Raw genomic sequence first — 72,089 nt, 5'->3', positions numbered from 1 at the left:
TAACTCTGGCCATGTAATGTATAACTCTAGTCATAGAATGTATAACTCTGGCCATAAAATGTATAACTGTAAGCATAGAATGTATAATGAATAACTCCAGGTATAAATTGTATAACTGTAGGCATATATTGTATAACTCTATGTATGGAAACTAATTAGAAGTATAGTCATACATATAACAATTAGAGTTTGACATCTAGGAACCAGAGTTATACATCTAGGAACCAGAGTTATACATCTAGGAACCAGAGTTATACAAAAAAAGGTAGAATTCCAGTATGGAAATGTGTCTATATTGATATAGCTTAATATGATAAAACATTAGGATTTTAGACAGCTTACTCATTTGGATATTTTTAGTCATCAAGGAAAACGTAATCAGCCACTTGTTTGCGATACACCGGGATATCCCTAGTTAATGCCTTGTTCATCTTCAGCATCTTGGCGACCACGGTAAGGTTTGCGTCTGGTACCCCGCAATATTTGGTGCAACCAAGGCCATCGCCCTTACCCCGGGAGCGGCTATTAACAGCTGAGAGGGCCCGACTGGACGGCGTCCGGCCCAGGGCTACTTTGGAAGGTGGAGTCTGGAAGGTTGAACTGACCTTAGAGCAAGGTCGTTTAGCAGAACTGTTCTCTCCGGCGTTTCCAACACCTCTCTTCCTTCCACTTGTGTTGCCGGCTGTCCTCTGTTTATCACGCACCTCCTCCAATTCACGGTCTTTAAGCTCCTTAAAAGCTGTTACCCTGGATAACACATCTTCCCTATCCTCGTTAATGTCACTGAGGACAAGGGTTGCAGCAATTTCCGCTCGCATGAGGTCATTGCTTTCCTCAGTCCCTAGGGTACAATCGAATGGCTCTCCACGGTACAGCAACATATGAACCATGACGTACAGACCACAGTCATTGACACTATGTCCCGCTCCCGCCGATTGAATTTAATGTTGACAAAAGGGAACCCTTCAACTTTCTTGCCTTTGTCGAGCCCTTTGTAGGCCATATACTTTCCCATTGCATCAGCCTGGCGGAAGTTAGGCAAGGCGTTTAAAAGGGGAAGACGTATTAACAAAACAAATGGAGCTGATAATTAATCTAGTCACCAGTTTTATAAGTCTTACAGTAATACGCGCAATCCCTCCGTATGGTAATTTCAGAAGATCGTCCTCGTAAGAACGGTTATCAAGATACTCGATCTGCTGAGAGAGGAAATTTATGCAAATGCAAGAGTAATGATCTTCATCGCCAGTGCTTACCGGGACGAAAACCTACAAACATGCACCAAAAATCTAAGAGTTTTGAAACATAATTAGCAGATTAGAGGCATACATATTGTGCGTAGTTGGAGTTATACAGTCTGTGCCCAGAGTTGTACATTATATGTGTAGAGTTGTACATTCAATTTCCAGAGTTATACAGTATATTCTTGTAGTTGTACATTATGTATAATTCTGAAAGCTAAAGTTATATACTGTATAACTCTTGCCATAGGATGTATAACTCTAGCCATAAAATCTATAACTGTAAGCATATACAGTGTAGTGTATAACTCCAGGTATTACTCTAGGTAAAACTCCATGCCTAACTCTAAAGCATATATTGTACAACTCTAAGCATATACTGTTAAACTCTACGAAAATAAAGCTCCCTTCCAGTATGTAAATGTCTCTATATTGATATCTGAGCTCACCATATCGGAGTCCAGTTGGAATGGACTAGAACACGACTCTTGCCACGTGTCCCACGAGTAACAAAAGCCTTCAGAATGATCAACAACCAAGTTTTTCTTCCTGCCTTGCCAAATTTCAATTGCTAGGGCCTATAAAAATGATAGACGGGGGTTGGCAGCTTGTATCATAAGTTACGTACAGTTTGTCACAAAATAACTTGCGGAGTTCGAGCACACTTACAGCGTGAGCTAGGCCAAAGAAAACGCGAAGTGAAACAACATTTTGCGGTGTTCGCGTGCGTAAGCTGATTGAGTAGTACAGACTAGCAGTCGATGACATTTCCCAGAATCTATTTCCCGGGCATCAACGACTGGAGATCAATACGCGTTATGCAGTTTGGACAGGGATATGTGACCAATTGTTCCCTACAAAGGATTAGCAAAATTGAGACACGCAGCAAGGGAATGCATTCATGGCCTGTTTGACTGTCGTATTGAAATATAGGTAAAACTTATCTTTTACTTACGATTTTTTGTGGTCGTGGAATTCATCAAAGACATAATCCATTACATCCTTCCTCACCCTGAACACCGTCCTGAAACGTTCCTTGTTAAATCGCAACCACTGTGAGCATACGTGCTGGTCAGGATCGGGTGCCCCGCAATCCTGAGAACAACCTAGGTTCTCAGGTACAATGTCCATACACGGAAGGGGGGCAGTTGAATGCAGTAAGAACGGATGGTGGATCATGTCACATCGCGGCACATAAATAGGGGGTGGGAGTGGCGCAACAGGCTCAACCCTAGCATCTCTAATTTCAACTACCAAACCTTCTTTGGCAGCACCAATCGTTCGCTCCTCAACCCCGGCAAATGCCTCATTCACATCTGCCGTGCTCATGAAAGTCAGAGGGATTTCATTTCCAGTACATTCCGTTGAAGGATTCCCCGGGGTGATCTCCGCACGGCCGACAACATCTACGTTCCCACCCCCATTGTTAGAATGTTGTTCAACATTCTCAATTACATCCTTTTTAACAGTGGCCTGAATGAAAAATAACAAAATTAAACACCAAACGTATAACTCTGGCCATAAAATGTATAACTGTAAGCATAGAATGTATAACTCGGCCATAAAATGTATAATCGTATACACTATAATGTATAACTATCTTTGTATAACTCTAGATATACCTCCGGCTATCTAATGTATAACTCAAAGCATATATTGTATAACTCTAGTCATATATCTTTGTATAAATGTAGTCATATCTTGGTTAACAAAGTGGCATGAATGAAAAATAACAAAATTAAACACCAAACGTATAACTCTGGCCATAAAATGTATAATCGTAAGCATAGAATGTATAACTCGACCATAAAATGTATAATCGTATACACTATAATGTATAACTATCTTTGTATAACTCTAGATATACCTCCGGCTATCTAATGTATAACTCCAAAGCATATATTGTATAACTCTAGTCATATCTTTGTATAATCGTAGTCATATCTTGGTTAAGAGTTGTACCAACCGGCCGTTGCAGTGGCACTACAGTTAGAAGGCTTCAACATAAGTTTCAACAAGGTTATACTTGATCAACTTAGAGTTATACACGACCAATAAACAAAAAAAAAAAACGATTGTATAAAAAGTATTTGTCGCAAATTAACAAACTTACCTCGCCACCAGGACCACTCCCGTACGCTGGATTTCCACGTGCAGCTTCCTTCATTTCAGCAGTAGAAAACAGACACTCCATCAATTCTTGTGTGTCCAAACCCATTCGGGACCGTAGATTTTTCCATCACCATATCTCGACGGTTGATTGTCCGACAATCGTTTAACATTTTTCGGCAATCCCTCCCCATGAACTTGCTCATGCACCGCATCACCTACCACGGGCCGAGATTCAAAGCATTCTCTCGACCGTCCGTCGCCTTGGCCTACAATGTCCGCTTTGCTCTTTCATGGTCGGTGTCTGCCAATCTTCCAACATTTTCAGCATTTTCATTCAATCCGTCCCCATGAACGTGCTCATGCCCCTCATCACCTGTCCAGAGGCGAGCCTCATCGTCCTTTGACGGTCCGATACTTTCGTCAATTTCCGCCTCGGTGTAACTCGCGCCCAACAGCAGTTCTCTGACAGTTGGGCCGGGGGTGCACCCAACCTGATCCTCTAACCCTGGGCTAGCAGGTGACAACGGCTTAGAAACAACTGTATCACCTCCCACTTCCTCCATAATCTTTGACCATGAAACTGCAATCGATTTCGTTGGCGTGTCGCCTTTGACGGACTCTCGACGCGGCTCAACGCGGGGGTTACCACCCCATCCACCCCCATCATTGCCGAGACTCTCAAGAACTTCACTGATTTGACGCGTAGATGCATCGATTCCGACAGTTTTTTTGGGAGGCTCAGTAACTACCACTACTATAAAAATAAGCTTAGAGAACTGTTGAAATGAGCTTTAGAGAACACCTTAGAGGCGTTCTCCAACTCAGTGTTCTCTAAAGCTTAGAGAACGCTTCTAAGAGGCGTTTTGTATTTACAATCATAGAGAACAGTTGAAATAAGCTTTATAGAACACCTGATAGGCGTTCTCTTTTCATGGGAAAAGACAATGGTTGGGTAAGCTAACAGTTCTCTATCCTTCTTGGTTTTTATAAAAAAAAATATTGATAAAAATTGGATAAAAATTAATATATTTATTTTCATTAAAATCAAAAACAAAATACCAATACACTTGTTTTACAACCAGGGCCAAAACAGCTAACAAATTAACTAAGTTCTATTACATAACTTCAAATCAATAACATAGCATTACATGCACACATAATCTCATCTTTAATCCATGCTGCAACTTCACCCGCACATCTTACAACAACATCGATTGATCACTTGGAAGAAATGAGAGATAAAAGGGTAAAATGTTTTCAATGATAACCTGCCACTAATAACAAGAACATCCATACCTAAGATGAGTAGTAGAAAGGAGAAATAAAATTGGCATTGAGTACGATAAAGATGTAAGTACACATGTATAGTTCTAAAAGGTATTGTCATTTGTCAAATGTCAATATGAGCGAAGACGATAAATAATTCCACAATGATATTTAACAGAACTAAAAATAAACAAATGATAAATACTAGGAAAAATTGACAAGAAAGATGCCTGGTTGCCACCACGGATGTTATGCTTTGTTCAGACTAATGGTGGATGCTACTAAATCATAATGTACGGACCTGTATCGTGAATGGTCATTTTATACTTCCCCTAGAATCACAACTTAGATAGTTCCAGCATTCATGGATTCCTTCTAGTTGAATTGGAATATTAATAATTTTATCATTCATGTTACTTTTACAGTCTGATGAGATATTCCGTAGACTATTGTCTACCATTTAGAGCTGTACGAATATTTATACCGAGCATCACATATTTTTTCTAAGAAATTTATATCTTAATTGCGTGGCTAGTTGATGCAAATGCAAGGTTTTAAGCTATGAAATTCAAATTTCAATTAAGATAAGGAAGGTTCGTACCTGTCCTCTCAAGCCACCTGGGAGTCGACTGCTGTCGCTCGCAGCCGGTTCGCCATCCTCCGTAGCTCGACATGCCTCGACGAAGCCACCTACATTTTAAAAAGAATGTTGCAATTTATTACCATGTTCATACAAAAGAAAAGATTACAGACGAAAGACAGGCTGATGAAGTTTTGGGATTACTGAGGTTGTGGAGTGTGATCTATGCTGTGCTACAATTGAAACTAATGAGCACCTGTTTTTTGAATGCTCCTACAGTAAAAGATGTTTAAAGATGGTGAGTGATTGGTTGGGTATAGACATTCCATGTCTGGACACTATTCAGTGGTGTAGGGGACAAAGAGGGAAGTCTCTCATGCAGAAACATACAGTATCAACAACTGTACTAGCATTAATATATCAGCTGTGGATGGCCAGGAACAAAATTAGGGTTGAAATGTAATTTTTGCAACCTTAACTGGCGGTGAAGCAAGTGCAGCAACTAACAGATTAGAGCACGGGTAGCTAGAAAACTATGGAGTGTGAAACACAAGGTAGATAGTCAATGGTGTATTAGGTTTGGAATACAAATATGATGTAATGAATTGAGTTGTAGTGTGTATCTAGGATGCCTATGTCCTATGCTAGCATTATCAAGAGAACTTATAACTTTAAGCAGCTTACAATCTTGCTCTCTCCTGTCATACTTGGATTCATCAATAGCAAGAGCTTGACCAGGATATTAGCACTCCATCAGCAGGAACCTAAATACAATGAAAGAGAACAAGCATATATCATATACACAAGAAGAAAAAGAATAGCTGAAGAAACTACTCCTCGCCAGAGACATAATTCCATGAATAAAGAGATAAACAAACTTTTCCTTCGAAGAGTTCGGGTCAAAGGAAACCCTGAAAGCCCAAGTCCTGCTTAAAACCATAATTATTTGAGCAGCTATTTTGAACGACCTTGACACCATAATAAGCCCGAAATCACTATACTTAACACGACCAATCACCCTCAATATTATGATCATAATCGCCAGCAAAGATGGCACCCTCATGCTCAAAATAAGCATATTATGATCCTTCATACAATAAATAAGCAAATTTCAAGCAACATAAGGACAACAAGAACATGAACAACAAGCATCTCATTTGCTTATACACAGCATCAAACAAATTAACAGAAACAAGTTTTGTTATCGTTTCAACTACCTGAAAGGCTGAAATACATTTGAAATCGCTTCATTCCTTTTGCAATCACCGGACTAAAACCCTATATCCTTTGCCGACGCTTCATTCAAAATCGTCCCACCTCGATTTTATCAAGCTGTAACAATCAATTGAAACCTTAAACCACACATTAACCACACCAAATTAAACTCAACTTAATGAAACGATGCGTGTAAATTAATAATTTTCATCATATATATACAGATTACTGAAGAGAATGAAATACCAGTAAAAAATAAAATGCAAGAGGAGTGAAATAAAGAGACAAACCCCAACTTATCCATTTTTGCGATTGTCCTCTTTATTGTTAAAATGCCCAATTTCAAGGGTTTATTGAAGAAGACTCAAAATAGCAATATCAACCTGAGATTTTCAAAGAAACGAGTAAGTTTATCGAGTTATAAGAGCAGTTATTCAAACCCTAACCTAATAAATCCCCAATTTCTCGATTTCTAGGGTTGTGCAAACCTTAGAAATTTTGAACCAACTGAAGAGGCGCAAAGGGGTGATGAACGGTGGTGATGCGACCGATGACTTGAGGCAGTTGGTGGCAGGTCTGAACGGAAAGTGGGTGAGGGTGTTTAGTGAGAGTGAAGGAGTTGAGAGAAACGATAGAAATAGGGTGGTTGTTCAGTTAATAGAAGAAAGTTTATACCCATTGTTGGAGAATAAACAAGGAGATCGATAATTGTTTCTGAAGGAATTAGCAGGCGTGTTGATGCCATACTAGTTCGATTTGGAGGATTTAACAGTTGTAACAATGCACGCTAGAGATCCGAAGACGAGGTAGTAGAACATCTCCATTGTTGTTCTTCGTTGTTCTTCATAAGAGAGAGGGAGTTGTAGAGAGCCGTGGTGAGAAAAGGGAAATATGGATAGGTTTAGGAAAACTGTAGAAATTGAATGTGTAAATTATCAAGATATAGATAATTTTAATATTTAATAAATTAATGACAAGAGAACAGTTATATAGAATGTGCGTTCTCTTTATTTTTTTTATGAAACGCCTATGTCGACAGACGTTTTCTATTATAAAAGATAGAGAACAGTTAGGTAGGATGACCATTTTCTTTGTTTCTTGAAAACGCCTATTTAATTTAAATGTTCTCTATTTAGTGTTACCTATTGTGATATTTGTAGTAGTGTACCTCTCCAAATGCAGGGGCGTTACCCACAGAAACCTTCAGCCTTTCTGCAATCTGTTCAGCTTCAGCGACGTACTTTTGAATCTTTTCACCCTCAAAGAATTCTTGAGAGGCCTGACTAGCATTTAGGCCCGTCGGATCACTAGTTACAGACTTTGATCCGTGCGGTTGCGGTTGCATCTGCGTACCATGAATAGAACACAATAGCGTTCCTTTGCATTTGCAGATAAAGCTCGTGAGTACCCTGCATCCAAGAAGTACGATAAGTTAGTTATATTATAATATATGGGTACGTTGGTGCAAAAACAGAATCCATCTGCAGAAATATATAATAGTTTGCACTTACATCGATGACCCCTAGCTTTCAATTCCTGGTCATCCTCGACCCCCCCTTTGGTAGTTCTATCTGAATGAACTTCTTCTCAGAAGTTGGGCAGGGTTGAGCGGGTGGGGGGGCTGTTAGCAACAGTAGTTTGGGTTCACGCGGGTCGCTACGGCTGCTACTGTCCACACTCCTTCCATAAGAGGGGTCTTGAAGGCACCTCGGATACCTGGTCTTAGACAAGGTTAAAGTACCCAATCCCCCTTGACCCACCTCAAATTTTACCCTCTCTACAAGCGAAGCTTCATCCCAATGTTTAATCAAAGGAAGATCATGATTACAAGGCTTACCCTTGTAATCATATCGCTGAAAGTAGCTTATCATGAGGAAGGGGATACACCCATTCAACATTGTTACCCCCTTTTACTGATCGACCCGCTTTCACCGTCATGTCCAAAATATAAGAGCACCAGTCAAAATGCGGGATGGCTTTAGGATCTTCTACTGACTCTTAACAGACTTCCAATCTATCCTTTGTTTGGGGTGGGTGCGAGGAATGAAGACATACAGAACAAAACAAATAGCCGGCAAAATTGATCGTCCGCCTCCTCGTACTCCAAAAGTTGCTTGTGAACTTTCCCTAAGGGTATTGCACTATTCCCTTTGGCCACCCCGTACGCTTCCCGCCATTTGTCCTTGACTCCTTATTCTCGGGGTCGGTGGACCCTTTCGCGAGCTCACATGCACCAAAGGGAGAGGGTGGGGTCCGAAAGGTAACAAGAAACTTGATCATGCACGTCATGCTTACGATCATAAACTCCTTCTTCCGCGAAGCCCCGAACACATATGAGTTGTCGGAGAAGGATTCCAAGAACAAAGCGAACGTGTGCAAGTGGGAAGTCTGCTAATCTTGAGCTCCAAAAGGCCACCAAACCCAATTTTCTTAACAGCGGACACCTGATCCTCATTAAGCTTTTCAATGAGAGAAACAAGTCTTTGAGGTCGACACGAAACCGTGATTTCATGCACCCTCTTTACCCTTGGCTTGGCCTCAACTATCTGGGGAAAAGCAAAGACAACACACAAAATTATACAGATGTAGTTGCAATTATAGATATTTGGAACAAAGAAATAGACATATTGTGAATTAAAGTAATACAATAGATAGTCAGAGTTATACAAAATATAAGTAAAGTTATACATTCCGATAATAGAGTTATACAAAATATAAGTAAAGTTATACATTTCGATAATAGAGTTAATCGAGAAAATATCAAGAGTTGTACATTCGACAAAGAAAAGTTATTCAAAATGTAATCGAGTTATACAACAAATGACAATGATTATAAAAAGCTCAAACTTTGAACCTGGGAATCAGCTCCTTCTCAAGTACTTGGTGCATCATCCATCTGTAGTGACAAATAAAAAGGGATTGATTATATAATGTGTAAAATTATATGTGTAACTCGAGCCATTAATGTATAACTCTATTATTAAAATGTATAACTCTAGCAATAGAAAGTATAACTGTGGCCATGTAATGTATAACTCTAGACATAGAATGTCTAACTCTGGCCATACATTGTATAACTCCAGTTATACATTATGACAGCAGAAGTTATTCAACATGTAATCAGAGTTATACAACAAATGACTGCGATAAAATGTATAACTCTAGCAATAGAAAGTAAAACTCTGGCCATGTAATGTATAACTCTAGTCATAGAATGTCTAACTCTGGCCATACATTGTATAACACCAGTTATACATTATGACAGCAGAAGTTATTCAACATGTAATCAGAGTTATACAACAAATGACTGCGATAAAATGTATAACTCTAGCAATAGAAAGTATAACTCTGGCCATGTAATGTATAACTCTAGTCATAGAATGTATAACTCTAGCAATAGAAAGTAAAACTCTGGCCATGTAATGTATAACTCTAGTCATAGAATGTCTAACTCTGGCCATACATTGTATAACTCCAGTTATACATTTGACAAAGAGGTTATTCAACATGTAATCGAGTTATACAACAAATGACTGCGATAAAATGTATAACTCTAGCAATAGAAAGTATAACTCTGGCCATGTAATGTATAACTCTAGTCATAGAATGTATAACTCTGGCCATAAAATGTATAACTGTAAGCATAGAATGTATAATGAATAACTCCAGGTATAAATTGTATAACTGTAGGCATATATTGTATAACTCTATGTATGGAAACTAATTAGAAGTATAGTCATACATATAACAATTAGAGTTTGACATCTAGGAACCAGAGTTATACATCTAGGAACCAGAGTTATACATATTGCGTACTAAAGTTATACATCTATTAACCAGAGTTTTAAATTAATTAACCAGAGTTATACATATTGAGTACTAAAGTTATACATCTAGTAAGCAGAGTTAGACATCTAGTAACGTATAAATCAAAATCAAAACTTTTAACCTGGATATCAACTCCCGTGTCAATACTTTCTACAACATCCATCTGTAGATGACCAACAATTGGGATTAGAGTTATACAGATATTTAATTGAAGTTACAAATCATTCTATAAGAGTTATACCAACAAGACGAGATTTTTTACCTTCGATTCAGATTTCTTGGAAGATTTCTTGGCATTTTTCTTGGCAAAAACCATTGTTAATTATCAAATGACCTCGAATTTGTTCTGCACAACCATAATTAACAATTGAACAAATAAACATCAGCAAACCCATAATTGCAGATTGAAAAATCAAATGAACTCTTTTTATGATAGTTTAACAAAGGCAATAATTAACAAAAAACAAACTACAAATCACTAAATAAGGAATGGAGAAAATACCTTATAAAAAAATGGAGACAGACGAGTTTGCACGCGACTTGGTATTAATTTGTTGTGATGAAAATGGCGTTTGTTGGGATGGACTTAATTGGTAATGATGAAAATGGAGTTATCAGAATTGTGAAGAAAGAAAAGGAAGACGAAATGACAGGAAATAGAGGGAAAACACAAATACCCGCAAGTTGTTTTGAATTGTCTAGAAAATGAGGAGGGAAATGATCATGGGTGATGGTGATGGACAAGCGAGTAGCATGCATGGGTTAGTGGGTAAGAGGAGAGAGGTAAATCAAAAATATTAGTTTAATGGGGTTTAGTGGGGTTTGACTGCGAAATCTTGGCCATTGGTTTGATTGATCCAACCGTCCACATTAGAACTTATGGACTTATTATATAAAAGGACCTTAGTTGATCTCTCCTCTATATATATATATATATATATATAGGAATGGGATCATGTGAGTATACACAATCTTTTTGAGGATTGAGGATTTCATTACAATATCACAGGTTGTTCAATACAATATCACAGGTTATTCGAAACAATATCACACGAAAAAAACAGCTGTGCAACAAAAAAAAAAAAAATTTTTTTTCAAAATTTTTTTTTTTTTTTGGACAAGTCTAATTTTTTTTCGTGATATTGTATTGAAGAACCCGTGATATTGTATTCACTAATCCTCAATCCTCAAATATTTAGGAGTTCTCACCGGATCCCGACTCTATATATATATATATATATATATATAGATATATATATATATATATAGAAAGGATTTGGGGAAAGAAGGGGAAACAGGAGAAAGATCAAGGTATACAAGTTGGGTAGTGATTCTAGGCAGGTTGAACAACCACCGGAATACAGAGCTATCAATGAAGTTATTATCAGAAAGGCTGATTATGCGAAGAGTGGACGATGTATTACCATGCGAAAGTTAATGACGGAATTTTCGTAGGAAGTTGACAACCATCCATACGGAGAACACTCAATGATTGCAAGTTGCTAACAGTTGTCATCCAATCCGCAATGTTACTAAGATCCACATCACTTAAATCAAGATATGTCAACAAACTTAAACGAGAAATCCACGACAAACTTTTCATTGAAAAATCATAAAACACATAAGAATGTTTTAGATCCAAAGATGTTTGCTCAGAAAGATTACCTAACTGATGAGGTATTTCTCCATAAAACTGATTATTGCTTAGGTTCAGATGTTTCAATTGTTTTAACTTACCTAGGGACGGGCTGACTTTACCTTCAAGACATGGAAGGACGTTAGAATATTCATAAGAATATTCACCTACTAAACTGATCATGAGGACATGACTGGTTAGGTTACTACAGCGGATTCCATGCCATTGACAACAGTCTGTGTGGCCTTCCCAAGAAGTGAGCAGCCCACAATAGTCGTGTCTGATGCCGCCTTTGAATTGGAGGAGCGCTTCTCTATCCCTATCAGCGCACTGTATGTTGCGACCGAGGGTAGGGTGACATGTATAAGGGATCAGTACAAGCCATGAAAGTAGAATAGGAACAAGATGATAGTATGGTTTCATTTTGTGATGGATGAATTAGTTTTCATTAATCAAAGGTATTTCTATTGTGGGTTAGTTGCCTTAACAAGACTTTTACACAGATAATTTTCCACAAACATCACATTAAAAATTTAAAAGACCACGCCTTAGAAAAATTCAAATGCAGGACTTAAATACGGTTTTTTTTTTGTCAAACACAACCTTTAAAATTTTTCTTTTTCCAAACATCACCTTTAAAAAAAAAATTGTCAAACACAACCTTTAATAAATTTTTTTTGTCAAACACAATATTTTGACACGAAACTTGAATTATTGACCCGTCTTTGAAATAATTTCCAGAAAGGCTAACTGATTGGAGAGTGACAGAGGAGTTAACATATGAAATTGATGATGACATTTCCAGGGGAAGTTCACAATATTCCATTAAAAGAACTTGTAGTGAAGGTAAATTGTTAACAATTGTAATCCAATTTGTGACTTCGCTGAGATTAGCATAACTCAAATCAAGATATCTCAGCAAAGCTAGATGAGAAATCCACGACAAACATTTCACATCATTGCAACTATAAAATAGATCCAAAGTTGTTAATTTAGAAAGATTACCCAATTGATGAGGTATTTCCCCATAAAAGTTATTATAGCTTAGATTCAGATCTTCCAAATGCTTTAAGTCACCTAGGGATGGACTCACTTTACCTTCTAGACAATAACCTACTAAACGTAGCTTGATGACATGACCGGTGAAGTTATTAAACGAAGACCCCACGCCATCGGCAGCAGTCGGTATGGTGTTCCCATGAAGTGAGCAGCCCACAAATATCGTTTGCGAGGCCATGTTTGAAATGAAGGAGGGCATCCCTCTCAGTGTCAATACAATGGGTGTGATTACTATGGTTACGACCGACGGTAAGGTAGCATAAACAAGGAGACAGAACAAGCCATGAAATTACAATGAGTATAAGGTTATAGAATGGTTTCATTTTGTGTTGCATGAATTAGTATTAAGTTATCAAGCTGCAAGTCTGTAGCATGACTATATATACATAATAATACACTGATGTACTTCAGTTCCTAGACTACCAAGCAAAGGATTAAGCCGTAAAGTAGTCTTCGATTCACACCACCTACGCTCGTTATTTGCTAAAATCTTACTCCGTAAAAAATAAGGCATAGAAGAATAGCTGGAAGTGGTGAAGTAACTCTAAAACATATCAGCTCACGTCTCACCTATTTATGCTATAGTTTGTAGGCACTGAAAATTTATTAAAGTGCCGAATAAATAAAATAAATTAATAAATTCGAGTTAATACTAAATTTTAGCTCGATTTAATTAATTTGCCCCGATTAAATGAAATACGGGTTGACTCGGATTACAAAATGGGTTATCCGGATCATTAAACCCGAAAAAGATCAAATTTGGGCCAAGTTCACTAATAAACCCATAAATGGGCCTGTGAATGTCAAAGTCCACCAAAGGGAATTGAAACTCTATAAATAGAGCTATTCCCATTCATTTCAAAGGCAGAGAAATCATAATCGTAAAATTCAGAGAGAAGAAGACACAAAAGCTCTATAAATTCCCTCTGCAAGAAGTCAACAAGCACACCAAAACTGTGCCGTCTGCCCAAGAAATTCAAGTTCAAGCTACAACATTCAAGAGAGAACAAGTCGCAGTGACCCTCTCAAGAATACAAATCGACACCTCATACAGAGTGCATTCAACCTCTACAGGTGTCATTCAAATACAACGTTCGCGCCTCTACTACAGACAGCGTTTACGTGATCCACTACGGCATTTAGAATCAGAGGATACATTAGAGATTGTACACATAAACTTTCTGATATTAATAAAAATTCATTTGTTTCCTATTTTGTATTACATTTATTTTGCGATACAAAATTTGCTGTTACAAATTTTGGTGAACCCGACGTGAAAATCTCTACCTCTCATCTCTACTGCTGTTTTATTCAAGTCTACCAAAACAAGAAGATGTCTACCAAGCAAACCACCTCCTCCAGTCCATCCAAGAAGACCTACGCAGATATCCCGCAGGTACCCCCATTCTTCGCTACCTCCCCTCACGCATCGATTTGGCATCTCCACAAGAGCAATGGCGAAGAAGGCCGTTGTCAATGCCGTTTATTCGCGCCCACGCCCGCACACGCCCCAACTAGGTCGCGCAAGTTCTCCGTCGCCTCCATAGTCGCCGCCGCCGCATAGGCGCTCCCGGCCGCCTCTTCTCCTTCACGCGAGGAGACTAGAAGTGTTAAGGTTGACAAGAAGGCTTCTCCTTGCAAACCCAAAGCGTCGCCAAAGAAGAAAGAAACCTCAACTCCTAACGTTGCTTCAGTCATGGTGATAAGTGGCGATGCTCTTGAAGATCGAATGCAGAAAATGAATGATCTCCTTGAAAAGATGATGAAGGAGAATGAAGAAAAGAACAAGAAAATTGATGAGCTCCAAAAAGAGGTGGTGGCACTCCGTGACAGGAAGGCCGAGAGCGAGCATGGTGACACCGATAGGGATGTTGATAGCGATAGAGAAGTTGGCGAGGATAGGGAAAAGCCAAACAATGAGATCAAGAACTTCATCGAAGAGAAGATGCAGGAGATAATAGCCAAGACGATCAAGTGTCACCGGATGATAGCTCGACAAGTAGTGGACGCTACATCAAGCCTTATACTAAGAGGATTGACAGTCTGCGCATGCCATCCGCTATCGCCTCCAAAATTTCAACAGTTCGACGGGAAGGGGAACCCAAAGCAACACATCGCCCACTTCGTCGAGACATGCAACAATTTGGAACAGAAGGTGATCGTTTGGTGAAGCGATTCGTTCGTTCGCTCAAAGGGATCGACTGGTACACGAGATCCGGACTCGAGTCAATTGACGGTGGGGTCACATGGAAGATGAATTCCTCAACAGATTCTACAACACCAGACGTGTCGTCGGATGAGCGAATTGACAAAGACAACTCAATGGCAAGATGAGCCTGTGCCGATTACATCAACAGGTGGCGTGCGTTGAGTCCGGAATGCAAGGATCGCTTAAGTGAAGCGTCGCAGATTGAAATGTGCGTCAACGGGATGAAATGGGACATTCTTTACATCCCGAAAGGGATCATGCCAAAGAGCTTCCAAGACCGGCTACCCGCGCCCATGACATGGAGATCACAATCAAAGAACATGGTAGTGCTCGACCAAGTTCTTCTAAGGTGCCAAGTGAAAAGAAGGAGTTCAAGAAAACGGATAAGAACTCCAAATCGTCGACAAAGGAAACAATGGTCGTCGAAACCCAAAGAGTGCACACCCGTGAAAATATCGTCAAAGCCTAAGTATGAAAAGAAGAAAGAGTCATTCTCTTACAACTACCAACGAGACAAGCCTACATTGAAAGAGTTGCAGGCAAAGAAATACCCATTCCCATTTCGACTTGTCCGGAATGCTTGATGACCTCTTAGAAAAGAAGGTTATACAATTGCCGTGAGTCGGCGCCCGAGCAAGCAAACAAGACAAACGATCCCAATTACATGTCGTTATCACAGTCTGGTGAGTCATCCTATTGAAAAGTGTATAACACTCAAGGAGAAAATCATGCGCTCTCTCCAAGGAAGGAAGATCATTCTTGACTTGGATGACACAAAGAACCACAAATCAAACTATCGTAGTCTTGGAGCAACTCGATGAGCCAATTATACGACAAGGACAATGTGTGTATATGTTGCAGTTCGGGAGTTTTGAGCTTGTGGCATTACGGATCCAAGGGTCGTTGTCGTCACTACCTCCAATGCCATTGGAAGAAAGACTACCTCCTCAGGATAAGAATGAGGAAAAGAAGCATGAAGATGACGATGAAGGTTGGACTTTGGTTACGCGCAAGAAGTCAAAGAAACAAACAAGACAGACAGCGCAACCTGTTCATCGTCGAAGAAAACAATAAAAAAGGACGAAATCTCGCAAGACGAAGGGAAAGAGAAAGTCCAAAACAGTGGTCAAACCACATGTCTTGCCTATCGATATACTTGAGCAAGAACCACCGAGTCCCGTCACCTTAAAAGAATTTTTCCCACAAGACTTCTTAAACAAGGTTACCGTGTGCACCGTCTCAGCTACGGAAGGTGGTGATGATAAAAAGAATATAAAGGAAGGAGGCCCGATGATGATAAAGATTGCCTCTCAACAGTTGCATTCGAAAAAGGAGAACGAAATAGTGGTCGCTCTTCACGCCCTTCCTACAAACATGGGATGGAAGCAAATCTTTCATCTACCTAAAGAGAAGCGTCAGCTGATAATTCAAGGACTTGAGAAGCCCGAGTTGTATGCGGGCAAGATGAAAGAAAAAATTGAGCCTCTTGAGCAATCAACTGGATGTGTCTCCGCAACGCACCTTGAGTTTTTCAGGATGAGGATTTACTTCTTGGATCCAAACCTCACAACAGGCCACTTTATGTGTCCGGTACATCCGGGGCAAAAGGTCAAGCGCATCTTAATAGATGGAGGCTCGGGAGTCAATCTCATGCCAAAAGCCACTATGAATGAATTGGGGATCACGATGGATGAACTCTCCAAAGAGTCGAACAATGATTCATGGTTTCAACTTGAATGGGAGCGCAGATTGGCATGATCCGCATAAACCTTACCATGGGTGATCTTTCTTCCGACACGTTGTTCCATGTCATGGATGGCAAGACATCGTTCAAACTATTGCTGGGACGACCTTGGAAGCACGAAAACGGAGTTGTCGCCTCAACCCTCCATCAATGCTTGAAATATTATCGTGGTGGTGAAAGGAAGATAGACGGAGACGCCAAACCCTTCTCTAAGGTCGACTCTTTCTTTCACGACGCAAAATTCTTTGAAGAGAATGGTACTTCCGGTGAGTTCATGCCAACCACCATCTCTTCAACAGGAAAAGGAGGTAAGCGGGAAAAGAACATCATCAAAGAGGATGAAGCTGCAAGTCCTGCTAAAGAAAATGATGTTAAGAAAGATGTAGGCAAGGCCAGCAAAACAGCTACTCCTGTGGCATCATCCAAGAAGCAAGAGACGCCGAAGAAAACTACACCACCAGTACTACGCTACATCCCGAAGTCTCGCCGCAAAGATGGGGAGAGTCCTTTTGCAGAGTGTCTAAGACCAAAGACAGGGCCTAAGGATAAAAAGTCAAGTCTGGTGTTCAAGCAGGAATGGGTAGCCAAAGTCGTTACACCTCTACCAAGTTCATCTCAAACGAAGATTGTGAGACCTCCTCCGAATGGTTTTGTCTGTTCATCCAGTCAATCATCAAGTGAAGAAAACAAGGGGATATTTGATTCCAATGCTTACAAGCTACTGGCGAAGGCTGGATATGACTTTACAAATCCAACTCCTCTTGGCAAAGTTATAGAAGCTGAGCCGTACGGTCTTAACAAAGCGCAACATGAAGTATTCAAACAAGATGGGAGCTACATGGTGACCAGGTCCGGGCTCGGATATGAGTCTCTTGCGCCTGTGAAGATTGGTGCTCGTAGAAAAGGGGCTACTGCATCTTCTCAGCACATCACAGTAGAAGAGGTCGAAGAAAATGAAGAAGGAGAGGAAAACATGCATCCATCTTCAGTTTTCGATCGAATAAGTCCACCTGCAGAGAAGTGTCGTCCTTCTATATTTACAAGGTTAGGGAGACCAAATGCTTCAACCAAACACATTTCTGTATTTGCTAGGCTTGGCAATCAAAGAGAAAGTAAAGTCAAAGTGTCAATACCTTCGTTGCGCATAAATAAGAAGGGCGCAATACACGAACGCTTGGGCGGTCCATCAAAAACAGTCTTCAGTCGACTAGGGGCTCCCAAGAAGAATAGTGGCAAGGGTCGTCCTCTCCCAACTTCTGTAACACAAAATGAAGAAGAAGTAAGAGTAAGCGATGACTTGAGAAGCGCAATACCATCTCGCATGAAGCGTATGCAAGTAGTGGATATCATCCAACATGAGCCACTCAAAGCAAGGAGGCGCGTTGTAACACCCCCATATCCAGAGGAGCCTTAACTAGGCCTTCCTTAGCATATAAGGGCATTACCATCTCGGTTGCCCGAGGAAAGTAATTATCAAACGTCAATAAAAGAACTATTAAGTTGTGTTACAAGTGATTTAAATCAAAATACAATACAAAGGTACAACTCAAGGACTACTCGCTATGACCATCATAACTCGTGAAGACTCATCCCTGCCTGGACTCCAGCTATCCACAACATCAACACCTGCTAAGACCGACTGCTCACCATAAGGGATCACGGCAGACACATAACAAACAAACAACCACACAAGGTCAGTACTGAGACAAGACAAGACAACTACAAACAACAATACAAACAATGACACTAGTTCCAACTGCAATCACAACAATCCAACCAAACCTGCCACTGACTGTCCACTGGACCAGTCCTGCCAGTGGGGGACCGCAGCCGTTCCCACCTAAGCCCCGCTCATCAAACGAGCGACAACCCTGTCCCATTAATGTGCACATCCCCTTTCGTGGCGGGTTCCACGAAGGGCGAAACTAGGGCGTGAAGTCACTCCCGCAAGTGACCCCACTCAGCCGAGAACGCATCTCGAGAACCATCAACAGCAACCGCAACCACAATCACAACACATACAAAACACTATATCAAACAACTGCAATATTACCACCACGACCGACACACTAGACCGTCTACAGAAACTGAGTAGGCGAACCTACCTTTATGCAACCGCAACCAATCCACGCTGACAGATAACACATCCAGCGACCAAGCAAAGCCTATTACCAACATACAAACATCTATCACTAACAAACAAACCCTAGCTATAGAGACAAAGGCACGGATGATGATTGTGACATACCTATAGGGAGAGACAAGGCAAAAAAGACCGCTACCCGACTCAAGAGAGCTCTCCTAAAGCACAAGGATCTTCACAAAGGCTTCCATGGAGGTTTTGAGGTGAAGGGAAGGGAAAGAGGCGACTGAAGGGTAGGAGGAAAGTGGCGGAAGTGATTTTCGGATTTAACAAAACGCGATATAAAACCCTCGCTGTAAACCGGGCACTCGATCGAGTACCCAACCTACTCGATCGAGTGGCCCCCTACTCGATCGAGTACCCTAACTACTCGATCGAGTAGCCTCTACTCTATCGAGTACCACTCTTACAACGCACCCCAAGATGGTTTGGCATACTTCCCTAAGGTTACTCCCGCTCCCAAGGGCAGTCAACGCTGGTCAAAGGGTCCCTAAAAGGGCGGGTATTACAGTCTTCCCCCCTTAAAAAGAACTTTGTCCCCGAAGTTCAACTCACCTCTCCCGCTCATGGCACGGAACCAACCCCATCTCACCAATCTTCCCGATCAGGTCATCACCCCTTGTAAACACCATTCCCCCCCCCCCCATGTCATCATCATCACCGTCCACAAATAAACCTATCGACTCTTGTCACTATCATGCAAGCTTTATCACAGTCAACCGTTATTTTATATACCTAAAACATCCGACGCGCAGTGCGAATCGCCGCTCACGAACTTCCAACATACACTAATTACTGTCCAACCATCCATCTAGAACATGTCTCATATCAACTTTCATGTGGTACAACTAATGCCACCATGTTACTTGGCAACATGATTCAGATACAATCACACTCACTTTAAGGAACCAAAGAAAATAAGTCGTTATAATTCAACAACAATTTTTTTTTTTTTTTTTTTTTTTTTAACACATGACACCAACCACCTTATAAACAACCACCAACAATATTATAAACAAGCAAAACACTATTCGAAAACAACCTTTTTATTTCGCGACATTACTCTTCCCCTCTAAAAAGGAACTTCGTCCCCGAAGTTCACCACCCAAATTACCACGCATTTTACTTATTATTTGATTCATGACATGGGTTAAACACGTTATCTATTGCGGACATTACTCGTTAAGCACGCACTCGTTAAATTGGCAATTATACACTAACCACCGGACTAGTTAGCTGTCTTTCAGAGGGCACGATAATATGGTATACACAAGCATAGGCGAAGTTACAACGGCGACAAATAGATCATAAGGAGGCGTATGCAGTATTAAAGTAACAAGAACTTATTACCGCCTTACTAATTGTGACAAATACGCTTGTAAACTTTAAGCACGACTTCCACCGTATGAATTTAACAGTTCGAAGGTGTTACTACGCACTAATAACCACATTAAACATTAAACGTGCCGTTATAAAACAATTGAACATTTTTAATTTTCAAAAACCCCCTGTAACAGTGACACTCGATCGAGTAAGTATCGGTACTCGATCGAGTACCATGCTACTCGATCGAGTGTGTTGGATACTCGATCGAGTAGCCCGAGATCAGAATGTTTCCTTACTTCCTTTCCTGCAGCTACTCGATAGAGTGCGGGGTACTCTGTCGAGTACCTGCAGGTCAAGTTCTTTACACAACTTGTCGTAAACCAACATATAACAACATGACTATCACATAAATTGAGTCGGTGATGATGCCCCGACTCTCAATCGTCCTGCAAAAGGTTAGACTAGCAATTCCGGCCTTATGGCCAATCATACAAATCCAATTAAGTTTCAATAATAAAAGGAAATAGCTACCAAAGTCTAACAACAATATCACCATCTAACATCAACCACTATCAACAAAGATAAGAACGAGGAGTATCACTCCTCCTGCTGCTGCTGCTGCTCGAACATCACCTCATCATCACCACCACCGAAGTACTCCTCCGCCGACCCGATCCCCGCATCCACCCCTGCTCCTGCTCCTGGGCCCACATACCATGGGGTCAAGCCACCGTAAGGGAAGGACTGAGGTGCCCCCCACGTCGACTGATCCACCCCGTAGGCATGGAAAACCCCCGAGTAGCTCCCTACTCCACTCCACCAAACTGGATGCGGTCCCTCGGTCCCTATCCCCTGGGTGTACGCCATCTCGTGTATGTTCCGAAGTGTCAAGGTAGATGACACTCTCTCCACCAGGTAACTGGATCGCGTCTCCGGGGTGTCGAGGTAAGGGTAGCATGGGAAAGGCTGCTGCTGCTGCGGTGCTACTGGCTGTGGCCTAGGCTCCGAGGCCCTTTCTCTCACTCGACGGGGTCCCCTCACCACTCTTGGCCTCTCTGCCGCCTGAACTCCCGCATTCTCGCCCTTCGTCGGCTCCGGCATCTCCTCAAGGATGGTGCCATCAATGAGATAGGTCTGCAGCTGGCGAGGTCCGTCATCATCCTCCTCCTCCTCGTCATCAGAGTCCACCGTCACTACCGTCGGCTCCAAGGGCTCCGTGGGTGGGAGGTGCTCAGGAGCTGGAACCTTCATCCAACTCATGCCATACACCCTCCATGCTAGGCTACCGTCAGCCAAGGTCCTCAACCATTTCAGGTCGAGATAATATTCACGATCCATCGTAGGCACTAGAGTAGCTAGAGGCACATATGCCGAAGAAGCCTCAAAGGAGGTTAGCTTTTCAGCTAACCGAGTGGCAATGGCACCACAACTCAGGTACCGGGAAGAGGAAGAAGCCATCAAGGCGAGAGCAGCACAGACTATAGAAGGGGCGTTAAAGACCACCTTCTTGGCCCGCTCCGGGTTGAGGTACAACATCAAAAGCAAGACCTCATGGTTGTTCAACTTACTAATATCCTTCCGGTCATAGAGGATGTTCGAGAGAGAACGGAGAAAGATCCTCAAGGTAATATGCTGAACATCATTAATCAGCATGTTACTCGAGGTGGGAGCCTGCTTCCCAGTCAAGCAAGGCATTAGGCGGCAGACGCCGCACTCAGCTGGAATGTCAGTGATGGAGTCCTTAGGAGGCTTGGCCAACCCAAGGTGAGAGGCAAACAGGTCCATAGTCAACAGTAAAACGGTATTCATCAATCTAAACTCAACATCGACCTTTGGGTCATAGTTAAAAGAGCTCAGAACTCCAAGGTAAGAAAAGGGTAAGTATGCTTCCTCAGCCTATACAAACCAGTAAAACCCAAGGTCTCGAATATATGACGGACATCCGTCTCTATTTCCAACTCTTCTAACACACCGGTGTCTATACACTTTGTGGGTCTCATCTTGCGTTTTTGTAAAGCTACAAAACGCTCCCTTTGCTTAAAGTCAACAAAAACAACAGAAGGGTACTCAGAAACTGCGGGTACTACCGGTCCACTAGCCTCCCCCCTCTCAAGTGGATCAACCCTTCCCCGTTTACTCTGACGGGTTCCAAGGTTTAGTCTCGGCATCTGCTTTAGACATATGTTCAAACAATTTACATAAACATGCAAGCATATACTTCATGTAATTTGGGTTCTATATACTTAGTAAGTTTACTAATTCATCAACCAGTTCCATATTTGAAGCACATAAATCATGCCACCAAACTTAGATGCTCAGCTAGGTACACACCAATTTACCAACAATTCTCAGCATATGAAGCACATATTTCACGTTGTTACTTTGAGTATGAAGATAAGTATACATGCTCATTAGCAGTTTCTACGATTTCAACATACAAGTTCATATTATTACTACTCATAAGCCATAGTGGTGAAAGTGATTATCATGATGGCCGCATATGCTCAGCGAATTTGAATACCCTATCATGCTTCTAAGGGTTGTTCTAGTACATTGCTAATTACATGTTACTAATTCAAGAGAATGAATAATTTATGACAAATCAATATCACCCTTCACTATTATGTAAAACAACTCAATTAAAATTTTCAGACGGTCTTTACAGCTGTGAAAATTGTGGCATGTATTCATCAATCATTGTTTCTATTATCATATTGAAGTTCAATTCATGCTTATATTGTCAATTACAACATCAATTTTCCAATTCTAAGTCACGAATTTCCCATAAGGCACTTTTAAGACGGAGTTTTAAGGCAACTTTCCAAGGGTAAAATCATCAAAATTCATTCTTCTACATGATATAAACAATGTATAGTACTTAATTCCATCATCTAATCAATGTAAAACAATCAAAAATCAATTTCAAATTTGTAAACCCTAGAAATTTCGGGTTCATCTTGTGCAATTTCTAATCTAATCTACAGTAATTAGTCACCAACAAACATGGAAAAGAGGCATGTGAATCATATTTCAACTATCTAAAGCAACTATTACATCATGTGAATCGAAAATTTCAGATTATCTCATCATTCTAACACATTCAAAGTAACAAATCACATAAATTAAGAAGGATAACATACCTTGATTGATTAGTAAGGTAAAGAAACGAATTAAACAAGAAAATCAACCCCAAGAATCACTACTAACCCAAGAGAAAGAGAGGATTTGAGAGGAGAAGTAAGGAATTGAGAGATTAAGTGTGGGTGTGTCGAAAAATAGAGAAATAAGAAGAAGAAATAGAAAGATGGAGGGTTTTAAGAAAACCCGTAGGAATTACTGCACAGTAACCTACTCGATCGAGTGCCTTGGGTACTCGATCGAGTACCACCCTACTCGATCGAGTAGGAGCTGAATCATCGAGTAACTGCGGAAATTTTCCCACATTCCGATATCATGGCTTCCTAATGGATCGAGTGAGGTCTACTCGGTCAAGTAAGCACTCGCACTCGGTCAAGTATAGCTAAGTGCTCGATCAAAAGTACGAAATAACTTGAAGATTCCTGCAAAAACAACACCGCGTGTCGATTCCAACTAAGTTCGAATTCGCACTCATTATCAAGTTCATTCACGCATTACTATTATTAACAAAGCCTATCATATCGTCAAACAGATGGAGCTTATTCCACATACCCTACACCCATTACCCTACCGTTTTACTGCCACCGAATCTTCCATAAACATAATCACGTCATCGTATTACATTCAAGCTTACTTTATATATATTACTACCAAATTGAAACATTTAAATTAATATTAGTTCATTCTTTCACGTATTACATAAATGCATACTTTTCAACACAAATTAATCTACCATGTTTCACATTCTATCGTAAACAAGTTATCTTACTTAAATCAAATATTACGCAGCGGAAAATTCCAACTAAATAGCGAAGCATATACACATTATCACATACTTGATTCGGGTCATTACTCACCTACACTATAATTATCATTATAGTCATCGCGGTAGGATCTATAATCTCACGTACAACTCCCGTCATCATAAATTCTATGGCAACTACTCACGTGTTCACTATTCATATTACACATTCAATTTCACACTTTCACGCATCTCCATGACGAGAAATTTCGTCACGCATCACATAGCTATCATATAAACTCACTAATCATTCAAAGAACTCCATAACCTCATCGACAATTACCATACTCGATCCAAACATTACTATCACACCGCTATTAATTCTAACAAAACTTAACCGGAGGTAGCTCCGGCACAATTAACATACCTAGAACACATAGAGACACGGACTCCACATTCCCATCCCGTGTGACTGGCTTAAGTGTCATGGGCCAAGATTTTGAAATGAGGGCGCCTACTCACCCAAAATCTAGCATCAGCCGGGGCTCCCATTACACATACACCAGGTTCATTTTATTAGACTCTCTACATTCATTGTGTTCATTTGTTTACAGGTTCCAAAATCGTCGCTCTGATACCACTTTGTAACACCCCCATATCCAGAGGAGCCTTAACTAGGCCTTCCTTAGCATATAAGGGCATTACCATCTCGGTTGCCCGAGGAAAGTAATTGATGGTATCAAGCTATACCTCGCAAGTGCACGATTCTATCGTTGTACACTATTAAGGGTCGATCCCACAAGGAGTTTGAAAAGATTACTAATTGTTCTAATCCGATCGTTTAGCTAAGTCGAAAATAAAGATTGATGGTTGTTATACTAATGCTACCTAGAACAAAACGAAATGCAAACTTAATAAAAGCAAGGAAATTAAGCAAACACGAAGGATAAGGTGTAATTCAAATAAATTAAAGGCCTAAGACTCGGTTCTTCCCAATCAATTCGCAATTCCACATGGCTAAATTTCTAGGCTAATAAAAAAGGTAGTTAGGTGAGGAGGTGACGGCTCTAATTCGCCTAAGACCCCCCTCTCGGGTTCGAAATAGGACACTAGCACTACCCACCAACCCCCCTCTCGGGTTCGAAGGTCGGAATCCCTAACCCAATACCCGACTACCCAAAGAACATGCATTTTCCCAAGGTAGTCCAATATTTGCTAAGGTCATTAAGCCCAATCAATTCCCGGGTCATCCCACTCCCTCTCTCGAGGGTCGATTTCAAACGCTAGTTTAGAGGTGTTCTACCCCGGTTCTCCCTTTCGGTCTCAACCGAGGTCAACAATAGGGTCAAGTCTCGGGTATCCAAATCACAACCTAACCAACTCTCGTTGGTGGTCAAGGGTCGTAAGTCGACACTACCCAAAAGTCAACCCATAAACCAAGTCAATCCCCTAAACTACCCTCACCAATTTCCCCAAATAATTAGCCTTTATGAAATTCAATTAGTGAAATTACTCATGTCGGGTCAAACCGAGCCTTAGTGGAAGACTACTCACTAATCATGGCTCTAATTGCAAAATAAACAACAAAGATGGAAACTTTGGTCACAAACATGGTGAGAAGATGAAATTCACTACTAAACATGCAACAACTAACAATGGGTGGAAGGAAAAATGATTTAATCTAATAATGAGAGAGATTTAAACCTAAAGACACAATCTTTAATCAAATCAACTCAAAGATTAAGTCTTTGAGGACAACTACCCAATGATGAACAAAAGAAAGAGGAACAAAGGAAAGATGAACAATGATAAGAGAAGCAATGATGAAATTAACAACAACAAACAAACAACAACAACAATTTTAACATAAACAATCAAACAAACATCAAAGATGAACAAAATGTAAACAAATGAAAAGGGAGAGAAATAATACCAACAAAATAGTGAAAGAGGAATTTGGATAGAAATAATAAAGAAGGAAATCCTTCAATCTTCTTACAAACCCAAATTCAATCACTAATTGATTGAAGAACTTCTCTAATTAAAGAAAGATTAACAAGGAGATTAAGAAAGTTTAAAGCTTGAAAGGGTAAATTTCTGGATCTAGGGTTGTGTGTACAAAAGGGTTTAAGAGGGGGTATATATAGGTTATACAAGGATTAGGACTGAAATTGGAAATGGGCTTTGAAACACGCGATTGCACTCCCGGCCGGTCATCCGCCACGGTCATTTGACCGGGGAGATCCTGGAAGTTTTGAACACTTTTTGAAGTCATCAGGTGTGCACGGCCGGTCGACCGGCCGCCGGTCACTGACCGGCTGGGGCAGCTTGACTTTGAAGCTTGACTTTTTGCCTTTGGAGGGACTCCCAGCCGGCTAGCCGGCCGCCGGTCATTTGACCGGCCGGGAGTTTCCTGTAAGTTTTCTTCCAAATTCTTTGTTTCTTCAGCTCATTGTTCTCCCGGCCCGGCTGGCCTGCTCTTGCCACCACCGGGAATTCCCTTTGGTTGATTTTCGCCTTGGATTGTATACATTTTGCGTTCCCACCGGTGGCCGATTTGCCGCCTACCTACGGGAATACTCCTCAGCTTCATTTTCTCCTTCTTCCATGCTTAGTTGATTGGGCTCTTCTTCTAGCTTCAATTCCTCCATTCTCGCCTCAATTCCTGCAAGGGAGGTACAATATCATAGGCATGGGGATTGGGACACGAATTTCAAGCGAGAACATATAAAACCGACTCAAATGAAGTCGGAAAGCATGGAAATAGAAGGGAAAAATGGTGTAAAAGGGTCCTATATCAGTAATTATCAAACGTCAATAAAAGAACTATTAAGTTGTGTTACAAGTGATTTAAATCAAAATACAATACAAAGGTACAACTCAAGGACTACTCGCTATGACCATCATAACTCGTGAAGACTCATCCCCGCCGGACTCCAGCCTATCCACAACATCAACACTGCTAAGACCGACCGCTCACCATAAGGGATCACGGCGGACACATAACAAACAAACAACCACACAAGGTCGATCGAGACAAGACAAGACAACTACAAACAACAATACAAACAATGACACTAGTTCCAATCGCAATCACAACAATCCAACCAAACTCGCACATCGATCGTCCACTGGACTGGGGCCCCGCGATGGGGACCGCAGCCGTTCCCACCTAAGCCCCGCTCATCAAACGAGCGACAACCCTGTCCCATTAATGTGCACATCCCCTTTCGTGGCGGGTTCCACGAAGGGCGAAACTAGGGCGTGAAGTCACTCCCGCAAGTGACCCCACTCAGCCGAGAACGCATCTCGAGAACCATCAACAGCAACCGCAACCACAATCACAACACATACAAAACACTATATCAAACAACTGCAATATTACCACCACGACCGACACACTAGACCGTCTACAGAAACTGAGTAGGCGAACCTACCTTTATGCAACCGCAACCAATCCACGCTGACAGATAACACATCCAGCGACCAAGCAAAGCCTATTACCAACATACAAACATCTATCACTAACAAACAAACCCTAGCTATAGAGACAAAGGCACGGATGATGATTGTGACATACCTATAGGGAGAGACAAGGCAAAAAAGACCGCTACCCGACTCAAGAGAGCTCTCCTAAAGCACAAGGATCTTCACAAAGGCTTCCATGGAGGTTTTGAGGTGAAGGGAAGGGAAAGAGGCGACTGAAGGGTAGGAGGAAAGTGGCGGAAGTGATTTGCGGATTTAACAAAACGCGATATAAAACCCTCGCTGTAAACCGGGCACTCGATCGAGTACCCAACCTACTCGATGGAGTGGCCCCCTACTCGATCGAGTACCCTAACTACTCGATCGAGTAGCCTCTACTCTATCGAGTACCACTCTTACAACGCACCCCAAGATGGTTTGGCATACTTCCCTAAGGTTACTCCCGCTCCCAAGGGCAGTCAACGCTGGTCAAAGGGTCCCTAAAAGGGCGGGTATTACACGCGTACTAGTTCTTACTGGCCAACAAAAGAATGCCGAAGAGCTTGTGCCTTCATCTTCACGTCCCTGTGATACAAAGAAATCAAGTGACTTAGAAATTACAACGTCGTCATATCACATCACAGTAGAAGAGATACCTGATGAGAACGAAGAAGTTGAGGCGGATGAAGCCCCTGAAACACTTGAAGACGGGGGGCAATCGACTGTAGATGAACTCAAGGAACTCAACTTGGGAACTATTGAAGATCCTCGGCCCATTTATGTCGGTGCTCTCTCACGACTAAGGAAGAAGAAGAGGAGTACTACAAGTTGTTGGTCGAGTACAAGGATGTCTTCGCTTGGAGCTATAAGGAGATGCCTGGACTCAACCCAAAAATTGCAGTTCATCGTCTAGCAATCAAGAAAGGCACCAGTCCCAAAAAGCAACCTCAGCGTCGTTTCAGGCCGGAGCTTGTACCTGAAATTGAAAAGGAAGTCAACAAACTCATTGAAGCAGGTTTCATTCGAGAAGTAAAATATTCTACCTGGATAGCAAACATTGTCCCAGTCAGAAAGAAGAACGGACAATTGCGCATATGTGTCGACTTCAGAGACCTTAATGATGCATGCCCGAAGGATGACTTTCCTTTGCCAGTCACAGAGTTGATGATTGACGCAACCACTGGTCATGAAGCCCTCTCATTCATGGATTGTACTGCTGGTTACAATCAAATACATATGGCACCTGAAGATCAGGAAGCAACAGGTTTTCGAACCCCAAAAGGGATCTTCTGCTACACGGTCATGCCGTTTGGATTAAAGAACGCTGGTGCTACGTACCAACGCGCAATGCAAAAGATCTTTGATGATATGCTGCATAAAATAATAGAGTGTTATGTTGATGACGTGGTTGTCAAATCAAAGAAAAGAGAAGACCATATCAAAGACCTTCGAACCGTCTTTGAAAGACTTAGAAAATGTCAACTCAAGATGAATCCACTCAAGTGTGCGTTCGGTGTCACATCTGGGAAGTTCTTGGGGTTTGTGGTTAGGCATAGAGGCATTGAAATTGACCAAACAAAAATCAAAGCCATCAACGAAATGCCGGAACCAAAGACGTTAAAAGAGTTGCGCGGATTGCAAGTACGTTTGGCATACATTCGAAGGTTCATATCTAACCTAGCAGGACGTTGCCAACCATTTAGCCATCTCATGAAAAAGGATGCTCCATTCCAATGGGATGAAAAATGCAAAAATGCTTTTGATAACATCAAGAAGTACTTGGCCAGTGCACCCGTGCTGGGGGCACCAATTCCTGGAAAGCCACTTGTCCTCTACATCGCAGAACAAGAACGCTCACTGGGGGCAATGTGTGCTCAAGAAATTGAAGACCGTAAGGAGAGAGCACTCTATTATTTGAGTCGTACCTTGGTTGGAGCTGAGTTGAATTACTTGCCCATAGAGAAGATATGTCTTGCTTTGGTGTTCGCCATCCAGAAGTTGAGGCACTACATGCAGGCGCATACCATACACGTGGTCTCAAAAGCTGATCCAATCAAGTACATACTCTCAAGACCAGTCTTGTCTGGAAGACTTGCGAAATGGGCAATGTTACTTAAGCAGTATGACTTGGTGTTCGTGCCTCAAAAGGCTGTCAAAGGTCAAGCTATCGCCGACTTCTTTGCTGATCATCCAGTGCCAGCAGAGTGGGAAATTTCAGATGACCTCCCAGGAGAAGAAATTTTCTATGTGGACATCCTACCTCCATGGCAAATGTACTTTGACGGTGCTGCAAGGAAGGACGGAGCCGGAGCCGGAGTTGTATTCGTAACTCCACAAAATCATCTCATGCCATACTCCTTTACGCTCACTCAGTTGTGCTCAAATAATATGGCAGAATACCAAGCTCTTATACTCGGCCTCCAAATGGCGATCGAAATAGGTGTTAGAGACATGGACATCTACGGCGACTCGAAGCTGGTGGTCAACCAAGTCCTTGGTGAATATGAAGTAAAAAAGGAAGACTTGATTCCCTACCATCAACGGGCATTACAACTGTTGAATCAACTTGAGGACATCCATGTTGGTCATGTGCCAAGGAGTGCCAATAAGTTGGCTGACGCGCTCGCTAATCTTGCAGTCACTTTGGCACTGGGGGCAGAAGAGTCTATGCAAGTCCCAGTCTGCAATCGTTGGGTAGTATCATTGCTCGAAGGAGAGGAAAATGTAGATACAACCAACATGATATGCGTCTACACAATTGATGAAGATGACTGGCGTTAACCTATCATTGATTTTTTGGACCATCAAAAAATACCCGATGATCCCAGACACAAGGTAGAAATACGTCGACGTGCTCCAAAGTTCATTCACTATAAAAGGACACTCTACAGACGTTCTTTCTCAGGCCAATGGTTGAGGTGTCTAAGCAAGGACGAAGCTACTGAAGCAATTCATGAAGCTCATTCTGGCATTTGTGGTGCTCATCAATCTGGGCCTAAACTTCATAATCGTGTAAAGAGAATGGGGTATTACTGGCCAACCATGGTGCAAGATTGTATGGACTTTGCGAAAAAATGTGAACCCTGTCAGTTCTACACAAACTTCATACACCAACCGCCGGAGCCATTGCATCCTACTGTTTCTTCATGGCCCTTTGAAGCTTGGGGACTTGATGTTGTGGGACCTCTTACTCCAAAGGCCTCAAATGGACATGAGTATATCCTCGCTGCCACTGACTACTTCTCAAAATGGGCAGAAGCCATCACACTACGGGAAGTGAAGAAAGAAAATGTTGTCGACTTCATTAGAACCCAAATCATCTACAGATATGGTGTACCTCAACGTATCACAACTGACAATGGGAAACAATTTTTCAACCATCTGATGACAAGTCTGGGAGAAAAATTCAAGTTCAAACAATACAAGTCATCCATGTACAATGCCTTTGCAAATGGTTTGGCTGAAGCCTTTAATAAAACTCTTTGCAACTTGTTGAGAAAAGTAGTAGCAAAGTCAAAGCGAGATTGGCATGAAAGAATTGGTGAGGCGTTATGGGCATACCGTACCACATACAAAACACCTACTCAAGCAACCCCGTATGCATTGGTGTATGGAGTTGAGGCCGTGCTGCCTTTGGAGTTGCAGATACCTTCCTTACGCATTGCTATTCAGGAGGGACTCACAGATGATGAAAATGACAAGTTGCGATTAGCAGAGTTGGAAGCTCTCGATGAAAAGAGACTAGAGGCTCAACAAAAGCTCCAATGTTATCAAGCAAGGTTGTCACGCGCATTCAACAAAAAGGTGCGCCCTCGTTCTTTCCAAGTAGGAGACCTCGTCCTTGAAGTACGAAGGCCAATCATCACCTCTCACAAGCCAGTTGGTAAATTCACCTCTAAGTGGGATGGTCCATACGTGGTACAGGAGGTCTACACAAATGGTGCTTATAAGATTGTTGATGAAGACGGTGTGTGTGTCGGTCCAATCAACGGAAAATTCTTAAAGCGCTACTATTCTTGAGGCTCAACAATGAAGGCTCCTAAGCAAGAGCTTAAACTGCACACCAAAGCTCCTAAGCAAGAGGTTAAACTGCATACCAAAAAAAAAAAAAAAAAAAAAAATCCTTCCGTCCTTATGAACTACGTCGGCTTGATCTTGTAAGGTACTTCGTGCTTTACAGGTACGTAGGCAGCTTGGGTGAGCACGTAGCTCAAGTGCAGCCACACTTCCAAACAAACATCATCCTTCTTTATGAACTACGTTGGCTTGATCTTGCAAGTTGTCACCCTGGTCAACTTTGTGAGTACGTAGGCAGCTTGAGCAAACACTTTGTTCAAGTGCAGCCACACCTTCAAACAAACCTCATCCATCTTCGAACTACGTTGGCTTGATCTTGTGAAGTACACTTCGTGCTTTGCAGGTACGTAGGCAGCTTGAGTGAACATGTAGCTCGAGCGCAGCCACACCTCCAAATAAAAATCATGTCTCTTTAAACCATGTTGTCTTGATCCTGTTAAGTGCAATTTTGTGCTTCAGAGAAATCCTCTTGGAGTCGACAAGTCAGGTATACTGCATGACATCTCCTAGGAGAGTAGCTCGCCGTCTTTCTTCTGTCGACGAGTCAATACATTGCATGACTCGGAGTAGCTCGCAGTCTCTTGTCTCTTACACCTCCTGTAGTCGACAAGCTAGGTTCATTGCACGGTAACTCTAAAGAGAAACCAAAATGACCCATCTCGGATTAGCTCATAGTTTCTTCATGTCGACGAGTCGGTATATTATATGATCCGGAATAGCTTCAAATCATCATGCGGTCGACGGATCGGGTACATTGCATGATAACTCCAAGGGAGAATCGAAATGATCCGACCGGAGTAATTTCCACATCTTCAAGCGGTCGACGAATCGGGTACATTGCATGATAACTCCAAAGGAGAATCGAAATGATCCGACCGGAGTAATTTCCACATCTTCAAGCGGTCGACGGATCGGGTACATTGCATGATAACTCCAAAGGAGAATCGAAATGATCCAACCGGAGTGATTTCCACATCTTCAAGCGGTCGATGAATAGGGTACATTGCGTAGTAGCTCCAGGGAAAGTCAAAACGATCCTACCGAAGTAAATCCATGTCGGTCGATTAGCACGCTCCATAAGACTTGACCCAATATCAACGCATTATCTACAAAAAAAAAGGGTCAATTTATACGCATAGCATTACATTATGTGTATAAGCTCATAAGAAAATATAGTGTACGTTGGCAATTTGGCATTACGTCGAACAAAGAGCATCCTGCCATTCCACCAATTTGCTTTTCTTTATCCCTTAATAGAGCCAAATATACAAGTCAAAGGTGAAGGTAATCACGATGCAATTTTGGTTGGATTATCCATGAAGTTATTCGAGTCAGTTCATGTTGAACTCTGCTCGAAATTGAGGCTAGCATTCATCGGAAACAGGTTCGGATTTTCAGGAAATAATGCAAGCATCAACTGATCAAAAAAAAAAATATCAAAAGAGAAGTTATTCATCTTACTCCGACCAGATTCAAAAGATCGCCGCAAGCGTCAAAGGTTCGAAGATGGCTCCAAGCAACGTCGAACGAACAAGTATATGCAGCCAAAAAATTGCCTAAACAAGATTCGGTTGGCTACAAAGTTTAGAAGTAAGACGACTAGCTGCACATCCATGCAAATACAAAAAAAAAAAAAAAAAAAAAAAAAAAAAAAGCTTAAATGTTGCTCTTAATATTGTAATGATGCTAGAGAATTAAGTCTTCTTGCCGTGGCTTCAATTTCGCGGTCAAGTTGATATATCGGTTGACCTCGTCTTCGTCGCCTACTCATGCAAAAGACCTAAGCACTTGAAAGAAAGGATTAGTAACAAAGGACTTAGTCTAAACTAGAACAAAAACGATTAATATCAAGCCGTACTCCCCGGCAACGGCGCCAGACACATTCATGATTTTGAGAGTAGTCACCTTAGCAAGACTTGTAGGTATTTCTCCAGTAAAATAGTTGTTTGACATATCAAGAAGCTCTAAAGCCGTAAGGATTCGAGTCCATTAAGAATTGATATTCCATACGGAATTTCCCCCCTCAACTCGTTACCTGAAATATCAATACATTTAACGAACGTAATCGTTTTTTTGAATTTCTGCTGAGATTTGTTCGATCATCTGGCTAGCTCTGTTCATCCCTTCAAGAATGTTGAGGATGTTGAAGTTGATCTTTGTGTTCAGTCATCCGTACGCCATCAACACACTTTTGTGACCCATTGTAATTACTTTGTTGTATTAATTTACGGTTTTACTAAAATAAGTGCATTTGACCATATGAATCAAATGTCATCTATATAAGAACTTTCTTTACCGCTGTCAAAATAAAATAAAATCAACTACTCCTTTTGCCTTAACGATTTGTTAGCTAGCTTTAATTTAAATATTTATTACAAAAAATTTTAAAAATAATTAACACGAAAGATTTCTGTGTACTCCTAACTAAAAATAAAAACGTAAACATTGGTGGATTCCATAAGCATTTCTCATAAGTTCATAACTATAAGTCCACGACTTGAGAATCACGTCCAAAATCCTTTTTGATCTTAACAAGTCACCTTTTGTCGTTCGACGTCCCCGTTTCAGAAAGGAAAATAAAAGGACGTCACCCTCTCACATGGGGTGAGTGAAACCCCTTCAACCGTACCTTTTAAAGATAGTGTCAATTTTACAAACCAATTCCAGGAAGCTTGCTTTAAACCATATATTGACTTTAGTAATTTGCATACTTTATTTTCTCCGTTCAGTTCGAATCCCAGCGGTACTTTCATTTCATATAGACCTCTTCATCTAAATCTCCATGTAAGAATGCATTGTTCACATCTAATTGTTCAATTAGCCATCCTTTCGCTATTGCCACGGCTAGTATGCATCGCACACTCGTCATTTTCGCTACTGGTGCATACGTCTCATGATAGTCCACTACTTCAATTTGCGTGAACCCTTGTGCCGCAAGTCGTGCTTTATACCTTTTACACTACCGTTAGCCTTGTACTTCACTTTGTAGATCCATTTGCATCCAATTGGTCTTTTTCCTTGCGGCAATGAAACGATTTTCCAAGTCCCATTGCTTCAAGTGCATCTATTTCCTTTCTCATGGCCTCTCGCCATTTTAAACTCTTTGCTGCCTCATTTTAATGAGTTGGCCCTCGAATTTCGTCAATTGACGGCAAGTATGTCCTGTGAGAATTGGAAATTTTTTTTGGTAATAACGTAATTAACCAAAGGATAGCGGGTACCTGTCCGTTTTGACTTCGACTGGACGTTGTGAGCTATAGGACTGGGTTTAATAATTCTTGTGGACTTACATATGTAATCGCTTTTCGATGATGGTTCAAACTTTTGTCTTGCCCTCGACCAAGTTGTTCTTGTTCCGTATTCCCCGTCTCATTAACCACTCCTTGCTCTTCACTGACTACTTCATTTGCATTAGTATTTTGGTCATCATCGACTTTGTTCATTATGGGTTCGTTACTCCCCCTGACTTTGTTACTCCAAGGAAAAAATCGAAGTCGTCATTGTATGTAGAAAACCCGAGACTTTGTGGCGCGCCACTTCCAAGTTGTTCGAACAATCAAAAGCCCTCGAATGTACCCAACAACGATAATACTAGTGTTAAAGGCAAGGATGACGACTTCGATTTTTTCATTGGACTTTACATAAGTGTGTCCCTTAGATTTATCATTGGGTTTTGGGGAATTTGTGGTACTTTAGTTATAAAGATATCTTGGAGACATGTTTATTTCCGATTCCTTGAAAACATTAAAGACAGGCTCTTGAGTCTCGTAAAGCTTTTACAGTAGTCATAGCACCACCTAAGGTTGGTCTACATGATATGTAATGGAATCTGCTGAATTTGGAACTCAAGAGTCGAGGACGTTATCAATCAATCAAACATCACTAACGAATACTTCGCAATTACTCAGGGATGAATTACTATATTGGGTTTCACAAATGGGTCTTTCAGATAAATCGGTACACCATTCAGCGGCGACATAGGACAACAAAAGTCGAGTTAAAATTGAATTGCAACTTCACCAAGGAGCTATGGAACATACAAACATTTCTGTTATTTTTGTACTCGTATTTAATTATAATACAAACATCGAGACATTGAGACTTTAAACTTCTGATTATCGACTTTTGCTCTTAAAAAATTCTTATATACGCGACATTGAGACTTGAACATAAATATAAAACAACATGAGAAAATTTGCTTCCCCAAAATTTTAGTTCTAACTCCGTTCCTAATTTAAAGTACATAAACAAAGATAAATCAACGTCATTATTGTTTTACAATATCCAATCAATCAATCAATCAATATCTATCTATCTATATTATTAAAAGAAGCTTTTTTCGAGCGATTACAGAGACCCCAAGTTTTCGAAACTACCTAAACTATTTTTTTATTTAGAGATAATATTTTCATTTGAGATAATAATCAAGTTGTAAATTAATTATTATATTATATATGAAAGCAGAACAAATTTTATCACAACATGATTATAAGTAACCATATTGAATACTTCTACCATAAGAACAATTTGATCTGATTGAGAATACAGTGCAACAATCCTAATTGATAATACAATGCAACAATCCTAGCATTATACCAATCGCAAATTCTTATTTGCGACGGAGGTATCCGTCGCAAATAAGAGACGGGTACCATATTCACTCACATAATACCCATAAAGGTGAGAGACAAAGCACATGGGGTGGGTGCCCACCTTGTCCCCTCTACCCATTTCCACTCACATAATACCCGTCGCAAGATCCGACCCGTCACAAGCAAGACTTATTACCAATACTCCTACATGGCTACATTAGTATATAATGTTTCTTTAACCCCAAAAAAATTCGATAATTCCAACAAAAGTACTTCATGACTCTATTTTGATAATTGATATTTTTTTATTTTTTTATTTCTCTCTCTAATAAGTAATTAGTACAGTAATAACCTGTTTGCTTTGCTTTGGTTTTGCAGGATGGTCACTCATAGGCAAAACCTTCGTATTGTATTTATTGCAAGTCATTATCCTTATAATCCTAGATAAGTGATCTCATAATTATTCATACGGAGTACTGCCATTTATATGATTCTTCATGTTATTTTCGTAGTCTAAATTGATTGTCTCTCTTTTTAGGTTAATAGTATATACGAGTATTTTTTTTTTGGTGTTTCACTCAACAGTTTACGTTGCTGTTTTAGTACGTTCTACACTCTACTCTATAAATTTTTAATGAACAATAAAAGTAATAATTCTCCTTTTTTTACCTTATCTTTGTGCACAAAGCACATGTAAATTAAACATTTCATTGAGAGAAAGAGAGTAATTTTTTGGCTTTAACTTACTTCTATATTATTATCATACCAATTGTATACGTCTTTCGCTTCTACAAATTTTAATATCACTGAAGTTTATTGGGGCTAATGATACTATTATATGCTAATATAATTTATCGTAATATTTAATTTATTTGTAATTTGTCATTGTTAAAAGTGTGCTTATTTGTCATTTGAAAGAAAGTCGAGGTTTATGGTAAAATTTTGGTCTCCATGTTGCCGGATGCATGCAGATAATAATCTCAGGCCTATTACATCCACATGAGGTCGAACCGCCTAGCGCTAAAAAGAATATTTTGATGAATCCGAGCATGCGATCAACGAGATTTAAAAATTGAATATAGTTTTAACCTTATGATGAAGAATATGTTAGTAGTATAACAATTATTATATGAAATATAGTTTTTTTTTGAGGGATATTATATGAAATAAATATAAAGATTGAAATCCTCTTAATGTATGCTACCCCCACGAGCTTTTTTTTTTTTTTGCGAATCAGTTAATTATATTTTTCTGTCATTATATTCAATTTGTTTATATAGTGGATCTTATTGATTAATGTTACATTAGATGATTAGAATGAATGTTGGATTCATCCTGCAAACAGCTAAACAAGTATACAATATGAAATTGCATAGCGACAAATCGAACGCTATCATTGGGTTAAAAGCAAAGTAAAATACATGAGACTTTATCAATTATCATGGATCTATTGATATGGGTAAGTATGAAATTGGCTCACATTGGTCAAGATTGAAAGGGATAGGTTAAAAATTAATCGATTGACTCAATTATTTGTTTACCTTTAATTGGAATATAAAAAGTACTAAAGTATGAGTTAGAATCATTCGAGTTTGTCCAATAATGTACGTATAGGATAAATTATGTCGGAATAACTTGAACTGATAAAAATAGAAAATACAGTGAGTTTTGAAGCCATATCATTCATGGACAAAAGTTTTGGGTACAATCAAATAAAAAAGCACCTGGACGACTCCGGAGGATCCAAGCTAGGCGACTGTTTTGGTGGAATGAACGCATAAGGGTTGTGTGGAAGAATGACCTTATATTTGGGCCCCTGCAGAGAGAACAGTAAGGATAACGAGCGCTCCGCCCCGTGCCTCCCTTTGCCCAAGCACGCAGATTGGATAGACTGGTCGCATATCGGGAGCTGTATTACGTAAGTCAGAACGACTGAACTTAACACGCTTGGTGACTTGAGTTATAGGGGGTAGGGAGGGAGCGGGGCGTAAGGTTCTCGACTAAGAGAAGGGGCCGCTTTCCCCTTTTTCTAGAAGGCTTGGTACATATTTTATTATGTTTTTTACTTCACGTCAAAAGTTGAGATTTCGAGAGATATCAGTCCAAACTTTTTTAAATTAGTAATATTTAGATTATTTATTTAAGCATAGAGGAGTTGCGTTACAATATATTGCTAATGGATAAAACAAACTGATTAATATTTAACTATAATTCTATACTCTATTTGTAAGGCATTTTTTTAGTTAACATTGTACATGATAAAGGATTACAAATAGGCCCGTGCATCGCACGGGCATTAAATCTAGTATATATATAAAAGAGGCTTTTTTCAGACAATTCTAGAGACTCCAACTTTTTTAAATTACCCAATTAATTTTTATTTAAAATAATATTATGTATAATTATCCAATATTTATGCAAATTCTATCTACATACGGTTTTATTAACTTTTTTAGTTATCCCAATATTTGTGCAAATTCTATCTAATATTTGTGCAAATTCTATCTAATAGAGTTTTATAAGTTATATACTAGTGAAAAATCATAAACTTATATGGCTATATATACCATCAAAAGATGGAATTCATATTTGGCTGGATTCCTAAAATAAGCATTGTTGGCGGAACAAGACTGATCACAAGAAGATTTAATATAGCACGGAGAGAGCTTTTTATATAGCACTTACCAAAACGATCGACAGGGAAAGGATTGAATGAAAACGATCTGAAATATGCACTGAGAAAGCATTTTTCACCTCACTTTCCTTGGGATTTCGGGCAGAAAAAACGATCAGGTTTACCTACCCGAAGGCTGCAGAGTGAGTCTTGTAGTCCCAAAAACCCTGTGATTGGTCACTTCAAAGAACAACTTCTCTGCCAGTTGATGCTGCAGAATCAACCGCCCTTTATATTCAAGCGAGAAACGAAATTCTACTGTGAATATGTGATTCATTATACATGGAAATTGGAAACATTCTTTGTTTGGCTTTTTTGTGAGCGATCTTAGCTAAGACGTAAGATCGCGACACATTCGGTATATATTTAACTACTGGATTGAGTAAAATCCCATATACAATTATACTTTATACAGAAATATAGGCTGTCCATTTTAAAGTGTCATGCTTTTGCCTATTTAGTTTGCTGTTTCGCGTAAGCTAAAGAAAATACGAACTTACATGAACCCTATTTTTACGGACAAGTTTTGTTTCGGTCCCATATTGCTTGCTGAATATTTAGGCCAATATTACATTAGAAAAGACCGTTGAATATGCTTGCTGAATATTTAGGCCAATATTACAGTAGAAAAGACCGTTGAATTTCTTCGATAATCTTATTAGATAATAGAAACACGGAACATAAGTGCCGTTGAAATGAAATCGGTGTCTGGTATGCGAAAATCAATCGAGCCATTCACTCACCACAAATTCTCTAGGTTTAATTAATTTTTATTTAAAATAATATTATGTATAATTATCCCAAGTTATCCCCAATACTAGTGTTAAACCCGTGCAAAAAATGCACGGGACGTAGTAACAATCGCTAAAATTAGATTCGAAAACGTAAGCATATAAATGAGCATGATTAAATTGTCAGGAGTACTCCTGACAATTTAAAAAAGCCACAATTGAATATTCAAAGTATATGTTATTAGGATTGTTACTACGCTAATCCCTACCATACGATACAAATTGTCCAACAAATGTAGAAGTAATATGAACTTTACAAATATTCAAAAATTTCTTGGTAAACAACGTTGGTTGTAATATTCGATGTACGCTTGTTACTGTCGCAGATTAATAGTTTAAGGCCTTGTTTGCTTGTAACCCTCGAGATCGCGACATAAAGTTGTCCATGACTGAAGACCGGTCTTGGAAGATAAATGCTCACTTGAGATAAAGACTGGCCCTGGCTTTTGTTTATTGTCATGGCAAAACAAACAAAGAATGGGAAATTGTCTTCTACTAAACCGGATCGAAATTTCTTCGGAATCGAAGGAGTGAGTGTAATGCGGGCAATGTGCACTCTATCGCCTTTATGACTACCAGTCAACACTGTACAACTAATTACGCGTCTCCCTAAGTCTGTCACTATTAATCTGGTATCATTGCACAACCCACGCGATTGATCAATATTTCTAAGGAGCATAACCATAGCACCGACTTTCAATCTCAATTCATGGTTTGGGAGGCCAGAACATTTAATACTATTCAAGAATTCTGTGGAGTAAAGGTCAGGCTCACCCATAGTTCTATCATCTCTACTGACCTCATCAGAGCTTAAGTAAATTCTCTCTTCCTCATGGATAAGAGATAACACATAATCATTTACATCTTCAACTATTTCGTGAGTGGGTGCAAGAATTGCCCTTTCTTGAAGATAATTTGGGTCCCATAACCGATTTTGAAGATCAGGATAAGTGATATCTACTAAGGAGGCAATGGGATTAGTCACGTTTTGAATAAGTAAATCGTCGGGGAACTCTATGTCAACCTCAGCATCACCATCATTTGGATCCCCGACCAACCCATCTCCAATTTTCAGAATCCACTCCGAGAATTTTCGTATCTCATCTACATTAGTGTCTTCACTTCCGGCTTGTAAGCGCATATTTTTAGTCAATGTAAGCACCTGAAATTTAAGACATACACATCTTAAAACATTGAAAGAAAATATAAATTAATTGAATAGCGTTTTAGTACCAATTTGGAAACTATGTTTTGAACGTACCTTACATGAACTCCACAAATACGACGAACAAAGAGAAGCATGCACAACATCAGCCCTGCTCCCTTTGGAAACAACCGGTAATGTTTGGCGAAAATCGCCACCAAAAACTACCACTTTCCCGCCAAATGGTAGTGTTGCATTACGCGGATCTACAACACGCATGACGTCTTTCAAACTTCTATCAACAGCCTCGAAACCATGTTTATGAGTCATCGGCGCTTCGTCCCATATAATTAGCTTCGCTCTGATCAACAATTCCGCTAAATCACTACCAGGTTTAATTCTGGGGCAAGTGGAGTTTTCGGTGAGATTGATTGGAATGCCAAGTCTCGCGTGCGCTGTTCTACCACCAGGTATCAACGTTGCTGCAATTCCGCTAGATGCAACAGGCAAAACAATTTCACCCTTGCTTCTGAGGGCAGCACATAAAGTTCGCGGATGAATGTTTTGCGGTCCCTCCATAGCCATACACAAAAAAACCCCCTCCTTGATTAGATGCAATAGCTTCCATAATTTCATTATAAACCGTCGTCTGCTCATCAGTCATTGAAGATAGTTGAGACGCATGTTCTGCCTGGAGCGATTCTTTGTCATAAGACAACTCATCCATAACCATCGTGTTCGCGTGATGTGTTGTTGACGATGTATCGGGTAGGGGCATCCCTTCAAATCTTGCTAAACTACTCCCATTTAATTGGAGTGATGCTTCTATGTCGATCAAAGCATAGTTTTTCAATTCTTCATCAGTTAGTTCCAAACCTATGATGATATTTGCAGTGTCATCATAACGTATTGATAACTATTATATGTGCAAAGAATGTAAATTAGATGCACTAAATAGAAAGCAATATATTAAAGTAGTACCTCGGTTTTGAAGAATATTATGTTGCCTGTGAAGGATATCATCCGCTAGAAGACTCCATGTTGCCTCCCAGACTCTACTTGGCATGGACAACGTCCCAGATAACAATAAAGTCGCAAAGAGGTTTCTAAGATAAAATCCAGAGGCCCATTCGCTTGCTTCCTCTATCGCATCAATGTACTCTTTGTCGTCACCGATCAAGCCATATGCATAACACGCTTCCCTATACGTGTCATAGAGAGTGCCGTTAACCCTTCTTATGTCCTCATAACTTTTGGGTCCCTTTACATGGTTCAACATGGTTCTCATGAAATATAATTCACCGCAAATCGGCGGCACATGTTGCAACCTGCCTATCTTAAAATTCTGTTTTCTAAGGGTCCACTCTCGCTGATCTTTATTCCACACAAATTTAGTTGGGAATTGACAGTACAATAAGTCCTTCGCTATCTGCAACTCTTCCTCTTCACTACTGTTAATTTTTATCCAAGATAGAAACTTTGACACTCCCATCGATGATTTCTCTAAGACCTCGTCAATAGGATCTTCATCATCAAACACAACGCTCTGTTCGCCAGGAAGGGTGAAACGACCTTTCGATCATGGGAGTCCCGTAGTGAATGTCAAACGCGAATATCCTCCAAACAGACCTCACATCCTGAAAGGTACCTACAATCGTAGTATCGTTTAATCTCGTCCACCTGTTCAGGAAATTGGTCGTTGCGGCGTCGATAAGAGGACTGCATTGTCACTCGATCAGATCCCTTATTTATATACTTGAAAAGATACTTGATCGCTTTAGATTGGTTACACACTCCACATTGATATGTGCACGATATTTCAGCAATAAGTACGGGTTATATGGCACGACAGATCCATTGTCAAGTGCCACTCGGTCCTTATATATTGTTGGTCCTGTTTTACTTCTCTTATAAATAGGATAACCGTCTTCGCCGATAGTTGTTCTTTCGGTACACTTTTTGGGGAAATGTTTTGAGCATGTAGACCCAACCATACACGGTGATCGTGGTTTTGCAGTTCCACACGGTCCGTGAATCATGTGTGTGCAAACGACGGCATGTAACACAGGATTCTCAACCGGATTGGGGATCTCCGCTGAAATTATTTTATCGATATCCGCAGCTTCAGGGAACTTGTCTTCTCGATGTAAGAACAAAAGGATATGAGCATGTGGAAGACCACGCTTCTGAAATTCAATAGTATATACAACTGTGATAGAATTACGCAAACATATTAGATTATATATTACGGCTAGATAAAATATGTCCAAATATTAAACCTGACAGATGAAAGACTACGCACCTGCTCTAACCCTACCAAAGATATGGCGCTCTTTTAAATCAATCATCAACTCTTCGAGCTTAATCTTGAATACGCGAGACAAAATATCAGGACGATCCTCGGGATTAAGTCCCCTATTTCTAACAAACCGGGTGATTTCCGGCCACTTGGGATTGCACGTAAACGAGATAAATAGATCAGGGTAACCGAACCACCTACAAATGGTCATAGTATCAAGGTAGTTTACTCTCATATATGGGCCACCTCCCACCAAAGAAGAAGGAACAATAAGACGACTACCGGCGAAAGACGGCTCAACGTCCCCTCGTTCAACAGCTCTTCTAAGATTATTGTAATTGTCCACGCGAAGAAGATCTTGGTTGTAGCGTATAAACTTTAGTCTATGAGATTCAACCGATGCAAATCCGTCAACTAAAAACTGGTGATAGGCTTTACCGGATTGTAACAGAGTTGGAAATTCAACTGACAGTGGTCTATCCTGAATACGAAATGCATACCACTCTCTAAGAGTTAATTTATCGCGCGGATTTTCAGAATTACTATTTCGAAGAGTGTTTTTGAGTGATAAATTCCCAATCGGTAACCGTCTTCCCACACGGAAATAATAAAGGATCTTTGGAGGGCCATGAATAATGGGTGTAACTCAGATATACGTTGTAAACTTCCGCATGACTTTTGTACAATAATATCTCGTTTATCCATGTTTGGACCTAAATCACCCTCGATCAATGCTGCTACCTCTGAAACCGTTGGACGATTATACATTCTCCCATCTCTGTCTCTTCTACAGATGAGTCTGATACTCACGTCGACGTTTTCATCGGAAGACAATCTGTCCCTAGCCATCCTAAATGTCTTTGCAACAGGATTATGTGAGTCGACCATCTTTTGCAGTAATTCAATCAGCTCATCGTTATATCGCTCCGGAGTATCGTGGCTGCATTCATAGGTAATTAATAATAAGTTGTGTTTATTTATATTGGGTAACTAAATACCAAAACATCGATCTTTACAAATAATGCGTTAAACTAATATTCTAACGTATTTGTCTTGTATATGACATACCGATTGCTTTTTCCGATTTTCAACTTCTTCTTCTCGTGTCATATATGTATAACTGACAAAATTTAGGAGTTGCTCCGGTTGACGGCAACAAACTTCCTATTCGGTGAATATTTTGGCCTCCCATCCTGAATGTGTAGGGACCTCGACCTTGATTGATGGAATGATCAATCTTCCCACCCATAGATGTGAAAGAAAACATCCCGTTATAAGCCCGGATATTCTCAATAAAATGCTTACTATATGGATGTTGTCTACTTAGTAGAGACTTTAGGAGTTGAGGCGGTTCTTTTAACCATGGAAGCTTAACTTTGCCATCAGAGCAACACAATGAGAACTTAGGGCATCGAGTACCTTTTTTTTCTTTTTCCTTTCTTGAAACCACATTTGCGCTCTACATTTTGTGCACTCGTATTCTGGGTCACCAATATCCCAATATCCTTCGAGTACTGAAACATTAAATGTCACAACAATATGGAAAAGTTAAATAGTTTGATTTATATAGCTATTTAAATCAAGTTATAATACTTCGATCATTAGAAAAAAATAAAATGACCTCCGTCGTTCCCCTGGGAAGATTGATTTTGTTGACTTCGGGAACATTCTCCGTGTGAGCGAAATGAGCTCGTTTCACGTTCAGTGAATACTTCTTGGTTTTCAGAAACTAAACCGCTAAAGTCATCATAAGATTCGCCAAAGGCTGAACATAAATCTCTTACTAATCGCTCCACCACATCTGGTGGACTATCGATACCTAAGTAGTCATGTTATAAACAACGGAGTTAGGATAAAAGCACGTAATAACAATAACGATTGTTATATACAAATTGTTAATATAGCATTCAATAATAATTTAAACCAAAGTAACCATCGTTAATGAATTGGGAGGATTAATTTTGTTGGCCGAAGGGATATTCTTCGCGTAAAGCAAATGACCACCTACCATGTCCTAGTGATGACTAGTTGGCTTTTCGGTATTGAAGGTCTACATTCGTCGTATGATTCGCCAAAGGTTGAACATAAGTCTCTTACTAATCGTTCGACTACATCTGGTGGACTATCGATACCCGTGAAATAATGCAATAAACACCAGTTTAGAGAGTAATAAAACTTATACTGGATTTGTTAAATATTTAATTTATAATAAACGGCATTTTATATACCTGTGGTGGTGGAACTAAGTGGCGTGGTTGGAGTAGAATATTGAGTATCTATTTGCACAGATACAGCTGATGTCACTCGTCTTGCTTGTCGTCTAGTCGAAGCTAATATATACGAAATGGCTATTAGATTAGTTATTTTTGTTATAGCCGTGAAATAATTTTTTTCCATGCTAATAACTAATACACAATATGAAAGTTATTTAATATTTAAATTACGAATAATAATTAAAAAAATAAGTAAGAAAAAAATAGTAGTATATGTCATATATGTACGGGTCCGATATCCGATGACATCCGAAAAATATTGAGCCATGTTTTTGATAAGTATAAAAGAAAGCCCAACCCAATGCAATAATATAGATGACAATGGCCCACCGTCCCAACCCTTATTACCACATTACAACTTTTTCGGCCCAACCCAATTCAATCAGCCCAATTATTAATTAAGTCTATAACACAAACCCTAATAGACCCGTCCCTTATATACCCTATAACCCTCCGTCCCAACCCTTATTACCACAAATGCAACTATTTCGGCCGTCACTCACTCTCCTCTCCTCTCTCACTAAACTCTTCATACCGTCACTCTCCCCTCTCACTAAACTATTCATATTCTCGCCTTCACTCTCCCATCTCACTAAATTACTTATTCAAAGTTTAGATCTGCCATTATCAGTTCGGTTAACTCGGTGTTCGTCTAACCATTCAAGTTTAAGTTGATTTCATGGTAATTTTCATTTTTCTTTATATTTTTCAAATTATTGCTTGATTTTTGTTGAAGGCTTTGCTAGATCTGACCATTGTATGCATGTTTACTCGAAAATGTTTATCATAATTTCATGTTCATTGTTAATTCGAAAATGTTTTATCATAATTTTCGTGTTCATTGTTAACAATTGATTTTCTGGGTTAATAATTGAATTTCTGGGTTAAACATGTTTACTCGAAAATTGTTAATCAGTCGAAAATTTTGTGCATCAGTCGAAAATTGTTAGATCTGACCTAAATAAATTGTTACATCACTCGAAAATTTTGTGCATGTTTAATTTATGTGATTTTTTTGTTATTTCATTTTCATCATTAATTCGAAAATGATTAACATAATTGTCGTGTTCATTGTTATCAATTTAATTTCTGGGTTAATATTGAATTTCTGGGTTAAAAGTTGAATTTTCTGGGTTTAAAATCGAAAATTTCTGGGTTAATTGAATTTTCTGTGTTAACAATCGTCAATTTCTGGGCGAATTGAATTTTCTGGGTTAAAAATGTTAAATTTCTGGGTTCATACATTAATTTCTGGGTTTGAAACCCAGAAATTCATCCCCAAATCATCACCAACCCGAGTCCCAACCCGAGTCCGAACCCGAGTCAACCGAGTCCGAACCCGAGTCAACCGAGTCCGAACCCGAGTCAACCGAGTCCAAACCCGAGTCAACCGAGTCCGAACCCGAGTCAAACGAGTCCGAACCCGAGTCAACCGAGTCCGAACCCGAGTCAACCGAGTCCGAACCCGAGTCAAATATCTAACTTAATACCCAGATATGAAACTTTTAATGTTGAAAACCATAATCCTAAATAATTTGAAAACAGAGCCAATTTGAGTAATTATTTTTAAATCTTTTGTTGTAACGATTATGTGTTGATTTCTGTTAGGTTGTTTCAAATGGTAAGCAATCAGAGTATGCCTACAGTTATTGAGATAAGTTTAATTACTGTTATTTACATTGAACAATGGTTGAATTTCATTTTTTTATAGCTGATTTTGTATTCTGATTCACCCATACTAAGCATTTTTATTTGAATGCCTCATCTACAGCATAAAGAGAATTGGGACTATTGATGTTTTATTTGGGATATTTTCACCAAAGTTAAGTCAATAATTTTCATCTTTTTTATCTATTTTTATTAAGTTTTTATTTGTATATATTATTCTTAATTGAAATATTTTGACATACTAAATGTTCTGTTTTATTGAATTTTCAGGTTCGCTTTACATTTATTTTGTTATGTTTGGATGATGGTGAACACGTGTCGTATGTTTGAGAAATAATTTTCGAGGCATGGAAAGATAAGTATAAAACTTCTTATGAATACTTACTTGTTTCTTTCCCGTTGTAGTTCTTCCGCTTCTGTGTTGAGTTTGTGTTGTTTCCTTTTTCCATTGCTTATACTATTGCACATGTAATGCCGTTGTCTTCCCGAATCCTTGCTTCTTCTTTTATTTGTTATTCCCTCTTTGCTGATTTCTTTTTTATTGTACTATTAATTATGAGGATTACTTGAGCTTTTCTCTGAAATCTTTAAGGAGCTTAGGAAATTAGTGAATGATTGTGAAGTTTCGTTTTATATATATAAGTGGAAATAACCACTGTTAGTGGGGATATATAATCGGGTAGTTAATAATTTTGTTGACCATGACCATCTTAACTTCTTATTAGTGGGATCATGTTAATAGAGGTAGTGAATAACTTCTTTTGGCGCCTTTAATTGAAATTTTGCTGGTGAAAATTTTAAAGATATTTAAATTTCATTTTCCAAAAGTTTTTTGTTAATTGAATAATGTCATTTTTAACCCCACACTCCAATTTATTTTGTCACTTGATATTTTTGTCATCTATTTTGGAAGACGACTGCCCTTTTTTTTTGTCTTTGTTTGTGATTGTTTGTTTTTGGTCTTATTTTTTTGATATTGTCTAACTCACCAGTTATTAGGAAAGTAATTCTGAAATATGCTTGTGTCGTCCTTCTTAGAAAACTGAAATTACAGCTATAGTTTCGTGTTAAAAAAATAGCCATTCATGAAAATTGATATATAATATCCGAACTTCTGCCGAATTACGTCAAACTAACTTGAAAGTTGAAAAACAATATCCAAAGTAATGCTGAATTACGTCTATAATAAAATATAATGCACTTTAATGCTTCTAATGCTATTCAATTCTAAGCTGATTTCCCTTTTTTTGCTGATGATTCGTCTTGCACATCTCCGTCCTTGTATGTCTCAAATAATATCCTCTTGCTTGACGGTGTCAACGACTCAGTCTGACTTCCAGTTTCATTTTCTGCATCCTGCATTTGTTTCTGTTTGTGTAAGTTTAAGTTCTAATAGATTGTAATAATTTTTATTAATAGGCGTTTAATTACTATATTTGGATTGAATTACATACCAGCAAATAATCTGATTGTGTCTCACTTGTGACAACGCTTTCCTGTAGACAATTGTTACATATGTTTTAAATAATGATTGTTTTAAATTAAGTAATTGCTAAGGAAAATCTGTTAAAGATAGTATAGAAGTGTTGTTTTACCTGTGTCATATTTAATGTTAAAATCTTTTCCACAGATTCATCGTTATGTATTCCCTTGACAGCACTATCATCCTGTAATGGTTCACAGATTTTTTACAATCGCTTAAAAGTGTGTATAATTAATTATTTCTGATTAATATTTGAAGGGATAATTATGTTTTACCTCTGCATTGCTGGCCGCTAAGACTTGATTCTCGTATTGAATTTTCTCCTGCACATATCATTTTAATATTTTAAGCTCTTTTAAGTAGATTGTATTTTCTAAATGCAAAAAATTTTAATTTCTCTACCAAAAGACTGCCCATTGAGTCTGGTATTTCACTTTCAGCAGCACTCATTTCCTGGTTTTAAAATGCTAAATTGTTAGCTAAACGATTATTGATATTTGGGAAAATTTAATAAAGAATTTAAATTGCTTTATTACCTGAATCATTTTGTATTGTTCAGTCCATGCTTCTATATGTCTCAACTCATCACTGTAGTCCACAACCGTGTAGCACCTTGAGCTTAATTCCAGATTGTACCTTTTGTCAACTACTAACTTGAGTACATACTTCTTTCGTAACATTGAAGTTAGTTCTTGTGGCACTCCTCGATCATTTCCTACCTGTGTATATTTTATATTAATAGAACTTTTGATGCTATAATTAAGATTATATGACACAAAAAGTATTTGTGTAATGTAATTTAGTGGTCGTACCTCGTGTAGTTTGTCTAAACATTCCAAAGGAGTCTTTGCAACCTTTTTTTTTATTTGCTTATCATACATGATTAAATTTGCTTTTGCTCCATTATCATCGCTAATTATAAATCTCACCTTAAATCTGCATTTATAAATATGATTATGTTGTAAGATACGTATGTATAAATAATGCTATCGTAGAATCAAAATACATGGGATTTTACCTTGTTGCTCTATTTTCGCGCCCTCTTCATGTGCTATACAATTTTAAATCGAGCAGTACCATATGCCATTTTTCTTCCCAATGGACTTGTACACTTTTGGCAAATATTACGGTACCATCCAAAAGTGTCGTCTATTTCATTCAAGTATGCTCTTTGTCACATATTTGCCACTGTTTTGTACATTTGAGTAAGTATTAAAAAACTAAAGAAACTAATTTTAAAGATTAATATATTTTCGTGATTCATGTAAATGCTAACCAATTCAGTACACATGATTTCTTGTAGTGTCTTGCAACTTTCATCCAATATTGTCTTGTTTTTTCTTTCAACAATTCCTTTACTTCTACCTGGCCTTGCTGATAATCTGCATTATTTGGCGTGTTAGATAAAATAAACACGTTTATGTGGTTTTTATGTTAAAAAAAATCTGTTTTTTTCCATATGCCCACCTTGTCCTAATATAATGTGCCTCGGGTATTTCTGGATTAACATAAATCTTGCTCACATCGTCTACAGTTGATAGACGTATGTGTCCTCCTATAATTCGAAAGAAATAAGTAAATATTTAGTGTGTATTTAAATTGAAGTAATCTGGAAAATGGTATTTATTTTAATGAAATGGGCATGAATCGTAGATGTTACCTTTTGTGACTATCCTTTCCACGCATTGCATAACAATAACTGGTTTCTCCGACTTGTGGCAAAGATTTGTTGCTATATGTTCACCGTCTTTAGTGTATGGTCCCCACATCCAAAATGATAATTGAGTATCGCTGCAATTTGGTAAGGTTGGTTTTTATAAGTAATGTGAAATTTTTTGAAATCAATTTTGACATCTATAATAATCAACTTTGACCATCAAAAATAACTTAGTCTTACTCTTGGTTTGCCAAATCCAGTGCCATTCTTTTGGTGTTGTTGTGTACAAAGACAGCATTGTAGTCCTCTACTCCTCCTATGACATCTATAATAATATAAAATTTATTTAGTAAATTGTACATGAAATATTAAATTCATTGCAATAAACATTCAATATGAGATTGAACAACATTTAAAGAATTAAGTTGTTAATGATAATACCTATTAGTTGTCTTCCTTCTAGTTTGTTACTAATGATATCTTCAAATGAGACGAACTTAAAACCATGCTTTGGAATTGACCCACACTCAATTTCATCAATGGTTGTCTGCGTACCAAATCTGATCCGATACTTGTGTGTTGTTGCAAGGTGGAATCCGTGGTTACGGACTGTTTGAAATTTCCCTATTTTGTACGTCTTTCCTTCTTCAATTCTGCCATCGTATTTCTTGATCAATGATTTTGTGATTAATCCTTGAACAACATTGTTTTCTTCATCAACCATTAGGAACTCAACTTTATGAAAAATCCCTTTTCCATGATTGTTCCATTCCTGTTTTTTCCATTTCCTTATCACCCTTACTTTCATGAATACATTAAAGTCTCCTTCTTGAATTTCAGCAATTGTTTTTTGTGTCGGTTGTTCCATTGTTGAATGTATTTTGTTACTGTGTTTGTTTTGAAATAAGTTGCTGGAAAATTCTGAAGATTATATGGAGGAAGTTTAATTATATGGAGGGAGTTTAATCTGGGTTTTAGGTAGTGTGGGGTAGTTAATTGGTAATGGGAGATTGTGGATTGTAGATTGTGGATTGTGGAGGCAGTAGTGGTAATTTGGTAGGATGAGTGGGAGATTATTTGATAATCTGAAATTTAAATTAATTACCTAATTAATTACCTAATTAATAATCTGTAATTTTAATTTTATTTTAATTACTTTAAGTTCATTGAAAATTATTGTTAATCATCAATATCATTGTTGTGTGTTTTTTAAATGAACTATAGTATTAATATGAATATTCTGAATAATTTTAATTAAATTTGTAATTTAAATTTAATTACTTAGTTTACTTCAATTTAATTAATAATTAATGTTGATGATTAATATAATTATTGTGTATGTATTTTTACAGAATTACAGTATTAATATTAATAAACACGTGATAATATTAATAAACACGTGATTAAACAGCCACGGTAAATATTTTGAGAGGTTTGTGTGTTAATGGCTTTTCTTAGTTGCAATGCACGAGATCATGTAGCTTGGCTTGTTTTATTTTGGCCGTCTATTATTCATTCCTAGAGAGGTTGGAGGAAGCGTTAAGACCTGTGATGCAATGCTATTAAAGTCTTCCGAGTTGAATTCATAGGTGACCATCTTTGCATTGTTAGGAACTTTATGGAACCTATGGGCTTGGATTTTCGACTTTTGCGTGTTATTTCCTATAGCATACTTTTATAGTAGTAGGTAATTACTTAGTTTACTTCAATTTAATTAATTGTGTATGTATTTTTACAGAATTACAGTATTATTATTAATGTTGTACGTTTTTTATTGTGTTGCAGTTGTGGATATTCTGAGATTTTATAAACGTTCATATCGATGATGAATGGGGAACATTCTGAGATTCTGAGATTTAATAAAAGATGGAAGCTTGGAGGTAGGTATGATATTGATTACTATTGGCAGCTAACTAAAATGTCACCCCACAAAAAGTGGTATGGCGGCATTTAGTTATTGTTACCGAGTTTTCATTAAATCTCGATGATGAGTGGTATGATACCGATCTGAGAGATCTTTCATAATTTTTCATTTTTGTTTAAATTATTTGTTTTCTTTTTATTATTTTTTACAATAATGTTTTTTGTTTCTCGATTTGATGTAAAGCAAAGCAAGCAAATTGGAATCAAAGGTCGTCCACATTTGATGAATATAGCAGATTGTAATTTGTATATCTGCCACTTTATGATTTTTCGAATTTATTTATTTAATTTGTAATATTTTATTTTGTAATAATGTAATTTTATTTAATTTTTAGATTTTGGAGTCTCATCGTTTTTGTATTAGCATTCAGAAACTTTAGATGTTATTTAAACCGATCAATGACAAATATATGAATAAATAACATCTAAAAAATTTTTAAATCGATTTTGGATTTAGATAGTTTTTCGTCAGTGAATATTTACGGAATAAATAACAACTAAAAAACTTTTTTCGAGACGGAATTGAACAGGAAAACGGAAATGAACAGAAAAGATTAGCAAATATGGAGAGAGAGTAATTAAATCCCAAAACTTTAGTAGGGGCCCACCATTCCTTATTTTAAGCAGCCAATAGAAATCCTGGAAAGAACCCAGCTTTTATACTAGTTAGATTTGTGCAAATTCTATCTAATATTTGTGCAAATTCTATCTAATAGAGTTTTATAAGTTATGTACCAGTGGTAAATCATAAACTTATATGGCTATATATACCATCAAAAGTTGTGTATTCTCATGGCTAATATAACTAATGTGCACTAATGAACAAAACGGAGGGTCTGCACATTGTAATGCACAAAACCTACTCTCATATTATAAGACGGCCCCATTTTTTTCCCTTCTCCTCTTCCATGGCAACGTTATCATCTATCCTCTGAAAATTGTTCTTAACTGTTAATAATTGACGCATTTGCATTCATGGATTAGCAATTATGGTGTAAGGCTTAAACAACAACACAATTGTATAAAACAGACTATTAAATACAAATAAAATCTATTTAAATGAAAAATTAGCTACCTAAAACATTCCTTTTACAATTTTCGTCTATGTGTACTGTATTAGAAGAGTAAAAGTAGAGCAAGCACTTGTATGGATAGACGAGATTAGAAGCATATGTGCTTGGTTCTCACAAATCTGAGAAAGTCAGGTCATATAGACGGGATAATTTGTGAGTAAATAATTAATACCATTATTCTGTTTAGCCTTAAATTGAAGATGAAACAACAAGAATTTCTGAATAAAAGCAAACAAAAGAATCAAATTAATCAATGGGTAGGGAAAAATTAGGGTTTTGGAGAAATTATTGAAAATCCGGAAAATTGAGGATAATAGAAAAAGGGATGAAATTGCGAGAACTTGGAGTTGTAGTGTGGGATCCATTTTGTCCAACTACTTTAATTTAGATTGTTTCTTGTATGCTGTAATTTTTTTTTTAATACATCTAATTATGAGATCGATGAACTATTCATAGTAAGTTATTATCGATCAACCTGTTACATACATCAACGTGCAATATTGCCAACTATTATTATTATTTGGCAACTTAGTAAAATTATACGGAGTAGTTCGTTTTGTATTGGGATTAGCTTCAAACTTATCCAATATTGGCGAGATCATAGAGTTTTAACGATCTTTCGGTATTAGTTGCTTATACCACACAATTAGCACGCGTATCAAGGAAATTTCTTATTAAAGACGAGATATCCGTCTTAAGCTTGAGATTGGTCAAATAAGTCTATATTAGATGTATAAGATAAAACCAGAATGGATATAGACATGTCAGTTTTTTCCTACATGCCCATGTGAGATAGTATTTAACCGTTTTAATATTAAGACGAATAACTCCGACTTAAGAAAAATAGCTGACGTATCAATGCTTGAAAATATATACGGTGTAGTTATGTTGTAGGATGGATATTGGATATTGGATAGTCCACCATTATTTTCAGATACCTACTAATAGGTTTCAAAATGGATATTGAATAATCAAAAGTTAATTATTTTTTTAATACGAATACTCTTAGTGCCCTGGAAAATAGGACGCTACTAAGATATTAATATGGTAGTAAATTAAGAGACGAGCATAGTGATCGATTGTCCTTCAACCTACAATTTTCCTTGAACACAATTAGTGTAATATTTTATTGTATTTTTCCATTTATCTAAAAAATAAAACTACATTATTAGATGAAGCTCTTCCCGTGCGTATGGATAACTAACTTAATTTACAAATTACGTAATTATATTCCATTAAAAATTTATCTATAAATTTGAGTAATTGAAATACAACTTTTACGTATAATTCAAAATGATATTAAAAGGTCTAAACAATTAGAGGAATGACAAATTTAAAACCCGTGCAACGCACGGGCACAAAATCTAGTTATATATATAGTAAATAATCAATATTGCTTATCTCATTGACAAACAAAGTAAAAAAATTAACCGATTTATTGTAAAGAATGAATATGAAAGATGTATTTTTTGAATTGATAATAAAACAGTATACAGGAGAATGTATTTATAGTATACAAAGGTTAATAACTAATGCCTAGATATATGCAAAGAAACCCTATAAAGATAGATACAAGGCTAATGACTAGGAGATAAAATAGGAACAAACAGTAGACTATTGACTTGAGTTTGTTGAGGTAAGATACGATGTTGTTGGACTTTCAATAGTAGAGGAGTTCTTATTCTCAATACGCTCCCTCAAGATGGACGGTCGAAGAGTAAGACCAATCTTGGAATTAAGCAGCAGGAAGCGGGATTTATGCAACGGCTTTGTTAATGTATCAGCCAATTGATCATCACCATTTATATGTTGAACTCGAATAGTGCCCAATTGAACTTGTTCTCGAACAAAGTGAAATGCGAGGGCCAAGTGTTTCATCCTCGAATGAAAAATTGGGTTGGCTGAATAATTTGTCGCTCCCAAGTTGTCACAAAAAATAGCAGGGGCACGAGGTAAAGGTATACAAAGCTCGGAAAGAAGAGATTTTAACCATAGTAACTCCGAGGTTGTGTCAGCTACAGCTCGAAATTCAGCCTCGGTGGAGGAGCGGGAAAGAGCTCGTTGCTTGCGAGAAGACCAGGAAATAGGATTTCGACCAATAAAGACAATAAACCCGGTTGTAGAGACATAATTATCTTTATCACCACCCAAGTCCGCATCACAATAAGCATGTAAATTGAACGGAGTATCCCTGTAAAAATGTATACCATGATGAATCGTACCCTTTAAAAAACGAAGCAAGCGTTTCAAGGCAGACTTATGCGCGGCTGTCGGATGAGTGACAAATGGAGCTAACTTGTTCACTGGAAAAGCAATATCAGGCCGCGTTAACGATAAGTATTGAAGACTGCCGACAATAGCACGATAGGAAGATTCATCCATAATGGGTTGATCATCTTGACGGACAAGTGGAGGATGAGAGAGCATTGGAGTGGTAGATGGACTACAGTCAAGCATATTGTATCGAGTGAGTATATCCGAGATATATTTCGATTGGTTGAGATGCAAACCAGTGGACGTGTGCGCGACCTCCATACAAAGGAAATACGATAACAGACCCAAATCTTTGAGCGAAAAACGGAGAGATATGGCACGAATAAAAGTCATGACATCGACTTGACTTGGGCCTGTAATAATAATATCATCTACGTAGACAAGAACAAAAAGTCGGATATTAGTTCGTCCAAAAATGAACAAAGACGAGTCAGAAAGAGCATTACGAAAACCATAAGTAATTAAATAAATTTTCAACTCAGTAAACCAGGCTCGCGGTGCCTGCTTTAAACCATAAATAGCTTTGCTTAACTTACAGACATAATTAGGAGTATCCAGATTCACAAACCCCGGTGGCTGAACCATATACACGGACTCGGATAATGACCCTTGAAGGAATGCATTATTAACGTCAATTTGACGGATTGGCCAGCTATGAGTGACAGCGAGAGAGAGTATGAGACGGATCGTGGTGGGTTTGACAACAGGGCTAAAGGTTTCAGAAAAATCGAGACCGGGTCGTTGATGGAAGCCCTTAGCAACAAGACGAGCCTTGTGTTGCTTAAGGCTACCATCAGGATTATATTTGAGACGGAAAACCCATTTACAACCTATGATATTCGAAGCTTGAGAGGCAGGGACTAAGGACCAAGTGGAATTTCGAATTAGAGCATCAAATTCCGTCTGCATAGCAGCACACCAAAGCGGGTCAATAAGAGCTTGTTTAACCGTAGTTGGCGTGGCATAGGTAGTGGGAATGGTGGAGAGTTTGGCGTATTTGGGATTGGGTTTAACGATTTTATTGGAAAGACGGGTGTTGTGGAGAGGAATGGTGGCAGAGGTGGAGGTGGAAGGACGGGAAGCAGTGGTAGAAGGTTGCGGGTCAGAGGAGGTGGGGTTCGAAACAGGGGTGGAGGAGGGCAAAACAGAGGGCGAGGAGAGGGGAATAGAACCAGAAACAGGGGGGACTGGTTGGACGAGGGGGAGGTCGTGAGGGAGGTAGAGGAAGGAGCAGAAGTGGCGGTGAGGACAGGAACAGAGAGAGAGCACCAAGTGTCGGGGGAGGGAGATTGTGGTGGAGAGGAGAGGCGCATGAGACGGAGGTAAGGAAATTCATCATCAAGAAAGTGGACATGACGGGATGTGTAAACCCGAGAGGTCAGTGGGTCAAAACACAAATACGCACTTTGCGTAAGAGAATACCCAACAAAGATGCATTGAATAGATCGAGGTTCTAGTTTATGCGTGTTATAGGGACGTATCCATGGAAAGCACAAACAACCAAAACTATGAAGCTTGTTAATGTTGGGTTCGGTGTTAAATAGAGCAAAATAAGGGGATTTGTTGTGAAGAGTGGAAGTCGGAAGCCTATTAATAAGATAAGCTGCAGTAGAAAAGGCGTGAGGCCAAAAGGAGGATGGAAGTTGTGCGTGTGTAAGTAAGGCAAGACCCGTTTCAACAATGTGACGGTGTCGTCTTTCAGCAAAGCCATTATGCTCGGGGGTATGGGGTGGAGAAGTAAGATGAGTAATACCATTAATGTGAAGATTAGGGGTCATCTTTTTAAATTCTCCGCCATTATCGGAATAAAAACGGCGAATAGGCTTATTAAAATACTTTTCAATGATGGCACGGAATTTGATAAATGTAGACTCGGTTTCAGATTTAAGTTTAAGGGGATATAACCATATGTAATGAGTGTAATAATCAACAAAGACAACATAATATTTATAGGAGTCGGATGAGGGGACAGGTGACTGCCAGAGGTCCGAGAAAATAAGATCAAGAGGAGCAGTGGACACAAGTGTGGAATCGGAAAACGGAAGACGGTGGCTTTTATTAATATGACAGGAAATACAATTATCGGAAATAGAAGTGCGTAAATTAAATCTAGAATTAAGGACTTGTAGAATTTTGTTGGAGGGATGATCGAGACGATGATGCCACGACGATTGTCCCGGTGTAGTAGCTAGGTGTGCGTGAGGCGAGGAGGGAGTCCACACATACATGCCGTCAATTAGAGGACCGTGAAGAAGAAGGATTCCCGTCTTGGTGTCCTTAACAAAAAAAGAAGAGTGTGAGAAGACAGCATAAGCATCATTGTCAAGACAAAATTGATTGACGGAAAGGAGTTTGCGAGAAATTTTAGGAACAACTAGAACATTAGTAAAACGAAGAGATTTAGAGGAGGAAGGAATAGTGAAAGAACCAGTATGAGTTATGTGAAGCGGAGAGCCATCACCAATGTAGAGATCGTCGGGTCCTTCATACGGAGCATGAAGAGACAGTGTATTTAAATCATCGGTGATATGATGAGACGCGTTGCTATCAACAACCCATGACCGAGGTGGGGCAGAGGTGGAGGCAGCAGCCGTGTTGGCTTGAGGGGGAGGACCACGAGGCTGCCTAGTAGGGAAGACGATGTTTGGATAGAGGCGTTTAAGATCAACACAGTCCGATGCAACGTGACCAACCACATCACAGAAGTGACAACGACCTTTGTACGGATTTTTGGGCTGAGACGGGGTGGAATTGGTCGTGGGAGAGGATTTCGATGAATAGGAAGAGCGATTAAAATTTTGGTAGCGATTTTGATTGTGAGTTTGATTATTGTAGCGAGGTTGATAATTAGGACGATGTTGAGCAGCATTGGCTGACGGAGGGAAGGAGACTGACGAAGGAGTTTGTTGGTGCTTGAGGCGGAGTTCATGCTGGATTAATTTCTCGTGAAGAGACTCAAAGGATATTGGTGTGTCACGTAAACGAACAGCGTCAATAACAACACCATATTTTTCCGGATTGAGACCATTAAGAATCTTGTTCGTAATATCATCGACATACATAGGATGTTCGAGTTGAGCCAAGTCATCAGTACAAGCCTTAATGGATGTCATGTAGTCAGTGATAGACATACCCTCAGTGTGTGAGATGTTGTCAAGACGATCTTTTATTTGAAGGCGATGCCCTCGGGATGAATTAGCAAAGGTGCGGAGGAGGGTAGACCACGCTTCATGAGACGTGGTATCATTGATGATGAGACCGGCAATGGGAGAGGATAGAGTGCCGGTAAGAGCACCAAGAATGAGTTGATCTTGGCGATACCAAGTGGAATGGGCAGGGTTCGGGACAATGGTGGGAACGGTTGCAGGAGGGACCGGATCTTTGGTGAGGGTTTCGGGAGGAGCCGGGTGAGTACCATCAAGGAATGAGAAAAGTTGGAGACCATTCATGATGGCACGAATTTGGAAACGCCATTGACGAAAGGTCATGGTGTCTTTGAGTTGAATGCAGTTTGAGAAGTTGACAAGGGTGCGAGGAGAGTTCGGTTCAGCGGCATTAGCTAATTGAAGTTGATTGGCCATGACGAAGGTCGGGGAGGGAGTCGTGTATATAATTCGGAGCTCAAAGGGGAAGCGATTATCGAGTTGATCGTGAGGATCGACGGACTCGTGATACCATGTAAAGAATGAATATGAAAGATGTATTTTTTGAATTGATGATAAAACAGTATACAGGAGAATGTATTTATAGTATACAAAGGTTAATAACTAATGCCTAGATATATGCAAAGAAACCCTATAAAGATAGATACAAGGCTAATGACTAGGAGATAAAATAGGAACAAACAGTAGACTATTGACTTGAGTTTGTTGAGGTAAGATACGATGTTGTTGGACTTTCAATAGTAGAGGAGTTCTTATTCTCAATATTTATTACCTTAAGTGTAGTAAACAAAATCTCTAAAAACAAGCCATTAATAGCATAAAATATAAACTCATAATCCTAAAGATCAATCCTATTTATTGTGTTGATCGACTTGCACAAATTTTATCCTTCACTTAACTTATATAAAAGCCCTTCATTTACATCATTTTCCATCCAAAAAAATATAATCTATTTTTTTTTTTTTAAAATACATTATCCTAAAAAAAATATGCGAAAAAAATTAATTTCCCAAGTCAATTTTTTGACACTAGCATGTCTACTAGTGTTATGTACGTTATATTAGTTGTAGGAACAAAATTATCAGAATTTAGTAATGATGACACGGTAATTGGGTATGGTTATAAGGTAACAAATGCTCAAATTGATAATGCTACTAAGACATTAACTGCTTATTTACAAGTTGTTCAGAATTCCTCTACTTATGGGGACGATATTCAGATTCTTAACCTTATTGCTAGGTACGATAATTTACTCGGATTTTAGTTATACTCTCTCTGTTTCGATCAATTATTTAATTTTTCTTCTTTTTTTTTTTTTACGAAAGATATTTTAGTTCTGTTTCCCTAACCGAAGTTAATTGCATTTATGTAGTTTCGAGGAAGATGATCGTCTAAGGATAAGAATAACCGATGCTAGTAATAGTCGTTGGGAAATCCCCGATGACCTCATACCTCGTCCACCACCCGTACAACCGCGTCCACCGCCACCATCATATTCCAACCTTAATGACAACCCTCCATCGGAAAACAAGACCACCGTGTTAACCACCAAAAACTCATCCCTCAAATTCACCTTACTCCACACCACCCCGTTCGGCTTCACCGTCACCAACTCCTCCAACGGTGACATCCTCTTCAACGCCACCGCGGACCCTGTTAGGCGAGATACCCGAGCCTACCAATTAGCTTAATTAGTTATTTGGTCAATAGTCATTATCTTCAGTTAGAGATATTCTCTCCTTTGTTTTAGGTACCAACTTGTACTATATATTGCTATCTCTTTTGGCTAATGAATACCAAGGAAAATAGATTACTCCATATTCTTATTCTGCTACTTCAACATACGTAACATGGTATCGAGCCAACTCTTCAAACCCTAACAAATTTTTTTTTTTCTTTTCTTTACAATCATTCTCATCAACATGGCTGGTGATGCAGTCGTTGATACTTCTTCTTCTTTCAAAATCGATCCCCTCTCATCTTTCTATCTCGGTTCTCATGACATTCCGAGTTTAAAAATTTCTAGCATCTCTCTAACTCATAATAACTATGAGGATTGGAGCCGCGATATTCGTATGTCGCTAAAGTCTCGTCGTAAATTCGGGTTTTGCGATGGGTCGATTAAGAAACCTACTGAGCCCAATCTACTCGAACAGTGGGAAGTGGTGCACTGCACGATTGTTCGTTGGATACGTAACATGATCGATCCTTCCGTTCTCTCCAGTGTTCCTTTTGTTGAAGATGCAGCCGTCCTTTGGCGCGACTTGGAGGAACGCTTTGCGGTTGTTGACGGAACCTCTATTCATTCTCTTAAGACGGATCTCGCTAATTGTAAACAACTCAAAGGTATGTCCATAACCGAATACTATGGTAAATTAAAGACTCTTTGGGATGCTCTAACTATTCACGAACCTCCATTCGCGTGTAAGTGCGGTCGATGCACTTGCGATATATCATCACAGGCAACTAAGAGACTTGATAACGAGAGACTCCATCAATTCTTTATGGGTCTTGATCGTAGTCTCTATAGTACTCTTCGAAATCAACAGTTCCAATTAGACCCACTGCCTACCCTCAACCGCGGCTACCACGCGGCATTGCAAACTGAACGTCTTTTACAAGACGACTCTCCCCCTTCCGATGTAACTCCTGTCATGGCGTTCGCTGTTCCCGGGACTTCTCGTACCCCAGCCGACTGGAAGGCAATTCGTGAGAAGGAAAAGTTGGAACGGCGTACCCTATTTTGTTCTCACTGTAAAGTGAATGGTCATGAAGTCACTAGCTGTTTTATTAAGGCCAACAAATTTCCGGAATGGTGGGGTAGTCGCCCTCGCACTTTGGAGGAACTCCGTCGCCGCCGAGGAGGAGGGGCAGGTTCGAATACAAATGGTAGTGAGTCCGGGGCTTCTTCTCGCAATGACTCTCTGGTTCATGCCAATGTGGCTCACGCGTCCTCTTCTATTGATTCGGATCGGTTGTCTGGTACGTTTTCCTCTTGGATTATAGACACTGGTGCCTCTAATCATGTTACAGGTAACCTTTCTTTGCTTTCCGACACCATGGTCATTCCTCCTCGACCGGTGGGGTTACCAAATGGGAAGCAAATATTAGCCTCTCAGATGGGTACAGCTCGAATTAGTGATAAATTGGTCATTCGACGGGTTTTATTTGTTCCTCATTTAACTTGCAATTTACTATCCGTCTCGCAATTAACAGCTGATTACGACTATGTATTAAATTTTACTAAGGATGGTTGTTTTATTCAGGACCGGTCTACGAAGACGATGATTGGAGCTGGTGAACTTCACGATGGACTGTTTCTGTTTTCTCCTAATTCGCTCCCTTTGGTGAATGCGGTTGGCACGGCTGGGGATTACCATTTGTGGCACCGTCGGCTTGGTCATCCAGGAGACAATGCGGTCAAATTTACTTCCTTAGCTCGGACAATTTCTTTTAATAAATCTTTGGTGTGCGATGTATGTCATCTTGCCAAACAGACTCGATCTAGCTTTCATACTAGTGATAACACTGCCTCTGAACTTTTCCAATTGATACATTGCGATCTTTGGGGCCCTTATCGTACTCCCTCTACTTGTGGTGCGAAATATTTTTTAACTATTGTTGACGATTGTTCCCGGTCCGTTTGGGTATATTTAATGCTTGCTAAAACCGAGGTTACAGGCTTCTTTATGCATTTTTTATCCATGGTTCGGACCCAGTTCTCTAAACAGGTGAAAATTGTCCGGAGCGATAATGGAAGTGAGTTCAATCATATAGCTGATTATTTTGTGCAGCAAGGGATACAATTTCAGACCTCGTGTGTAGGCACGCCCCAACAAAATGGGCGAGTCGAGCGCAAACATCGTCACATCCTTAATGTGGCACGCGCATTACTCTTCCAGGGTCATCTTCCTAAGCAATTTTGGGGCGAGTGTGTACTTACGGCTGCTCATTTAATTAATCGTTTGCCCTCGCCTCTCTTACATCACAAAACCCCGTATGAGATTTTATTTGGAGCATCTCCGTCTTATTCCAATTTACGGGTATTTGGTTGCCTTTGTTTTGCTCATAATCAGAACACGAAAGGAGATAAAATGGAACCTCGAAGTCGTAAATGCCTATTTTTGGGTTACCCACATAATACGAAAGGATGGCGGGTATACGATCTTGAAACTAACCAAATTTTTATTTCCCGTGACGTCATATTTTATGAGAATTTGTTTCCTTTCGCTGCTTCCAACAATCAAGTTGATTCTATTGAACAACTCCTTCCTCCTGATGATTCATCCGAGCCCGAATTGAACTCCACAGCTGCTCCTAGTTCGACACCTACTCCTAACGGGTTGTCGGGGTCCGTAAATACTGCACCCGGGTCCCCTTCACCCGCCACTGAAGCCGTTGCTACTCCTGATGCTGCTACTTCAGCCGTGCCTCCTCCCTCTTCCTCAACTGTTGCCCCGCCTCCTGACCTTGGTCGAGGACACCGCATAAAAATTCCCAACTCACGCTTAAGCGGCTACGTTCTTGATACGACAAACAGTCCATCTTCTCCAAGTTCACCAGTCACTCCGTCATCGTCCGAAGGTACACCTTATTCCTTAGCTAACTTTGTAAATTGTGATAAATTTTCTAGTCGACATCGCTCGTTTTTGGCAGCCATAACCGCGGGGGTTGAACCTCCGTCATTTAAAGTTGCTGTTCGTAACGATGGGTGGTGTCGTGCTATGCAAGACGAGATTGATGCTCTTGAGGCTAATGGCACTTGGGATTTGGTTGATTTGCCTTCCGACAAAAAGGCCCTTGGTTGTCGTTGGGTCTATAAGATTAAGCACAAATCCGATGGGTCCGTTGAACGATTAAAAGCTCGCCTTGTTGTCTTTGGTAATCATCAGATTGAAGGTATCGACTATGGTGAAACCTTTGCTCCGGTGGTCAAAATGGTCACTATTCGGACTCTTCTAGCTGTTGCCTCGATCAAGAAGTGGCAATTGCATCAAATGGACGTCCATAATGCGTTCTTACACGGGGATTTGGATGAAGAAGTCTATATGAAACTTCCTCCGGGATTTGGTCATGGTCGTGATGGTAAAGTTTGTCGTCTCAAAAAATCATTATATGGTCTCCGTCAAGCACCGAGGTGTTGGTTTGCTAAGCTAGCCGGGGCCCTTCGACAATATGGTTTCCGTCATTCTTATTCCGATTATTCACTATTTTCATACTCCAATAACCAGGTTCGTCTACATGTCTTAATTTATGTTGATGACCTAGTTATTGCGGGTAATGATATTTCGGCCATTGATGATTTTAAAGAATATTTGTCCCGATGCTTTAAAATGAAAGATTTGGGTCCATTAAAGTATTTCCTTGGAATTGAGGTTGCCCGAAACACTGACGGCATTTGTCTTAGCCAGCGAAAATACACACTCGACCTTGTTATCGAGGTTGGTTTATTGGGTGCTAAACCGAGTCCTACTCCCATGGATATTGACCATAATCTCGCTACCACAACCAGTCCTTTCTTATCTAATCCCGAGCGCTATCGACGACTAGTTGGTCGCCTAGTTTATCTAGCTGTCACACGACCGGATGTCTCTTTCTCCGTCCATGTTCTATCTCAATTTTTAAAGGAACCGCGTGACGCTCATATGGAGGCAGCTATGCGAGTCGTCCGTTATTTGAAAGGTTGTCCGGGGCAGGGTATTTTCTTACGCTCTGACAGTCCACTTACCGTGACGGGATGGTGTGATTCTGATTGGGGCAAATGTCCCCTGACTCGTCGTTCTGTGTCCGGCTGGTTCGTTTTCTTAGGTGACTCGCCTGTGTCTTGGAAAACGAAGAAACAACACACGGTTTCGTTATCCTCGGCTGAGGCCGAATATCGGTCGATGGCGGCTGTTGTTTGTGAGCTTAAGTGGCTCAAGGGTTTATTGACCACTTTGGATGTTCGGCTTACTTCCCCTATGCCGCTGTTTTGTGATAGCAAATCCGCGATTCACCTAGCCCAGAATCCGGTATTCCACGAGCGGTCTAAACACATCGAAATTGACTGTCACTTTGTCCGGGATGCTATTACCGATGGCCTTGTCAAGCCGTTCCATGTTTCGACCAATGATCAAGTTGCCGATATGTTTACTAAGCCTTTGGGAGCACGTCAATTTAAGTACTTACTTCGCAAACTGGGCATTATCGACCTTCATGCTCCAGTTTGAGGGGGGGTGTTAGGCGAGATACCCGAGCCTACCAATTAGCTTAATTAGTTATTTGGTCAATAGTCATTATCTTCAGTTAGAGATATTCTCTCCTTTGTTTTAGGTACCAACTTGTACTATATATTGCTATCTCTTTTGGCTAATGAATACCAAGGAAAATAGATTACTCCATATTCTTATTCTGCTACTTCAACATACGTAACAGACCCCAATGACCCAAATACCACCCTCATTTTCAAAGACCAATATCTTCAGTTATACTCCACGCTCCCCGCTAACCGATCCCACATATATGGGCTTGGGGAGCATACCAAGCCCACACTTCAATTGACCCCTAACCAAGTTCTCACTATGTGGAATGCCGACATTCCTAGTGCTAATAAAGACCTTAACTTGTACGGTTCACACCCGTTTTATATGGACGTGAGATCAGGTCCAATGAACGGGACGACTCATGGAGTGTTGTTGTTGAATAGCAATGGGATGGATGTTGAGTATACGGGTGATCGAATTACGTATAAGGTGATTGGTGGGATTATCGATCTTTATATCTTTGGCGGGCCCACACCCGTGAAGGTTATGGATCAGTATACCAAGCTTATCGGTCGCCCTGCTTCCATGCCATATTGGTCTTTTGGTAACCTTTCTTGCTCTTTCTTTTTCTTGAAATAATAGATTAAAACTTTTTTTCTCATTTTATTTGATTGTCTATCATTTGATATGTATGATACTTTAATTTTCAGGTTTTCATCAATGTCGATATGGATATAAGAATGTGAGTGAGCTTGAGTACGTCGTAGACAACTACGCAAAAGCGAAAATCCCATTGGACGTAATGTGGACCGATATTGATTACATGGATGCCTATAAAGACTTCACTTTGGATCCTATTAACTTCCCTCTTGACAAGATGCAACAATTTGTTAATAATCTTCACAACAATGGGCAACGATATGTGCCCATTGTCGATCCTGGTAATTAAGTTGTCACATGCTTCAGTTTTTCGAACCTGACTCGTTTGATAGGTCTAATCACGATTTAATTCATCTTTATAGGTATCAGCACAAACAGTTCATATGATACATTCAGCAGGGGAATAAAAGATGACATCTTTATTAAAAACCACAACGGTTCGGAATACTTGGGTTCTGTTTGGCCAGGACCGGTTTATTTCCCTGACTTCATAAACCCGGCAGCTCAAGATTACTGGACCGATGAAATAAAACGATTTCAAGACGATCTCAAGTTCGATGGACTATGGATCGACATGAATGAAGCAGCCAACTTTATAACTTCACAACCTCTAGAAAACTCCACACTTGATGACCCGCCTTATAAAATCAATGACGGCGGAGGTCGTCAGCCGATATTAAGCAGGACTATTCCGGGATCCGCTTTGCATTACGGTAATGTGACGGAATACAATGTACATAACTTGTTTGGACACCTTGAAGCTCGAGCAACTCACGAAGCTCTTGTTAATGTTACAAATAAAAGACCGTTTGTGCTTTCGAGGTCGACATTTGTGGGGTCAGGGAAGTATGCAGCACATTGGACAGGGGATAATGCAGCAAGATGGGATGATCTTGCGTACTCGATTCCGTCAATGTTGAATTCTGGTCTTTTTGGGTTGCCTATGGTTGGTGCTGATATTTGTGGTTTTATGGATAATACTAATGAAGAGCTTTGTCGTCGATGGATTCAGGTAAAATGTTCGTTCAATAATTTTATTTGAATTGTAATACTAATCGCATCGAAATTAGACTAATCAAAACTATAGCGAAACAAATAAAATGGTGAAAATGACTCGAAACCCAAACTGATCGGATATTACATTTTACCCATATTATTAAATTAGTTTAGGTATTCCACCTTTTTTTTTATATTATACCTCGCACGCATATTCTAACAAAAATTACAATAATAAATGTACACTTCACTAAAATGTTTTATATGGATAAAAAAAATCATAAGTTGTTTAAATTAAATCGACAAATCTTATTTTTTATAAATAACTTTTTTAAGAAAAAAAAAGTCTCACATAAACTATTTATTTTATTAGAGCTAAAAATGAAAATTTTTTGTCTACCTCCTAATATTTCACATTGAAACACTAGTAGAAAAAACCCCTATAGCGGTGGTCATAAATGACCCTTTTATGGCGGTTTTAACAAATTTTGGGTGCGCCGTATATCACGGGGTTGTTTACACTTTGCGGCGGTTGTACAACCGCCACTATAGCTTACGTACAGTGGCGGTTTTTTTTATAAAACCGCCATTATAGGCTTATATAAAATGGCGGTTGCTAAACAAGAACCGCCATTATACTTCACCTATAATGGCGGCTATTGTTTGAAAAACGCCACCATAGATATATCAATAATATTATTACACCACTACATGTTCTCTATAACAACGGTTGTTGTTCCAGAACCGCCACTAAAAGTAATTATAACGTCGGTTGTTGGTACAGAACCGCCACTAAAGGTAATTATAACGTCGGTTGTTTGATGAAGAACCGCCACCATAGGTAGTTATTTAAAAAAAAAAAATTGCTACCAAAATTTTGCTAGCAATATCCTAAGATTTGACAATCCAAATAGCAAAATGAACAATACATACAAGAGAATGGCAACCAACAAACTTGTATATCATCCGACCAAACAAATTAGTATTGCTAATATTGAAAAAAAATATACTTCCAAGTGTATAAATAATCACATACACGTCTTAGTTAATAAACTAATCAACATTACATGTTCTCTAAACCTTAGCATGAAGAGGATCATATTCCACAGTAAGCCTTAATGAAGAGGATCATATTCCACGGTAAAGCAACAAAATTCGAAGCATGAGCTTGAAATGGAGATCACGGACAGAAGGTCTCAATCTGATAAATACACCAATATCGTTGACGGGCAAAATGGAAGTTCAGAAATTCGAACAGAATCTACAACTGCAAATCAGCAAGAACTGATGAAAACCACGCCTAGACGAACCATTGAACCAATGAATTATTTGATTAATTTCAGAAACAGGTCAGTTAGAAATAAAAAAACGACAAATAATAAATCGTGTTCAACTAATCATATAAGCATCAATTGATCGGCATGTTCAAGTTTTGAGAATTAGGATAACTTGTGTAGGTCTTCCTTCCAATGTCAGCTCTAAACGGAACTACCTGTGATCATCTAGATCTTTGAAACTAGTAGTATCTAGCATCTCATGGTTCTCTGATCAGAACAATATTCTGCAAGATAATTTTCAAAAAAAAGATCTTTATATTCAACTCAAAAGAATTACATAGCCTGAAATTTTCAGTATATTATTGCTTTAAACCGGCAAAAGAAGAAAAAGATCGACCCTTGGCTGGGATTCACTTCCTAACAGCCTACTCATAGACATCATGTCATATAATAAATTTGTTATTTGTCCAATTAAACCCCTCATTTAGGAAATATTTGTCCTATACAAATCATTATCATATTTCGTGTGGTTTAAATACTTGCACATTGATAATCATATGTCCATGTCTAGATGTCTATGAGACTTCAACTAGAATTCTAAGTCAAAAGTAAACAGAACTAGTAACTCAAGGAAATATACACACTAAATAAATTATATATAATGAAGTTTCAGCTACTATATAACAATAATCACCTGAGTGCGATCCAAATCAGTTAACTTTTTTACACTTCTATGTTGGCTTTTATTATAAATGACCCAAGAATAGACTAAGTGCACTTTAAGCACTACCATTTTGCTTAATAAACTACACACCATAAACAGGGGTGTTAACTCCATACATTTAAATACAGTAAACAAAACAAGTAATTCGCTGCACAGACTTACTGACAGTAAGAATCAGAGAGTAGTAATGTTATAGAAGTTAACCGGGATAAAAAGGAAATGGACACCAATAGCAGCAGCAGGAGGAGCATGGCAAATCGTTTCTTCAATATCATAACCTTCCATGCAACAATACAAAACGAGCTTCTATTTTTACCAATTACTCAACATTATAAACATTCACATAGTATTCCCACATCTAAGAACAAGTTAACTAAGATGAACAAGAGAAATAGGGGATACATTTTCCTTTTCAAAAGCCAAATTAAAACCTTTTCAAGTTCAGACACGGGAATGTTTGGAAGTAAAACACAGTGTTCCATTTTTCCTCTATTCCTACTTTCGACAAAAACCAACCCTCGAGGAGGATTCAGGAAAGTGTAAAGTACATCAAAAATAGTAACCTGCGACCAGTGCATTGAACACAGTAACTAGCTAATGTAGCATAACTTCCATTTGGCAAAATCAAGCCATAATCAGAAGTAGTGTGTATCGTGGAAAAATTGAGGCACTGGCTGCAAATCAAAGTCATAAACTCAGACAAAGTACAGTGAAGCCAAAACAAGCATAATTAAAAGAACCAAGCAAAGCGTTAGATGATTTTTGGAAACTGAAGTAGAGAACTTTAGCAATCAAATCAGCCGCCATTAATTTTTCTTATCAATTGAAACCTCAACTGAAATAACACATCAAAATCCAAACGAAAAAAACACTAAATTAAGTTAAAGAAAACTGCACAAATACCTTGGAATTAGCATTACACTATATAATCTACCCAGCAATTATCTTTAGAACATAACTCTAGGAAGCTTCTCCTGCCATTCTATGTTCTTTCCTGTAACATAAGCAGATGCACATCCAGGCTAAGCAATCACTCAAATCACTTTCGCGGATAAGAATTTCGTAAATGTACAAAAAAAATCAAACGATAAAAAGGAAAACAAATCAAAGACGCAGGCAATTAGAAGAATTAGAAGTAAAAAATTAAGGAAAGTAAAGAAAACTTAGATGATAAGCGGGAAAAAATGGACCTGGAGTTGTCGGTGGGGAATGGACTGTGTTCAACATCATCGAGATATCAGCTTTTTATCGTCGTCGTCGATGGGAAAAGAACCTAAATCAATTAACTATAATAATAAAAATAATAATAATAATAATTCAAGTTTGAGTTGAAACCCTAGATCTTAAAAAAAGGGGTAATAGCGAAAGGAAGAGAAGAAGAAGAAGAACCGGTGAATAATGGAGGTCGGCCATGGCGACGAGCAGTCCCCCTTCTTTCATATGGAGTGTTGGTGGTGGCGGAGCAGAACAACGGTGAGAGAAGTTAGGTTAGAGTGGGGACTGGGGAGTGAACGAGTGATAGAGAATAAGAGATATGCGGGTGTTGTCATTTTAAGCGCCAAGTTACATACAAGTTTGATATAAGTCGGTTTTAAATAGGACCGCCACAAAAGCATTATAGTGACGGTTTTAAAATAAAACCGCCATACCATTTTTCACGTCGGTTGTAAATTAAACCGCCACAAAAGCCTTATAGCGGCGGTTTTTAAATAAAACCGTCACAAATAATTTCTTTTATAGCGTCGGTTCTTAATTAAAACCGCCGCCAATAGTTTCTTATCTACTTTTTGTGTCGGCTTCTATTAGAACCGCCACTATATCTGCGTCGCGATAGGGGTTTTTTCTACTAGTGAAAATTGTTAGTTTTAAAGTTAAATACAACTAATTTAATAGTTATAATCTATATACAATGCAATCTAAAAAACCGCGCTTTTATGCGAGATTTATCGTAGACTCCTAGTTACAGTTACAAGTCAAAGTGACAGAAATGAGCTGATCTTTATCACTTTGGAAAAAAACATGTTTAAAGCTGGAATTTTAATGTAGAGTATGTTTTTTATATGCAGGTAGGAGCATTTTACCCATTTGCAAGAAACCATGCCAACAAAGGAAGCACCTACCACGAGCTCTATGTATGGGATTCGGTAGCCGAGTCAGCACGGAAAGTCCTAGGACTTCGCTACAGACTCCTCCCATATTTGTACACATTAATGTATGAGTCTCATTTAACAGGAACCCCCATTGCTAGACCTCTCTTCTTTTCGTTTCCAGAGGATGTCGAAACTTATGGTATCAGCTCACAGTTTCTTCTTGGCAATGGTGTCTTGGTTTCGCCTGTTTTACAAGCCGGTGCTGAATCTGTCACTGCGTACTTCCCGAAAGGAAACTGGTTTGATATATTTAATTACACGAATTCTGTGACAGCTTCTACTGGTGCTAATGTTACTCTGAGTGCACCTGCTGATCATATCAATGTTCACATCCGTGAAGGTAACGATCGAGCCTCTTCTAATTTTGTACGGAGTATCTCATTTTGGGTCCGAGTTTAAATAATGAATATGCATATATAATGGGAATCGAACTTGGGACACATACGCTTAACCGATTTTTTTACGTTTGGGGTACCAGGTGGGCTCGCCCCTGTTTGCGAGTCTGGTCAATTTTTGACAAGTCTAATTAATCTCGTATTGCATCAGTTCAATTATGTAGACCTGTCACTCGCGGTCGGGTCATACGGGCCACGGGCCGGGTTAGAGTCAGAATAAGGGTTAAGAAATAATTTATAACGCATTTTTTTAACATTTTTTATTCAAAAAAATATTTTTTTAAAAATGTAAAACATATTTAAAAGTAATATTTTAATCATGTTCAATGTTTACATCAATTATATTGACATAATTATTAAAGTAAAGTTTTTTTAATAATTTTTTATTATTAAATATTATAAAAGTTAATAAAATTATTTTTTTTATTTTGTTTGTGTTTTTAAGTAATAAAAAAATAATTTTATAAACTATTTTTTCAAATAAAATATATAAATGTTAATATTTTAATAAAATTCCTAATTTACCTTAACCCAACGGTTCGACCCGTTCGAGTCGGGTCTCTTCCCTAAAATAACGGGTCATTTCGGGTTCGGATCAAACGAGTCACCGGGTCTAAATTTTTGACAAGTCTAATTAAATCTCGAATTGCATAAGTTCACTTGTGAAGGTATACGTCTTACGTGTTATCTTGTGCTTGTGTTAGGTAACATTTTGGCAATGCAAGGCGAAGCGATTACAACACGAGCTGCACGAAACACATCATTCAACCTCTTGGTGGTAATGAGCAATAACAGTGCTAGTACCGGGGAAGTTTTCATGGACAACGGAGTAGAATTACATATAGCGGG

At 39.0% G+C, this 72,089-nt stretch overlaps 6 protein-coding genes and 1 long non-coding RNA gene across 9 annotated transcripts in view; 4 read left to right on the top strand and 3 right to left on the bottom strand.

The window, feature by feature from the left end:
• Positions 1-2,019: 2,019 nt before the first annotated feature.
• Positions 2,020-3,435, bottom strand: LOC141608709 (uncharacterized). Its single transcript, XM_074428055.1, has 3 exons — positions 3,355-3,435; positions 2,197-2,714; positions 2,020-2,095 (listed from the first exon to the last, which is right to left on the bottom strand). The coding sequence occupies exons 1-3, from the start codon at positions 3,433-3,435 to the stop codon at positions 2,020-2,022; spliced, it is 675 nt and encodes a 224-aa protein (XP_074284156.1).
• A 13,486-nt stretch (positions 3,436-16,921) lies between these two features.
• LOC141608708 (uncharacterized) lies at positions 16,922-30,485 on the top strand. Its single transcript, XM_074428053.1, has 5 exons — positions 16,922-17,470; positions 17,621-18,175; positions 28,255-28,522; positions 28,606-28,923; positions 29,782-30,485. The coding sequence occupies exons 1-5, from the start codon at positions 16,922-16,924 to the stop codon at positions 30,483-30,485; spliced, it is 2,394 nt and encodes a 797-aa protein (XP_074284154.1).
• A 651-nt stretch (positions 30,486-31,136) lies between these two features.
• LOC141608707 (uncharacterized) lies at positions 31,137-31,724 on the top strand. Its single transcript, XM_074428052.1, has one exon. The coding sequence runs from the start codon at positions 31,137-31,139 to the stop codon at positions 31,722-31,724; it is 588 nt and encodes a 195-aa protein (XP_074284153.1).
• An 8,367-nt stretch (positions 31,725-40,091) lies between these two features.
• Positions 40,092-47,671, bottom strand: LOC141608706 (uncharacterized). The gene is made up of 10 exons (XM_074428051.1): positions 47,608-47,671; positions 44,994-45,100; positions 44,701-44,795; positions 43,966-44,221; positions 43,285-43,762; positions 42,979-43,191; positions 41,964-42,554; positions 41,570-41,858; positions 41,100-41,475; positions 40,092-41,000 (listed from the first exon to the last, which is right to left on the bottom strand). Exons 1-10 carry the CDS (start codon positions 47,669-47,671, stop codon positions 40,092-40,094), a joined length of 3,378 nt encoding a protein of 1,125 aa, XP_074284152.1.
• A 13,233-nt stretch (positions 47,672-60,904) lies between these two features.
• Positions 60,905-62,382, top strand: LOC141609407 (uncharacterized). The gene is made up of 2 exons (XM_074428465.1): positions 60,905-61,778; positions 62,063-62,382. Exons 1-2 carry the CDS (start codon positions 60,995-60,997, stop codon positions 62,095-62,097), a joined length of 819 nt encoding a protein of 272 aa, XP_074284566.1. The 5' UTR covers positions 60,905-60,994; the 3' UTR covers positions 62,098-62,382.
• A 2,804-nt stretch (positions 62,383-65,186) lies between these two features.
• The window catches only part of LOC141608705 (alpha-glucosidase-like), a 7,219-nt gene continuing 316 nt past the window's right edge, over positions 65,187-72,089 (top strand). Inside the window, exons 1-5 of the mRNA XM_074428050.1 lie at positions 65,187-65,642; positions 65,749-65,979; positions 66,061-66,710; positions 70,762-71,185; positions 71,945-72,089. The exon at positions 71,945-72,089 is cut by the window's right edge and continues 316 nt beyond it. Of these exons, the coding sequence (XP_074284151.1) occupies positions 65,357-65,642; positions 65,749-65,979; positions 66,061-66,710; positions 70,762-71,185; positions 71,945-72,089 (1,736 nt within the window). The 5' untranslated portion in view covers positions 65,187-65,356. The remainder of the gene's footprint in view (positions 65,643-65,748; positions 65,980-66,060; positions 66,711-70,761; positions 71,186-71,944) is intronic.
• On the bottom strand, positions 67,705-70,252 carry LOC141609406 (uncharacterized). 3 transcript variants are annotated; one of them, XR_012527407.1, is made up of 4 exons: positions 70,085-70,252; positions 69,886-69,968; positions 69,599-69,689; positions 67,706-69,369 (listed from the first exon to the last, which is right to left on the bottom strand). It is a non-coding gene; the product is annotated as an uncharacterized LOC141609406 (long non-coding RNA). The 3 variants fall into 3 exon arrangements; XR_012527408.1 differs by having other exon boundaries at positions 67,705-69,689; positions 69,886-69,981; XR_012527405.1 differs by having other exon boundaries at positions 67,706-69,689.

The sequence above is a fragment of the Silene latifolia genome, chromosome 10, assembly GCF_048544455.1.
Source record: "Silene latifolia isolate original U9 population chromosome 10, ASM4854445v1, whole genome shotgun sequence".
Taxonomy (NCBI): Eukaryota; Viridiplantae; Streptophyta; class Magnoliopsida; order Caryophyllales; family Caryophyllaceae; genus Silene; species Silene latifolia.
This window is presented reverse-complemented; position numbering and strand designations above follow the sequence as displayed.

Coding starts and splice junctions, on each gene's coding strand:
- LOC141609407 (XM_074428465.1), top strand. CDS start 60,995: ATGATCGATCCTTCCGTTCTCTCCAGTGTTCCTTTTGTTGAAGATGCA. Junction 61,779..62,062: donor TGATTCGGATCGGTTGTCTG/GTACGTTTTCCT, acceptor TGTTTTATTCAG/GACCGGTCTACGAAGACGAT.
- LOC141608707 (XM_074428052.1), top strand. CDS start 31,137: ATGTACAATGCCTTTGCAAATGGTTTGGCTGAAGCCTTTAATAAAACT.
- LOC141608708 (XM_074428053.1), top strand. CDS start 16,922: ATGGGTGATCTTTCTTCCGACACGTTGTTCCATGTCATGGATGGCAAG. Junction 18,176..28,254: donor AAAATGAAGAAGAAGTAAGA/GTAAGCGATGAC, acceptor GGCCAACAAAAG/AATGCCGAAGAGCTTGTGCC. Junction 28,523..28,605: donor ACTAAGGAAGAAGAAGAGGA/GTACTACAAGTT, acceptor CAAAAATTGCAG/TTCATCGTCTAGCAATCAAG.
- LOC141608709 (XM_074428055.1), bottom strand. CDS start 3,435: ATGGAGTGTCTGTTTTCTACTGCTGAAATGAAGGAAGCTGCACGTGGA. Junction 2,715..3,354: donor GGAGTGGTCCTGGTGGCGAG/GTAAGTTTGTTA, acceptor TTTTTCATTCAG/GCCACTGTTAAAAAGGATGT. Junction 2,096..2,196: donor TTCCACGACCACAAAAAATC/GTAAGTAAAAGA, acceptor AATCCTTTGTAG/GGAACAATTGGTCACATATC.
- LOC141608706 (XM_074428051.1), bottom strand. CDS start 47,671: ATGGAAAAAGGAAACAACACAAACTCAACACAGAAGCGGAAGAACTAC. Junction 42,555..42,978: donor TGCAAAACCACGATCACCGT/GTATGGTTGGGT, acceptor CATGATCGAAAG/GTCGTTTCACCCTTCCTGGC. Junction 41,859..41,963: donor TAATATTCTTCAAAACCGAG/GTACTACTTTAA, acceptor ATATCATCATAG/GTTTGGAACTAACTGATGAA.